Here is a 54047-nt window from a genome sequence, read left to right as displayed (position 1 = left end):
TGTCGTATTCTACGGACCTCCCCGAGTAGCCCCTCCCGTTTTGGCCGCTATCGGGCTTTGTTTGGCCGAGATATAGCCATTTAAAGTTTTCCCAAAAAAAATCGTGTGGTTATGGAGTTATGTCGTTTTGAAGCGACATAGCTCCGCCGCTCTAAAAAAATCTTGGAGATATGACGTTTCAAAGCGACATAACTTCGCCGTCGATCTTGGCGGATTCTACGGACCTCCCCGAGTAGCCCCTCCATTTTTGGCCGCTATCGGGCTTTGCTTGGCCGAGATATAGCCATTTAAAGTTTTCCCAAAAAAATCGAGTGGTTGTGAACACGATATTCACAACATAATCTCGCCATGATCAACGGCGAAGTTATGTCGCTCTGAAACGTCATATCTCCGCCGCTCTAAAAAAATCTTGGAGATATGACGTTTCAAAGCGACATAACTTCGCCGTCGATCTTGTCGTATTCTACGGACCTCGCCGAGTAGCCCCTCCCTTTTTGGCCGCTATCGGGCTTTGTTTGGCCGAGATATGATCATTTAAAGTTTTCCCAAAAAAATCGAGTGGTTGTGAACACGATATTCACAACATAATCTCGCCATGATCAACGGCGAAGTTATGTCGCTCTGAAACGTCATATCTCCGCCGCTCTAAAGAAATCTTGGAGATATGACGTTTCAAAGCGACATAACTTCGCCGTCGATCTTGTCGTATTCTACGGTCCTCCCCGAGTAGCCCCTCCATTTTTGGCCGCTATCGGGCTTTGCTTGGCCGAGATATAGCCATTTAAAGTTTTCCCAAAAAAATCGAGTGGTTGTGAACACGATATTCACAACATAATCTCGCCATGATCAACGGCGAAGTTATGTCGCTCTGAAACGTCATATCTCCGCCGCTCTAAAAAAATCTTGGAGATATGACGTTTCAAAGCGACATAACTTCGCCGTCGATCTTGTCGTATTCTACGGACCTCCCCGAGTAGCCCCTCCCTTTTTGGCCGCTATCGGGCTTTGTTTGGCCGAGATATGATCATTTAAAGTTTTCCCAAAAAAAATCGTGTGGTTATGGAGTTATGTCGTTTTGAAGCGACATAGCTCCGCCGCTCTAAAAAAATCTTGGAGATATGACGTTTCAAAGCGACATAACTTCGCCGTCGATCTTGGCGGATTCTACGGACCTCCCCGAGTAGCCCCTCCATTTTTGGCCGCTATCGGGCTTTATTTGGCCGAGATATAGCCATTTAAAGTTTTCCCAAAAAAATCGAGTGGTTGTGAACACGATATTCACAACATAATCTCGCCATGATCAACGGCGAAGTTATGTCGCTCTGAAACTTCATATCTCCGCCGCTCTAAAAAAATCTTGGAGATATGACGTTTCAAAGCGACATAACTTCGCCGTCGATCTTGTCGGATTCTACGGACCTCCCCGAGTAGCCCCTCCATTTTTGGCCGCTATCGGGCTTTATTTGGCCGAGATATAGCCGTTTAAAGTTTTCCCAAAAAAATCGAGTGGTTATGGAGTTATGTCATTTTGAAGCGACATAGCTCCGCCGCTCTAAAGAAATCTTGGAGATATGACGTTTCAAAGCGACATAGCTTCGCCGTCGATCTTGTCGTATTCTACGGACCTCCCCGAGTAGCCCCTCCCTTTTTGGCCGCTATCGGGCTTTATTTGGCCGAGATATGATCATTTAAAGTTTTCCAAAAAAAATCGTGTGGTTATGGAGTTATGTCGTTTTGAAGCGACATAGCTCCGCCGCTCTAAAAAAATCTTGGAGATATGACGTTTCAAAGCGACATAACTTCGCCGTCGATCTTCGCGGATTCTACGGACCTCCCCGAGTAGCCCCTCCCTTTTTGGCCGCTATCGGGCTTTATTTGGCCGAGATATAGCCATTTAAAGTTTTCCCAAAAAAATCGAGTGGTTATGGAGCTATGTCATTTTGAAGCGACATAGCTCCGCCGCTCTAAAAAAATCTTGGAGATATGACGTTTCAAAGCGACATAACTTCGCCGTCGATCTTGTCGTATTCTACGGACCTCCCTGAGTAGCCCCTCCCTTTTTGGCCGCTATCGGGCTTTGTTTGGCCGAGATATAGCCATTTAAAGTTTTCCCAAAAAAATCGAGTGGTAGTGAACACGATATTCACAACATAATCTCGCCATGATCAACGGCGAAGTTATGTCGCTCTGAAACGTCATATCTCCGCCGCTCTAAAAAAATCTTGGAGATATGACGTTTCAAAGCGACATAACTTCGCCGTCGATCTTGTCGGATTCTACGGACCTCCCCGAGTAGCCCCTCCATTTTTGGCCGCTATCGGGCTTTATTTGGCCGAGATATAGCCGTTTAAAGTTTTCCCAAAAAAATCGAGTGGTTATGGAGTTATGTCATTTTGAAGCGACATAGCTCCGCCGCTCTAAAGAAATCTTGGAGATATGACGTTTCAAAGCGACATAGCTTCGCCGTCGATCTTGTCGTATTCTACGGACCTCCCCGAGTAGCCCCTCCCTTTTTGGCCGCTATCGGGCTTTATTTGGCCGAGATATAGCCATTTAAAGTTTTCCCAAAAAAATCGAGTGGTTATGGAGCTATGTCATTTTGAAGCGACATAGCTCCGCCGCTCTAAAAAAATCTTGGAGATATGACGTTTCAAAGCGACATAACTTCGCCGTCGATCTTCGCGGATTCTACGGACCTCCCCGAGTAGCCCCTCCCTTTTTGGCCGCTATCGGGCTTTATTTGGCCGAGATATAGCCATTTAAAGTTTTCCCAAAAAAATCGAGTGGTTATGGAGCTATGTCATTTTGAAGCGACATAGCTCCGCCGCTCTAAAAAAATCTTGGAGATATGACGTTTCAAAGCGACATAACTTCGCCGTCGATCTTGTCGTATTCTACGGACCTCCCCGAGTAGCCCCTCCCTTTTTGGCCGCTATCGGGCTTTGTTTGGCCGAGATATGATCATTTAAAGTTTTCCCAAAAAAAATCGTGTGGTTATGGAGTTATGTCGTTTTGAAGCGACATAGCTCCGCCGCTCTAAAAAAATCTTGGAGATATGACGTTTCAAAGCGACATAACTTCGCCGTCGATCTTGGCGGATTCTACGGACCTCCCCGAGTAGCCCCTCCATTTTTGGCCGCTATCGGGCTTTATTTGGCCGAGATATAGCCATTTAAAGTTTTCCCAAAAAAATCGAGTGGTTGTGAACACGATATTCACAACATAATCTCGCCATGATCAACGGCGAAGTTATGTCGCTCTGAAACTTCATATCTCCGCCGCTCTAAAAAAATCTTGGAGATATGACGTTTCAAAGCGACATAACTTCGCCGTCGATCTTGTCGGATTCTACGGACCTCCCCGAGTAGCCCCTCCATTTTTGGCCGCTATCGGGCTTTATTTGGCCGAGATATAGCCGTTTAAAGTTTTCCCAAAAAAATCGAGTGGTTATGGAGTTATGTCATTTTGAAGCGACATAGCTCCGCCGCTCTAAAGAAATCTTGGAGATATGACGTTTCAAAGCGACATAGCTTCGCCGTCGATCTTGTCGTATTCTACGGACCTCCCCGAGTAGCCCCTCCCTTTTTGGCCGCTATCGGGCTTTATTTGGCCGAGATATGATCATTTAAAGTTTTCCAAAAAAAATCGTGTGGTTATGGAGTTATGTCGTTTTGAAGCGACATAGCTCCGCCGCTCTAAAAAAATCTTGGAGATATGACGTTTCAAAGCGACATAACTTCGCCGTCGATCTTCGCGGATTCTACGGACCTCCCCGAGTAGCCCCTCCCTTTTTGGCCGCTATCGGGCTTTGTTTGGCCGAGATATAGCCATTTAAAGTTTTCCCAAAAAAATCGAGTGGTTATGGAGCTATGTCATTTTGAAGCGACATAGCTCCGCCGCTCTAAAAAAATCTTGGAGATATGACGTTTCAAAGCGACATAACTTCGCCGTCGATCTTGTCGTATTCTACGGACCTCCCTGAGTAGCCCCTCCCTTTTTGGCCGCTATCGGGCTTTGTTTGGCCGAGATATAGCCATTTAAAGTTTTCCCAAAAAAATCGAGTGGTAGTGAACACGATATTCACAACATAATCTCGCCATGATCAACGGCGAAGTTATGTCGCTCTGAAACGTCATATCTCCGCCGCTCTAAAAAAATCTTGGAGATATGACGTTTCAAAGCGATATAACTTTGCCGCTCTAAAAAAATCTTGGAGATATGACGTTTCAAAGCGACATAACTTCGCCCTCGATCTTGTCGTATTCTACGGACCTCCCCGAGTAGCCCCTCCCTTTTTGGCCGCTATCGGGCTTTGTTTGGCCGAGATATAGCCATTTAAAGTTTTCCCAAAAAAATCGAGTGGTAGTGAACACGATATTCACAACATAATCTCGCCATGATCAACGGCGAAGTTATGTCGCTCTGAAACGTCATATCTCCGCCGCTCTAAAAAAATCTTGGAGATATGACGTTTCCAAAAAGGGAGGGGCTACTCGAGGAGGTCCGTAGAAGGCGAAGTTATGTCGCTTTGAAACGTCATATCTCCAAGATTTTTTTAGAGCGGCGGAGCTATGTCGCTTCAAAACGACATAACTCCATAACCACACGATTTTTTTGGAAAACTTTAAATGATCATATCTCGGCCAAATAAACCTCGATAGGGGCCAAAAAGGGAGGGGCTACTCGGGGAGGTCCGTAGAATTCGCCAAGATCGACGGCGAAGTTATGTCGCTTTGAAACGTCATATCTCCAAGATTTTTTTAGAGCGGCGGAGATATGACGTTTCAGAGCGACATAACCTCGCCGTTGATCATGGCGAGATTATGTTGTGAATATCGTGTCTACAACCACTCGATTTTTTTCGGGAAAACTTTAAATGGCTATATCTCGGCCAAACAAAGCCCGATAGCGGCCAAAAAGGGAGGGGCTACTCGGGGAGGTCCGTACAAGGCGAAATTATGTCGCTTTGAAACGTCATATCTCCAAGATTTTTTTAGAGCGGCGGAGCTATGTCGCTTCAAAACGACATAACTCCATAACCACACGATTATTTTGGGAAAACTTTAAATGATCATATCCCGTCCAAATAAACCTCGATAGGGCCAAAAAGGGAGGGGCTAATCGGGGAGGTCCGTAGAATTCGCCAAGATCGACGGCGAAGTTATGTCCCTTTGAAACGTCATATCTCCAAGATTTTTTTAGAGCGGCGGAGATATGACGTTTCAGAGCGACATAACTTCGCCGTTGATCATGGCGAATAGTTGTGAATATCGTGTTCACAACCACTCTATTTTTTTGGGAACACTTTAAATGGCTATATCTCGGCCAAACAAAGCCCGATAGCGGCCAAAAAGGGAGGGCTACTCGGGGAGGTCCGTAAAATACGACAAGATCGACGGCGAAGTTATGTCGCTTTGAAACGTCATATCTCCAAGATTTTTTTAGAGCGGCGGAGCTATGTCGCTTCAAAACGACATAACTCCATAACCACACGATTTTTTTTGGAAAACTTTAAATGATCATATCTCGGCCAAATGAACCTCGATAGGGGCCAAAAAGGGAGGGGCTACTCGGGGAGGTCCGTAGAATTCGCCAAGATCGACGGCGAAGTTATGTCGCTTTGAAATGTCATATCTCCAAGATTTTTTTAGAGCGGCGGAGATATGACGTTTCAGAGCGACATAACCTCGCCGTTGATCATGGCGAGATTATGTTGTGAATATCGTGTCCACAACCACTCGATTTTTTTCGGGAAAACTTTAAATGGCTATATCTCGGCCAAACAAAGCCCGATAGCGGCCAAAAAGGGAGGGGCTACTCGGGGAGGTCCGTAGAATACGACAAGATCGACGTCGAAGTTATGTCGCTTTGAAACGTCATATCTCCAAGATTTTTTTAGAGCGGCGGAGATATGACGTTTCAAAGCGACATAACCTCGCCGTTGATCATGGCGAGATTATGTTGTGAATATCGTGTCCACAACCACTCGATTTTTTTTGGGAAAACTTTAAGTGGCTATATCTCGGCCAAACAAAGCCCGATAGCGGCCAAAAAGGGAGGGGCTACTCGGGGAGGTCCGTAGAAGGCGAAATTATGTCGCTTTGAAACGTCATATCTCCAAGATTTTTTTAGAGCGGCGGAGCTATGTCGCTTCAAAACGACATAACTCCATAACCACACGATTTTTTTGGAAAACTTTAAATGATCATATCTCGGCCAAATAAACCTCGATAGGGGCCAAAAAGGGAGGGGCTACTCGGGGAGGTCCGTAGAATTCGCCAAGATCGACGGCGAAGTTATGTCGCTTTGAAACGTCATATCTCCAAGATTTTTTTAGAGCGGCGGAGATATGACGTTTCAGAGCGACATAACCTCGCCGTTGATCATGGCGAGATTATGTTGTGAATATCGTGTCCACAACCACTCGATTTTTTTCGGGAAAACTTTAAATGGCTATATCTCGGCCAAACAAAGCCCGATAGCGGCCAAAAAGGGAGGGGCTACTCGGGGAGGTCCGTAGAATACGACAAGATCGACGTCGAAGTTATGTCGCTTTGAAACGTCATATCTCCAAGATTTTTTTAGAGCGGCGGAGATATGACGTTTCAAAGCGACATAACTTCGCCGTCGATCTTGGCGGATTCTGCGGACCTCCCCGAGTAGCCCCTCCCTCTTTGGCCGCTATCGGGCTTTATTTGGCCGAGATATATCCATTAATTTGCATAAATAATAAAATGGCCCAAAGACGAGACTGTTGTCAAAAAGTTTACAGCACGCAGCGGGAAGAAGAATGCGCAAATATGTCAAACTAGAAAAGTTAAATGGCAAAGAAAAGTGAGAGATTGGGGGCGTGCCAGCTGTCGAAGTGTTTTAAAATTAATTCAGACTCATAAAATATTGACAATAAAGAGACTCAGCTGTGCATTTATTTTTGTTAGCAATAGCTAGGGATAATGCCATGCCGGTTCCTTATCTAGCTACATCCCTGATGAATATACACGTGTTGTTTGGTTGTCAATTTTTAATGTGGCTGCTTGGCTGATAAATCAATTTGCTGTCGAGCGACAAATTTCAAGCCGAAACGACACAAAAGACAAACTTCATCAGCATATATAATATATATTTTGATTGGATTTAGATGGTCGTCTTATGCACTATTTTGTCATCAGCAAATTGATAGAATATTCAATTTGTTTTACCAGCCTTTCATTGGCTATTAAAATAATTTAAAGCTGCAGCTGCCGCTATGGACATACATTTTCACGGGCGACTGACCCATGATTCCACTTAAATATTTGACCAGGTATTTAACAGCAGCGCACAATCACACACATACGACACCTGCTCTACAAATAAACAAGCTGTCAGTTTCTTGGGGCAGCTGCACACAAATGTCCAAACAGTTTTCTGGTCAAAGGCAAAATACATGCACAAATAAATACACACACGCACCTTTGCCTGGCGTATTAAGTGTAATTAACTTGGTCAGTAGATATAAATCTTGGGGCCTAGAGGCGTGCTTTGCTGCTTGCTTTAGTTATATAATTCCAACGGATTTTGTGGTTATTTTAAAGATAACTATTGCAGACTTATCTTATCTTCACAATAATAAGTCTAAGCTGCTGGCTTTCTTGTGTTTCCGGTAAACGTATTACACTAGATACAATTTCCACTTGACCTAGTTACAGCCAGGCAGGCTCTCAGCCTGGCAGGCTAAAAGGATTTACAGGCAAAACAATTTGCCAAATTTTTGCTGGCAACACTGGGCATAAGCTTCAAAGGACTTGAACTGCATTTTATAAGTAGCAAATAAAATCCAATCAAAAAACTCGAAGCATTCCTAAAAATAATTATTTATCTCAATAAATGCATTTTTTACATTTTATTTGTTAATTTTGCAGCTGTTTGCTCGTTTGTATTGAGTACCATGCATATTTAAGGGGTCTGTAATTGACCTAAAGCCGAAATAGTTTTTAAGATGCACAAAACATGGAAATGCAATTTGAGGCCCACCAACTGATAGCCACTGCGCCCCCCTACACGACGCCAGCTAACCGCATTGACAATCCACAACAGCTCAACACTTTGCTGTGCAAAATCAATTTATATGTTAATTTGTGAGTAAAGTACACACGCCGGGGGCAGAGGGCGTGTCAAAACTGGCCGATGGAACGCTCCAAACACGTTCAACCCCGTCACCCCTTCCTCGTTCTGGTTTTGGGTTAGCAAACAAAAATATGCGCAGGCCAAAAAACAAAAGCGTTGTAGGTGCCAAAACTGACATTGGTTAAGGTTAAGGCAATGTATTTGTGTGTGTGTGTGTGTGTGTGTGTGTGTGTGTGTGTGTGTGTGTGTGTCGGCTCGCGTATCATTGTGTACATCGCTGCGTGGGTGGTACAACTTTTTAGCTGGCATCTGGCAGCCTTCAGCTGGCGAAACAACATGACAGCTATGAAAGGCATCTGAATCAAGCAAACACCTATGTGTAGATTTATATATGTGTATATCATGTAAGCGTGTGTGTGCGTTTGTATATATTTACAGAGTGTGTGCATTCTTGCAGCAAGTTTAAGTCCCAAGCTACCATAACAACTAAAACAATCGGAAACTACTGAGAAAAAAAACAACAGAAAACACTCAACAAAATAATACCAGAATGTCTGTAGGTTTGCTGAGTTGTCACACATTAACATACCCTGTAAGAAGTCTACAAAGAGAAGTTCAGCTTATTTATTTGGTTTCAATTTTAAATACTGCTAAGTCATAAGTCTGCAATTAAAGTCGAACATACAATAAGTAACAAGCCTAACGAAGGGCAACAAAAAGGACAATTTAATTCTTTCAGTATACGCTCTGCGTGTGACAAAACCTGATTGACTTAATAAAGAGCACCAATCTTTTCACTAGGCATTCCATTTAGCAGCTAGCATTTTGATTATAGATTGAAAAACAATAAAAAAAAACAAAAATCCAACTTGAGAGAATTTAACAAAGCGTTATCGCTCAAAGAAGCGCATAAAAGGCCGCTCATAAATCTCGCCCAGCAACAAAATAAGTACAAAAAACCAAGAAGTGTAACCAGTACAATTTTTGTATTGTTTTGTAACTTTTAACTTTTGGAATTGAAGGGAGGCGGCCACGCGGCATTCATGTCCACAATTTAAGCCTTGTCGAGTTAGCGTTAGCCGGGTAAACAACTCAAACCGTCTGCAAAGGCACAGCCAGTCAGCCAGCACATTCACACAAAAGTTAAAGATTTAGATGCGTTAAGCGTTATTTATGGCCGGCAAATAAATAAGGCTTATACCACATGCAATGGCTCATTGTGGCGTTGAAAGTTTCCGACATTTATTGTATTTTCGGTGTGCGAAAGACCGCCGCCTCAAAGGCCAAGCAAGCGTTTACTGACTGCCAGGCTTTCATTCTGTTGACTAATTAAAGAATATTTTAGAACAAATGATTACAATATTTTAATTAAAATTAAGATCGGACACACCAGCTGCAAGGCTGATTCAGAGTTTACATTTGACTTAAGTAAATCGGTTTGTTTTAAATTAGGCTTTCGGTTAAAGCTCTTGGGCAACTGATTTGGCTGGTAGGAGAGATGATTCGAATGCCCAATTCTCCAATGCCCAAATTTACAATTTCAGAGTGACCTCTGTTAAAAGTTCTATAAAAATTGCAAACACAAAATAATATTCTATACTTACAGCCACATGTAATACCAAACATAATTAAATAACTTGTTTATATATACTTATAAAGCTTTTTTTATTAGTTAACATATGTGCTTATGCAAGAGTTTTACTGAATTCATAAATATTTAATGGACATAGTCAATGCTGACAAATGGATACGCTTTGACATAACGAAGTACCGAATAAATTATTCAACTGTTTTTTATTCAATCAATAAAAGCCATTAAAAAAATACCAGTCTAAAAACAAGTTGCGTGACAAGCGCATTATGTCGGTCATAATTAGCAGCAGATAACAGAATGTAAATAAATATTTACTTATGTACTAACTACCTCAGCACATTCACCCACTCCTATTAACTATATATGTATGTACATTGACTGTGCGCTTTGAATGCGTAAACAAGCCGCGGACTTCTTTGCCCCAATTAAATTTCAAATTTAAATGCGTGCCAAGCTAATTATAAAAAAAATATTATAGTAAAGTGCTAGAAAAAATACAATAAGGAATGCTCACGTGTTCATTCAAATTTGATAATTAGCTGCGTACGATGTAGTTAATAAAGGCGAAATAAAATTCTTAATTAAATTTTTGGATTATAGTAGTCGCCGGAAATGGTTGTTGAATCAGATTTTGGCTTATGCGGCAAATCCCTGCACGCAAATGCCAAAATCGTGGACGATATGTTAAATTTACCATGTGCAAATTTTGATAAAATGCCATCAAAATCTGACGAATGCGATTGGCCGTGTGCATTGGATGTGCGCTAGTCTGTTCTGCATTCTGTTGACAAAATTACCATAAATAAATTTTTGGCCCGCCGGTCAGAATCCAGGCTCTGTTGTTGTTTGGTTTCTGGCCAAATTTGTCAATGCGCGCGCGTGTGTGTGTGGGCAGGGCAAATTTTATTGAGTTAGGGATAAAAACTACACGAGCTGCACGCGCCAGTCCTGCAATAAATTTTGCAACATTTTGCGACTGTGCGGAAATTGCAATTAGATTCGCGCGACGCATAAATAACTTGAAAATTGTATGTTGGCCAGTTCTAGCCAGTGCTGGCCAGTTGGTGACTAGGTGTATATGTACGCAAATTTAGATACATAAATTATACAAGCAGAACCGAACGCAAAAGGCAAACAAAATTGTTACGGGGGGCCTTGGCAGTGTTGGGCAACATAAAATGAAAATCCAAACAGCCCTTGTCAGCATGATTAATGATGACGTTTATAAAGGGAACGAAACTTTCGTCCTTTTCCTCAAGTGTCTGTGCTAATCCACATCATGACTGCAAATAATAGAACTTAATCTATTTTCAATATGGCAGCGGCAGCAGCAGCGGCAGCGCAACACAAATTAAGAACTCATCAATTTTTAATGCTTACTCAGTGAAGGCTGGGCTCTGAGTTAGTCTTGGGTTCTATTCCGGCTATTGGTCCGCTTCTATGCTAGCTGCTCTTCAAAATACACCCCAGGGAATCGCTAAGTCCCTGCTGCTGCTGCTGCTGCTACTTCTGCGGCCTTGTGGGCGTGGGCAACGCCCCTGCAAAATGGGCTTTAGGTAATGTTTTCGCAAAACATAAAAGTTTCACACTATGAGCCGCTGCTCTTGTTGTTGTATTTGTTTCATGTTGTATTTGATGTGGGCAGCTTTTAGGTTTAAGAGTTGAGAAGCCTTTGATAAAAGCTTTAAAAATTCAATTTTAAATTGTTTTAACATGCTGAGCACTTTAACTATAATTTTATATCAAACAATATAAATGCAATTTTATTTTAATCTGCCATGGATAAAAGGAAATAGTATAATAAAAAGTTAAAAGATCTGTTTTTTATTAATATCTGCCTTTAATATTTTTTGGCTTTGGCTGTGATAGAATTAATAAGAAGAAAAGAAAGTTCTTAAAGTACAAGATGCTTTATGTATGTAATACATGTTTGTATGTACATACATATATAAGTGTGCATGCATATGTGCATCATTGTGTGTGTGTATGTATATATGTATATATATATAAATGTGATTATGTGCTATATATATCAAGAGTTTACTTCCCGAGGAAAATAATAAACACATTTTAATTAAATTAAGATGAGTAGCAGGAACTGGCCGCCGCCTTACTACTCGATTCTTATGAATTCAAGTAGGACGTTATTCTTATTCCTTATTGTAACCCGCTTTTAAACAATTTTCGTTTTTTTGTGAATATTAGCATGATATTGTGCGTATTTATGCGAATTGGCCGGTTCGTAAATATTAAAATATACATATTATTTTGTCTGTGTGCTTATCTCCCTGCTTTGGCTGTCTCTTTTATTGAGCTTCCCCTTGGGCTGCTGGTTACAAATTGGTCTGTCCTAATTAGCCTTGCCGCCTGACAGTCGAAGCAAATCTATTCGCAACGCTTGTGCAACACGCGCCTACTAAGCGGATTTAAAGTTGCCGTCCAATGTGTAAGGTCGTTAGCAAATAATGGGCCAGTAGGCGCAGTTGTTGCTGCTGCTGAGGGCATTTGCTCAGCTGTAATTGAAGCTCCCATTTGGCAAGCTGGGTCCAAAAATGCGAGGCGGCTGCTGATGCGTTGCTGACAGCAAACACACGCAACGCGACAGGACCAAAGCCTGCCGCCAAAAGTGGGATGCCAAATGACAGGCACGACCAGTGTCAAAGGCGGGACATCGCCACACTCGCAAACATGTATACATATACGCACACTCACACACTCAACGCGCTGCTAAACTAATTAACTAAGCGCAGCTCTGGTGATGTCGGCTACGCGTCCTGTCCACTGCCATTGCTGAGGGTCAGGATTTTTTCCGCGCTGCTGCAGAAATGCGAATTGCAGCATTATACGGTTGTGTGTGTGTGTATGTTTGTGTGAGGGTATTAGGCCTCTGCTGGGTGTGATGGCTGGGACAGCAATTTCCAGTTGCCAACTCTGCACTCACTTGTTTGGCAATTAATTTGCCGGCGTCTGTTATTTCTTTCCCTGGCATGAGTGTTTGCAATCTAAACACGGTTATTCGCTAATTAGCAAAAAACAAGCAAACACACACAAAACGCACAAACACAACCAGTCAGAGTGAGAGAGCGCATTACATTTCCCTGTGGTTCCCCGTGTTTGTTTGCTTTGGAGGTGCTTGGCCCCGTTGCCATTTATTGGCGCCCCGCTCAAACTTGCCACATTTTTGTTTCCGTGTTTTTTTTTCTCACTTTGCCATAAAATTAGGTCGCTGTGTAATTAGCTGTTGTTGCTACAGTTTAAGCTCTTCAGTTTGGGCCTCCATTTTATTTATTTTAAATTGCCTTGCAAATGTCCTGTCTATTGCTCACCCGAGCTAAGCTGTACAGCTACATGGATTTTGGGATTTAATTTTAACTACCTGAAATTTTTGTTACTAAATGTTCAAATAAAAGATGTTAAAGGATTTGAATTTTATTTATTGTTCAATTTTATAATTCTCCACATTTTTAATTATGACAGGATTGTGCAAAACGTTTAACATATTATATAAAGCTTTGTTAATCTTACAAGCTCATGTAAGTGAGTTATTATTCTTTTAAACATTTTAATAAAATTGTACATACCCTTTCTATGGTAGACCATACACAAATTGTCCTTCTCTAGAGCTTTGACATTTCTTTGTTGAAGACGTCAACTCAAAAAATATGTGAAGCACTCGGAAATTTATTCAAAACAAAACCTATCAGATATTTCGCAGCATATTTTTCCAGCTCATGTTGTTTATTAAAATGCCCGACATAATTTCTATTAGAATTTCTTTGTCGTATTAGTTGTTGTAGTTTGCTGCTGCGGTGCTTTGTTTTACTTTTGTTTTGAGGTGTGTCCGGACTTAAGTTCCGCTTTAGCTGAGTTTCGTTTTGCACACATGGATTATATGTAAATATTTGCTTTGGTATTTTGGTATGAAGTTTTATGCTGTCAGCGGACTTTGCAGCTACCAAAGTCAGCACACATTCGCACACACCCACACACATTTTCTAACACACACACACACAAAGAATATATACTCACTGAGTGCGCATAGTTCTTAAGTTTGTGCTCAGCTATGCAGGGTTTATTTCCTTTTATATGTGAGAGTGAGTGTGAATGTGAATACGTAAAATGCCTTAACTTTTGGAGCAATAACTTCTTTGCACAGGCCTTCAGCATTTACGTACTGCTTTCAATTTTTCTATATAATTTATGGATGGACAATTTATGCTGCCATTTGCTTTGCAACATCTCAAATTGCTTGATAGCCTAGCCCGCGCGCCCTTTTCAATTTGCAAAAATTGCTTCTGCTTATATGCTCATAAATCTCAAGTATAAACCCGTAGAAATCAATTTAATTATGTGCCAGCTAACAGTATAGACAAGGAAAGCTTATGCGGTACGGATGGCCGCCTTATGAGTGCTTTGGCAACTTAATGTTTATTTTATGGTACTGGAAATCTATTGAACTGCATTTTGAATATGCCCAAGTAGCGGGTGCGATGAAAAACTTACCACTTACTGAAATTCATACAACTAGAGCCCAATGTCATGAATAACGATGTAATAAAATACGTGATATGAAAACCAAATGCTCGGCATGATGAACTATGCGCGTCGTCTGCTCCCACAGATACATAAGTTGGTCTCTCATGCTGATACCCACATAATTTCAAGGCATTTCTAGTGAATTAGCAGCCAGACAGACTACTACCCAATTTGAGCTCTAACCCACTACAATTTGGGGGCTCAGGCCTTTTCAGCTGGCGTTTGTTTGCATATTTGTACGCTCTGGGAGCTCACAGTCAGGCAAACCAACGTTTCGTACGCATTTTGCAATTGCAGTTTCAAATATAATGAGATAATGCACCAAAATAATAGCACTGACTGCGCTTTTGACCACTGACAACCAGCCATAGCGAGCGACACAAATACAAGCTCCAACTGTGACCAGAACTGAGCTTCATTGCAGCGGATTCAGTTTCCTGGCTCCAATTTTGTGATGCACAGCGATTTAGTGGCAACCGACCAGTGAAGGCATGGTTCAAGCGAGTGAAATATTCTGGTTCCGTATGAGACTCCACGTATGCAAACTATTTAAACACTTAATGTTTGTTCTGAATGGATACACTGCCAAAATGAGAGTACTAAGAGCATGAGCAATAGTTGATATATGTAATATTTTTATTTTTCTTTGAGCACGTGCAAATAATAAAAGTACACCCAAATAAATGTTATAATTATTTGATTAAACGTGGAAAATTATTGTCATTCATTCTACACAGTCTATTATTTCTAAAACTATAAAATAATTTTGCCATCATTTTATTATTAACATGAAACAAAGTACATTATATGAAACTTTATTAAAATAACTATTCACTGATTCAAAAACTCGAAAGCTATTATTACCAATTTTTAATATATATAAATTATAGCTTAAAATCAGAAAAGGCTTTCCTTTTTAGTGTAACTATTTTAATAGCTGAGTTTTAAATAGGTGTTTTCAGATTATTTATCTATCTAAGCAGTGTCGCGGTAAAGTCGAAGAGCTTTTGTTATTTCATTGTTACAAATTTTCAATGCAATTCTATATTAAACTAGATATATAGGATACAATTTATAATTTATTTAATATTATAGTTACGTTCAAATATTAATAATGCCAGGCTATTAGCAGGCTAGACGGCCCCATTGAAAATAATACAATTTGCGCCGGTTTGAATATATGATTAGCAACAAACAAAGCTGGTAAATAACTTTTGTTTCAATTCAATTAAAATATCATAATTACAAAAACTAAAGATAAGCCAAATGGCAGGAAAATGACTAACCTTTAACAATGTATATACATATATTTCGATAAACGGATAACATGCGCTGAGCGAATTTTTAAAGAGCATTTCTAGTCGTATATTCATAGTCACTTTGCTTTTTTGTTTTTGTGATAAATACGCTCTAGCTATTTTTTTTTGTTCCTGGAAGTTGCAAAAGAGCAGCACTTACCATAAATTGAACCCTTGGGCATTTTGAAAATGTGGACGCCAACAGTTTTGTGCTGTCAACTCAGTTGGCTTTCTGGTTTTCTTGTAATTCATCTCACTATAAGTGGCTAGGCAGCTTAAAGCCTGCATCTGACAGCTTGACATAATGCCCTGTTTACAATGCAAATCAATAAAGTGTAAATTGTAACATTAAATAGTCATTAATGTCTCTGGCCATTTGACCGGAAATTAATCAAGCAATAACCGCTGCTACCTTTTATATTTGACCAGTCAGTCGACCGATGTCTTCCTCAAACTGGCCCACAAACAAATACATGGACTGGCGAGCTCGGGGGGCCGATGGGCTGGTTGGTCAATATCGGCGAAAGGGTTCGTGTTTGCAGTAGGTTTATACATATCATTAATAACACACACACAAATTGATTTGGGCTTGTAGATATGTCAAACAACTGACGGAAACTGTTTATTATTGCTTCAAACGGAAAAGGATACGGATGTGTGAATCTGGGAGACGCAGCCGGAAGCATGGAAGGTGTCTACCTTAAATTTAAATTTGACATCAGAATTGAATGTTTGGTAGATTTAGTACTAATAACATTTTTCTACTGTAACATGGATTGAAATCTACTTACTCAAATATCGAGAAATTTAAGATATTTTGTTCAAAATATTTGAATTTATTTATACAAATTCGTATTCGAATTTATATACATTTCAGAGATTCTTTTTAGCTGACATAAAAGTGGTCGCCGTTTTGCTTGCCTTATTCGATTCCAAGCAATTCCAGTAGACACTTGTCATAAGAATTGCTCAATTAACACATAATTACGTTGACCGTGTAGCCTGAACTTTTCATAAAGTCCATTAGCAATACAACACACCTGCAAATAAAGCTTAGCTGACAGTTGAAAATTCTTTTGAAATACGAACAAAGTCCATGTATATAGACACACATTCATATACAAATATCTTCACTTATATCCGGTGACTAACATCCGTGTGTCAAGAAGCGCTGAAGCATTCATTTATGCATTTTTATTATATTATTTATTTTGCTGCTATCGTTTTGTTCCACTTTATTCGACTCTGGCCCTGTCTGGTCTACGTTAGCGTTGTAAAATTCTGTCAACTATTGCTTGAAGTGGAATTGTGGTTGGAGATCAAAGACATATTGGTGTGGCATAGTAGGTTGTCTGCCTCTCGTCAACGTCAAAGTGTAAACAAATATAATTCCACATGCAATTAAATTCACGGAAATCGTCGATGCCAAATCCGATTTTAATTAAAATCGTTTTCGTCGTGTCTATGTGGCATGTCATTGGCAGGAAGGAAGCAAGCTGGGCAGCCAGGTAAGCAAACACAGACCGGCAATCAGAAGGGAAAACAGGTGGAGAGCTACCTGCCTTGATACAGGCGGTAAGGGCCTGGCCCAAAACTTATTGAACCTTTTAGACATGTGAAATGATTGCTCTTTAAGTGTTGCAACATTTAAGAAAAAAAGTTTTTTCTGAATTTAATTGCAGCAATACTACTTAAGGCATTATTGTTTTCGGATTTAAGCTTAACTTATATTAGATATTTTGTTTGTGGCCAATTAAATTACTTAAAGCATTTTGCAGCATTTTATACATGGTCCCTAATTGATTAACAACGAATGTGGACCCAGCGTAAATATCACCAAAAGAAAGTCAACAAGTTTTAGACAATCGGACAATTAACCATAATTATGGGCGATCTAAGAATTTTTCTGAACATATATTTGAATGTTCCATATCAGGCAATTTTTTGTTGATTACTGGGTATGTTTTTGTCTGTCTTGCTATATAACAGCGAAATTTGCATCAGTGGCTGCATCAAAAGCTACGTGTAAGCCATTGATATTCATATATGAGCATGAACAGTTGGCAGCTGAATAGCGTTAAGTAAACATATACAACTGTCACACACACACACAACGTTGATTGCTCAAAACCAAAGGCAGCCAAGCGTGAGACCAACAACTAGCAACAAGCCAGGACATAAAGGCGCAAGGATGAGCCAACTGGAGGAGGCCACGAGAGTGGCAACATTTTGTGGCAGGCGACGCATGCCCATCGTGTCAGTGTGAGTACGAGTAGAAGCCGACAGGACACTCATCTACACCCATAAATATGAATTGTGGAGGGGGTTGAGGGGTTGTTTTAGTCAACTGTTTGCCGCCCCTGCCGCCCCTGCCGCCCCTGCCGCTCTGGTCCGTACTGGTCCAGTCCAGTGCGGTACGGCTTGTTATTTACAGCCAGTTTTGAGATCTTGTGGCATAATTTAAGCACCTTGTTTAGCCACTGTTTATGGTTTTGTCATGTCACTGGGCCAGCTTGTCTACTATAAATGTTGAATGTGTGCGAAAGCACTTTTGAGGTCACGAGGTCAATGATACACATTCATACATCAGAAAACACACACACGTACTCGCTCGAAAACAACTGTGAGTAGCTACCCATGAACATCGTGTGCAGAAACGGCGACACTTTAAATAATTTATAAATGCGCCAAATGAAAAACTTGGCCATAAAGTTTCCGACCTGGCATTCAAAAGGATTTGCTGCTTATTTTTGTTGAACAAGACACCCCGAACCCGCTTTTGGGCCAGCAAGCTGTTGCTGTATTGCAGCAGCCTTTACGCAAATCAACGAACAAATCAACGCAAAAAGCGTCACAACAACAGTGAAAATCCTTTATGCTTACCAAACGATTTTGCTGCTGTCAGCATAAAATTCTTCGGCTGAGCAAAAGTACAACGTATGGAATTGCAAAATAAAAACCGCAGCATTTTTATATCACAATTGTGTGTGCGCGCGGAGGGGGGATTTTTTTGTGTGGTGGCTGTTGACTGCTTCACATTATGCAAACAAGTCTGACTCAAACCTCAATTGTTCCCAGCTTCACCCTTTGCTTGCGCTCAGTCGCACTTTGACGTTGAGCATTTGCATACTCTGGCAGCAGACGGGCCAAAACAGGTGGGACCTTAACCGTCGCTTAGAACTTTCGGCGCTTCTAAATACAAAATGGCATAAATATGAGCATTATACCATAATATGTAGAGGGAAGAGAACCTTTTTGTTAAAATAATTCTGTCTAAATTGAGAAACTATAATATAAGTTGGTTGATAGTTGATAGTTGTATCAATATGTGCATCTAAATATTGTCTATTTGTATGTATTCATAACCATATTCATCTTTGAGTATTTATTGTATGTTCATAGTCTTATCTTATTGGCATGGACATTTTTGTTGCTATTCAAAAACAGAATCAAAGAAGAAATCAACTTATTAGAGTGTCTCAATTTAATTGCATCGAGTTATAGCGCTTTGCAAGGCATTAAATTCGCCAACAAGCATATCGCAACGCATATCGCAGTTCGCATTGCTCATACGCCGCGTAAGCCATTAAATATGCATTGGTTGATATCAGCAAAGCCGTAACGAAAACAGCTTACGTGGCATTTGTGGCCCCCAGCATCTGACTGTGTGCGTGTGTGTGTGTACGTTGTCAGCGAGACGCCAACAACAATAAGAAAAAAAGAAGCGAACCAACAAAAAATATCCAATGCATATGTGAAAGAAAGAAAAAAACAATAGAATTTAAATGATTTTAATGCGTACATTGGATTTTATTGAAGCCAACGAGGCAGTTCGGAGTTTTGTTATGAGCTACACGGCCATCATATGAATACCAAGCCAGTGCCAGGACACACACACACACACACCCTCTCTCTCTCTCTCGTTCTCAGTGTGTCAGTTGGCAGCTGGCTGGGTGCGGCATTTCATTCGCACTGAGCAATAATAATAATTGTCAATTGCAGCAGCTGTCGCCAAGCGTCGCGAGCGGCTTTTTTCATATTCAATTTCAAATGAAAATTTCATACCGCTAGCACCCGAAAACCTGAATCCCACTCAGTCCAAGCACCAAAGCCGGCCCAGATCCGTGCGTAGAAGCGGTGTAAATTTCACGTTAGCTTTGTTAAATTCATTCCTGGTATGCCAGCAAAATCTTTTGCATACTTTCCAGCAAGGCCAATGTAGCACAGCGGCGGGGACAGCTGCTAGTTTTTCTGGTATTATTTAACAAATTTTTTGCACATTTCTTTTCTTGCTTTTTTTTGTGTAGTTTTTATTTTGAAACGCCCGCTGGTGTGCGTTTAGGTGTTCGTGTGTGTGTTTGTGATTAGCATGGAGCGTAGAGTTATGTGCGGTTTTTGTGGGTTTCTGTTTTCGCTGCGCTCAGCTATTTTGGAATTAACTTGATCTGCTTTGAGCAGATTCCCAAGCATTTTCGTATAAGCTTCTCCGCTCACGTTTAGTAACAGATTTTGATTAGAAATTGCTTGAGGTTGGCAGCTGTTTGCTGTTGTTTTTGTTTCAGCCACCAAGTTGATTGCATCGGTGTGGCTGCAGATTGTTAGTGTTTATGGACAGTTTATGGTATAGTTCTGGAATTGGGTCAACGCCTGGCCGGAAAATTATTTAATTCCAATTTGTTTCTACAGCCGTGCAAAGTGTGGCTAATGAGATACATTAGCTTATAAACTGACATGCATATTAGGTTTTAACTAGATGATTTCTAAATATCTTCTCGAATCTGAATATGTGAACTTAATTTTATGCTTTATTGCACAAACTGTCTCTAATACATGCCTTTACTAAAGCCAAGTTTCTTCCTTTGCAGTCTATAAGGTATAATACACATGTACGCAGATGCATTTTCCAAGTGAATTCATATTTTATTTGTAATTTTAAAACTGAGTTCAATGCCAATTATATAAATTATTTAAATGTAAGAAATGTAAATTAAATTATTTCTTAAAGTATGATTATGGAAAAAACAGGCTTTACCCGTTTTGCACTGATTCAACACCAAAAGGAAAGGTTCCCCATGGAGTTCGTTTGGAAGCTCGGTTGTCATATGTGTACTCAAACAGAAGCCATTCATTGAAATGCAAATGAATTGTATGTGCCGTACAAGCCAGAACAACTGCAATCGCAACTCAGGCCCCAGCTGCAATGGAAACAGAAGCAACAGAACCAACAACGATAATAGGCACATAACAACATTATCATTAGTAGGCAACGGCAGCACATTAAATTGCAATTGTTGTTGGCTTGTTCATATTGCAATTGTTGCTGTTGTTCTCCTTTTAGTTATTGTGCTGCTAAAATCCTCGTGTGCAAGTGTCTAATTGATTTTGTTACGTCAGGTGCAAAAGCCTCGTCGCCTGGGCGCACATGGCGTATGCGTGCTTTGCATGGTGGGGTGGCAATGGAAGCTGGGCACAGCATTGATTTGCATATGAGCCTCACTGCAACTAAAAGCGCATTTTAAAGCTTTTGAGCATAACGAACAAGCGTTTCAGTTACCTGCCAAGTAGTTTTACGTCATGTGTTTGCCAGCAAATTTCATTTTGATGAAGCCAATGTGTCTGTGTGTGTGTGTGTGTGCTCAGCAGCCCAGTTGGCCTTAAACTGACTGAAAGCCTCCAGCTGAGTGGCCTGCTCCGGTACCGCACCAACGCCCGTTCCTGTTACGACCCCGCCTGCCGAGTCATTAGCATATGTTGCTGGAGTTCCAACAAAATAGTAAACAACCAGCAAAACAGCCGACACACACATACACACCGCACCACAGGCGGCCGTTTTGGTTGGGCTCAGCTGACAGGCGAGCTGTCAAAGCGGATTTTAGAGCACTCGCCGCCTGGCAAACAAAACATACAAAAACAAACAGCCACAGGACATAGAAACGTTGAACGTCAGGCCGTTACTTGTGTACCCTTACGATCGACTTTTAAGTATTCAGATTCGTATAATTTACATTCTCTATATAACAAGATAAATAACAGGAAAATATTTACATGCAATGAATAATTTTGTTTGATTAATTTATTAATTAAAGTTCGCTTTATGATCGTATTGAATGAATCAATGAATATTCTCTATTCTCTCTATTCAAATCGCTAACGAGTTTACAAAACATATAAGGTCGAATTTTAAAAAAATAAATCAACTATTTTTTTTGTTAAAATATATTGAAGTACTTCGGCTTGTTTTAAATTTATACTTAGTCAAACTTGTGAAGATCAGGTAATTACTTTGCTCTATTTTTACCGCATTGGGATTATGAATTAAAATTTTATTAAATGTCACAGATCATGCATTGCCTTTCAATTTGCATGCTGTCCCCAAATGTAGCTTATAGTAATGATACCTGGTAGATTGCTGTGATTATAACTACAGCTACAAACACCCGTCGTGAGTTGAGTGTTGGGCAAAAAGGTCCAAGTACGTGTCTTGCTTGCTGTTGTTGGTGTTGTGGCCGCTGTTGTTGGTGTTGCTGTTGCTGCTGTTGGTGGTGCTGCTGCTGTTGTTGATGCTGCTGTTGGCTTGGCCTTGGCCAAAATGCACTGACGCAGTTGTTATCGTTGTATGTTGTTGTTGTTTTTGCTATACGTGCTTTTGATGTTGCTGTTTTTGTGGTAACAATTATTGACAAGTGCGTGCTCGGCAAGAGTACGAACCGACCTTACGTAATACCATACCATCATGCCCTATAAACATAAATATATATATATATTTATTTATGCGTATATGCAAGTGCTAGTATGTATAGGCATACATACATATTTAATTTTCATTATGCAGATCGTGAAATAACAGCCACTTGGCGAAACTTGCCCATGTTTCCAGGTGCTGTACAAGTAAGCCATGTAACCAAATACGAATATTATTGTTAACCTAATCAGCTGATAGTACACATTAGTTTTAAGAAAGTTTTATTACACAGGACACAGGGAGAATGACGTCACACTTATATCAGCAGTCCATTAGTACGTATATTATTCAGCAAGTATTTTAAATATACTAATTTTGATGAATCCCTTTTAACGGATATGGTAGGCAATGGACAACTACTTACAGTGCCTCGCATCCCGCTTAAATCAAAACGCAAGACGAGACGCTCGACAATCTCTGCCGGCAAACGAACACCTTTACCTAATATTATGGATAATAAACCCATATCACAAAGGGTTTTCCTCTATATGCAGCTGAAGAATGTTTCAAACCTGCCAGTGGTTGCATATCCGCTGGAGCTGCATTTATACCATGCGAGCAACACACTGCAGAATATGTCGGAGCATTACACAACAGAGACGATTATTCATCAGGATGAGTTCAACATGGATAGGCCAGCGTTTGCGTTGGGGATTATTCAGGACGATATTGATGATATGAACTCATTCAGTGATAATCCGCTGGTCGTCACCATGTATCAGCGCATTCCACGCCATCTCAAGCGCGATCTTATTACCGTGGAAAAGGTGCGAACACAGGTGTCAAGTTGGCAGATTACGGTAGAAAAACAGCCTGAGAAGCACTTGGCCAAAGTGCCAAAGGAAACAGATAAAGCTGCTGGGGATGCAACCAAAGAAACTGATACCGCTACCGAAGGGCTTGCCTCCATAGAGCCAGATGAATTCACGGGCGAGGGCGCTGAGGAAGACGATGAATATATTGAAGAAAGTCTGGAATTAGTATCGCGAGGCCATTGCGATCTGCTGCAACTTTTTCAGAGTAAGCGCTTCATCAGCAACATTCCGATCATGCTGTACCCGGAGTACGATCGCAAATTGCAGACACGCACTGCCCAAAAGATAACCACCACCAGCGAGTGGCACATGTACTCCATACTGCCGATACTCAAAAATATACATTTTACAAATCTGGTCTTTATAACGCTGGAATCCATTTATAATGCGCCCGAGGATCTGCATGATAGAGCGGCACACTTGGGCATGATTATCTCCATTCGCTCCACAAGGCCAGACCTGAATGATCAGTATGAGGTGCTGCCCCTGTGCACCTTCTATAGCTTTGGTTCGCAGATCATCAACGAACAGAACATTATCATCGTCTGGGAGAGCATTAAGCGCGACCTCTTGGGTAAGGCGCCCCTCGGGGTTGCCAACGTTCAAATGGAAACAAATTTGCGCATCAAGGTGCACCGCCTGTTCCGGCAGTTGCTCATGACGCAGGGAGTCGATTTCAAGCTAGAAGAGATTAATCCTGCAGTGGACAGTGCACTGGTCAATAACTCGCTGCATCGGTATGTCCTGACCACGCAGCTGCGAGAAATACTTGAAGCCGCCGTTGTGCATAATCAATACGAGTTGCTCCTGCAGCTCTACGATGAAATCCCTCTCAATGTGATGTACGAGGGCGTCATAAATCCAAGTGTCTTTGGCTACCCAGAGGGTAAGTATTAAATGCATTCTATTAGAGCTTTAAAATATAAATTATTAAGATATTATTGAGTAAAAGCTGGTGTAGGAGGGTATATAAGTTTTGTGTGAATTTTTGGGACATGCAGAAGAGAGCATCCTTGAACCTTATTAACTACATGCATGAATTTTTAACCGCCATCGACTGGATTGTCGGTCTGTAAGGCACGCCTGCTCAACGATATTTTTCTATTTTATCTCTATCACTAAAGGATACAGAAACATCTAATTTTGAACGTAAAGTCTTATTGGTTAAAATTACGATGGGTCAAATTTTGTGCACTTGGGGAAATATATCATTTTATCTTTAAATTAAGCTTTGTTTTAATTTCTTAGTAAACGCGTGCCGCTTTGCCACTCAGCTGACGGCTGTCAGCAAAAAAACCACAAGAAAGACATTCAGAACGACAGAAGTATCTCTGCCAGAACTGCCCATGTTTGCCATTCTGAATCTATGCTTTTTTCAAACGTTAACAAGCCGCAATGAGCCTCTGGATGCCTACAACGAGAGCGACTTAAAGTCTGCCAAGCTGCGTCGTTGCCAAGCGGTTAATTTTTCAAACGAGGACGATAACGCTCGTGACATTTTGAAGGAGCTGTATCGCAACTTCGACGAGCACATCAAGGAGTTGATCAGTTTCATCATCAAGAACGATGTGACCAGCATTGAGGAGAGGCACAACTATTTCTGCTGCAATTTGAGCAACCTAAGGGATCTACTAGTTGACATTTGCGGCTGCGATTTCAATGTTCGCATGCCCACCAAGACCAACATTGAATTTCGGGTAATTACCTTCTTGAATTTTAGTATGTAACAAGCTTCTCATTTCTCCAACTATCCAGGAGATGCTGACGCACATGCACAAGGAGCTGATGGAGCGGATCGTTTGCCTTCTGAATGACTGTAGCTGGGAGGGTCTCAGCAAGTGCGTGCTCAATCAATGCAACGATCAGCCGCGGATAAGGCGCCTAATGGAGGAGTATCGCAACTTGTGCATCATTGGCGACTGCGTGTTGGCCAAGCAGCTGTTCACCGAGCTCAAAGCTGGCTGCACCAATAAATTGCTGCTCAGCTTCTACGTCTTTCTCAATTCTGTCGAGAGCCTCAACTTTGCGCAGGCCACCAACTACTTGCAAGCTCAAAAGGAGCTCAAATGGCAGGGCGAATACTTTGTGTGTGTATTAGTTATTCTTATGACAAATCAAGAGAATTACAAAACGCATCCTTATCCACATAGAAATCTTGTGAAGCTTTACATTGACTACAAGATGCAGTTGAAGTCGGAGGAGCTGCCAGGCGAGGCTTACAGCGATATGATTGAAAAGCTGCGCGTCTTCGCCAGCAACAACAACTTGGATCGCGAGGCATGGGTGCTGTTGTATTGCTTCTACAAGCAGAAAAACTATCTACCCGGCATGGAGTTCACGCGGTGGAAGTATGAGAATCTTTACGATGTACCGGGCAAAACAATGCCGCTGATACCACGCTCACTCTTCGAGACCTTTATGCCCGACGATTTCAATATAACCGAAAAGAGCGTTCATATTGTTAAGTTCTATGACGTATTCCAGACATTTGCACGTCTGGGCGCCTACGGTTTTGCAGAGGCAGTATTTAATGAAATCGCGCATGAGTTCTCGACTATCGAAGTGTATTTGGTACATACCACATTAAAGTTGCTGCAGGGTCAAATTGACAAGAAGTTCACAGTTCGCAGATTACCCACAGACAACAGCGCGCGCGGCAAGCTAATGGTAATTAGTAATTGTTGTCCCTGGCATGTGAATTCATTCTTTGCTCTCAGCGATTCTATCAAGCTCATATCAATGGCAACGTGGAGTATTCACGTCGAAATTACGATGAGGCCATCAAATACTTCAAGGACTTATTGAACATCAATTTGACCGATACGGATATACTGTCAGTTTTTTATCTGAGCTTATTGCGTTTGGCGCGTTTAAGTTTTGAGCGTGGGGACTATGAATTGTCCATGAGGGCCTATGAATTGTGTGTACCATCTAGCAAAAAGGAAAAGAACTTCTTGGCCAACTATGGCATGGGTTTGTCCCTGTACTACGTAAGCCTTAACACATGTAAAGACCGCATGCATTTCTTAATATTATGCTCTTAGTTGAATCGACTTGAGGATGCTATCGAATATCTGGCACGCAGCACTGAAGTTGATATTTTTCTGCCTGATCCCTGGGGCTACTTGGCCACCATAAACTTGCGCTTGGATCGCAACAAGACGGCGCTGAACTGCTGGAAAATAGCCAAAAAGGTTAGTACTTTAATTAAGTATCTTACAATTAAATATTTACAAGTATCTGAAATATATGCAGTATCCAGAAATGCCATTGAACAGTCGCATCTATGCCGAACTCGAAAAAATCAACTATTCCGATGTCTGTTTGCTAGTGGAAGATGACTGCAAGCCCACGTAAATATGTCATTCTTCTGTTTAATGGATAGTTTCAATTTTATTAATCCATATGCAATACATCATCTCAATTTTTAGTACTTGAAAAATGCATATTTTTTGTGATCATGGTTCACACACAGCGCAGAGGCTCAGAGGTTAAAAAAGGTGTTGCCAAAACTTTGAGTCTATAAAAAACTAAATAGTTTTGGTCAAGAGGAAAGTTCCACTTGTCTTTTCTTTATTGTCTCAATGCTGAGATGCCCACACCTGCTTCTGCTTCAGACGTGCCTACGCACTGCTCTATAAGCTATTATTTAACCCCTTTTACAAGTTATAAAATAATATGTATAACGAGACGGCGGCAGGCTCTGTACCTGGCTTACGCTAGGTGGCTAGATAAAGCTTGATGAGTTTACTCAGTTCAGAGCATCTATTTGCTTTTTGCCTATTTGGATAATGTCTTGTGTACTTAGATGGCAGCGCGGTGGAATTTCAAACAGTAAACACTTCAACAAGTTGACTTTTCAGTTTAAGCAAAGTCGATTGCAAGACCGCATTTATCTTCGTAGTGTGTTCTCCGAGTGTAGCTCGGTTGTGTGACTGTTGATTATTATATGTGATTGTGTGCGTGTATTTAATGTTGTATATGTTGGTTGTGTAGCTCCCATATATATATATATATATACTTGCATATAAGCTTTATTAGACACGGCAGAGCCATAAAGTTTGCTTTGGCAAAGTGTTAAAACCACTTCACATTTTAAATAGGGGTACATCTTAAATATTATATTAAGTCTTAAAAATGGTGTCGACTAAATTTTTACGATAGCAGCAGCTGTAGAGCAAACTTTAAGTGCTGCGGCTAATTTCAGCTGCCAAATGGCGGCAGGGAAAGTGCTCAAAATGCAAATTGGCAGCGGAATGAAATGTGAGTTACGAAAAACAAAACAATTAAAAGCAATGTTCAACGGCTCGCGGGTAATTAAATGCAGTCGAACAATTCTGGACCAAGTGCCTATAAATTGAGTGGCATGCGCAAAACTAACAGCAAAAGAAACCGAATTTATTTGATTTAATTTTTTTGACCAGCTCGTTTCATGTTAGAGAAACTGGACAAAGTCAGAGCGATGCATTTTTTAAAATTAAACTTTCAGCAAAGTTTGCCCATAAATATGCGCACACGTTAAAATACAACGTCAGTGTGCGAAAATGAAGCGAGACAAAGTAAAAAATAAAAAAGAATACTTGACCTGTAACTTTACGCAGAATGCACAATGTGGGGTCATCGGCTGTTGCATAAGCGAATATATAAAACAGGTAAGAATTAAGTCGGTGGCTCCCGAATACCAGATACTCTTGACCTGGCATAGGAGTGGGTCAAATTATGGACTAATCAAATCTTAAGATGCATGCTGTTGTTTCAACTTGTTCACAACTTCTAAGAAAATTATTTAACCAATCTTGCTTCTACTAAATACAAAATTTATACTATTTGTTGTTTTTAAGATATAAATTTCACCGCGCTTGATAATTTGTTAAAATAAATGGCTTTTATTCATATTTTAAACTAAATAGTAGTTGGCATCTGACTGCTCCATTATACTCTTTTACGCTTTAAAAACTTGGTATAAATATTGTAAATTTATATACCGCAAAGTAAAAGCAGTGCAAATGAAAGTGCGGCAACGTCTGCGCGTCCGGCTCGAAGGCTCCTGCTCGAATTCCCTGCCAGTGTATAAATTTTTGCAAATTTTTTGCATTTATGCATAACGCTTTTGACTGTTTGGCAAATATTATTATTATTATAGCAACTATTATGATGTGGGTCAGCTGCATTAAAATTTGCATAGCATACTCTTTCAGTGCTACCAAGTTAGATGCAACGCATTTATTGACGCTATTTTACATTTACCATAAGCCGAAAGTGTCAAAGGCACAAAACCAGCCACTGCCATAGCCAATGCCCCCGCAGCGCACAAAACTTAGTTAAAATGCAACGTTCACAACTTTAATATAACTTAATCCTTTTGCGGCGCGTGTGTGTGAGACTTTGTGTGTGTGTTTGTATGTATGTTGTAACTTACGAATTATGGCGTTAATACCATTGTGTGCTTATGAGCGCAGTGCCCGTGTGTATAAGCGCGTCTGTGTGTGTGTGCTGGTGAGCTCTTGCCAAGTTGACTTTAGGGATCATCATTAGGGAAAGTTGCTTGTGTACGAGGCGTCCTTTGAGCCGTCATTTCAACTTGCGCTTTGAGTCCTTTTAAGTAGAACACTTGACAACGCCAGGAATTATAGTGACATCAGAACAAAATGCACAAGATATCAGACAGACTCTGAATAATTAATTAATCTGTGCTTATGAAAAATTCGCAGCTTTGGGAGTGTAATTTAAAATAGTGAGCGCCCTACATAATTTTATGTCGATATTAATATTTTTTAATTCCTAACATGAATTTTGATCAAGACTTATGTTGCCAGATTTATATGCCAAATTGACCAAATTGAGGTGGTGGCCAAAAGGTAAAGAAAATATGTTCAATAAGTTTAACAGTATCCTTCAAGAAATTAAGTCCTGCGGCCTGCGGCTTGGCGTTCTTGAAATTGTGATTCATCACACGGCTCAAATACCTTTGATTTCATAAAAATAAAAGTCTGCAGAGTAATTAAACGTCTGCGAAACCGCAACTGTTTTAATAGTCTTGTCAAAACGCTAGACGAGTCCTTACATATTAAAAGTAACGCAACCCGGCGCAGACAGGAAATAATTAGAAAAAAAAAGCAATGGAAAGGGCACCGTCAGACCCAGGAAAGGCAGCCGTGGCCAGAAGGAAAAACCACTGGAAGACAGGTACACGACAGCAAGCAGCATTAAGATAACATCCCGTTCTATCCTACTCAGTTTCTGGGAACACACACGTATATGGCCCGATTACGGCATGCTAAAAACGGAATTCGAAAAATGTCACGTATGACATTCGTTGCCAACTAAGGCGGATATTTACCACTAAACGACACTCTGGCTGCCGTCCCACGCCCCAAGCCCAAGCATAGCCCAACTCGATGATGTGTAAAGCGCAAGACGGACAGGTTACTTCAAATTATGGCGAAGTTTGTTCGAAGCAGAGCCAAAAGGTGTATGCAGAAGACGTCTTTAGTGCATAAAAAATGTATCAACAAAACCCCAACCAAGTCCAGGTGATTGTGCCCGAGGTATTCATAAACAATGAAGTGTCGTTCTTTATTGCATTTGAATTTAAATATACCAATTGACAGCTATTTAAGATAGTTAAAAATGTAAATATCTTCTTACAAAACCTGAAAAAGTGTTAGAGCTTGAAGGGGTTCTTAGACGTTGCAAAGCCTCTGCTGCAGCCGCCCAGCTCTATGTGAGTAGAATGAAATGCATTCTGCCTGTCCGAATTAGATGCATACAGATGTGTATAATATTGAGCCAACTGTGAAAAGCCCAAGACCTGAACTGTTTTGTTGAGAGTAACTTATATTTGAGCAATAAATAATCACTAAATCGACTTTGGATTTAACTACAATAAATTTTAACTAGTCTGTGGGGCTCAGGCCGAATGAGTATGGTCTGCTGGGATCTCCGGGTGTGACCATAGTGTATCCGGGCCAGAAATCGGAGCAGTTTGAAGGCAACGTTGGACCCAAATTAAAGGATGGCGCCAATGGATTGAAAATGTTCATGTTATTGCCCAAGGCATTTGCATTGGCCTGAGCAATGCCACCCAGCGGCCAGCCTCCGTAGAGCTGCCGCATCTGCTCATGCTGTAGCTGGAGCTGTTGTTGCTGCAGCTGTAGCTGTAGCTGTTTCACTTGCTCTTGCAGCGTTGACAGATGTGGCTGTGGCTCTGGCTGTGACTGGGAGTGGGAGTGGGACTGGGACTGTCTCTGGGACTGTGGATGAGACTGAAGCAGTTGAGCTGTCGGTTGCCTTTGTGATTCTCGCTGCATCTGCTGTTGTCGCCTTAAAGTTGCTCTGGTGCTGCACCTTTGAGGTATGCCCGGAACGGGCTTCTGTCGCGTCTTGCTAGCTGCAGGCGGCCGCATTGGCACTTCACCAACCATAACCGGATATGTGTTGCCGTCAAAAACGGGGCCGGTGCCGTAAGTGCCAATGCCAATGCTTCCGCCCGATGCTTGCCGAACGCACTCTGTTGGACAGCGTCTTTGGTATCTAGCCATGTTTGGTTAATTAAAGCCGAATCTTATGTACACCAAGTGATTTAGCATTCGAATAAAATCAAACCCTGCATATGGCAGCTGCTTTCTGAATATTTAACGACTGGCTTATAATTTCGAAATTATAGGGGAAATGTCATAAAACAATCTGCCTGTCTATTACTTTTACAAAGTTGACTAACACTTGGAAAAGATGAAACACCAAATAACACACCCATACACCCAGTGCAAGTACACAATAATTTGTCCCTATGCAGTATGTAAATTGGCAAAAGCTTCTATCAACCAGACGGAGGCAGCCTTTTGTTTGGCAACTGCCTTATCAGCACGTACACTCGAAGGTTCTGCAACATTGATAACAATATGTGGGGTACATTGCGTGGCGTTTAGGCCTTTTAATTAAAATATTCCTCAGCTTGTGCTTGAAGTATGAGGCAGTCTCTCGGAATGTACGTAGCTAGGCTCATATACAAAATGTTCACAAACAAAAGGAGGTTATATGAGAGAGGGCAGATTTGACAGAAAATAAACAAATGATGCATTGATTAATTTAATTTATTCGAAACAAATGTGTTTATTATCCTATGCTATCCTTTCTTGTCGAAGAGATGTTAATAATAATAATTCTTAAATGAACCAGCAATGTTTATTCAATATGTTGGGTACGAATATGTAAGTGTATAGTATTCCATGTATAAAATGTTATATTGTTAATTTTAAACTTATTTTATATTGAATTTTTCAGTTTGGTTTCAGTTTTGACGCAGTGAAGAGTCTTTTGTCAAAATTCCAGGGAAATGAAATTTCGTTAAAGTTAAAGAAACTCGAAAATATTTTGGCAATATATTTACGCAGAAAAGGTTAGCTGCCGAGTCAGTCTTGTGTAGCTCAGTCCCCGGACAAGATTGTAAGTAAACAAAGAAAATTACCGTAAGAGTCAAAATTCTAGCCAGTCAATCTGAATTCTAAAGCAGCCAATATGACTGATAATAGAGACTCCTTTAATCCGCTACACGGTGGTCGTCTCTCAAATGTCCAACAAAAGAAAATTAATCCGTCCATACAGAAGTCTGTCAAAGAGGGCCAAGTATCAATTTCGAGAGCCATCAACCAGGAGATGACAGTTTCCAAGCGCTGTACTGCGGGTGGCAGGTCCAAGACACTACCGAAGGCACGAACCATGCCTTTGAAGCATCTAAAAACTGTAATGGCTCCCACCGGCATATTCAAGCCAACGTTAAGCGAACTCTCCCAAATATCTAAAGCTCCAGTTGCAAATTTCATGGGCAACGTGTGCTCCCAGACAAGTTCAGTCAGTAAGCCGCTTAATCAGGCAATCAGATTCAGTTCAACCAGCAAGCGCACAAAATCAAGTACAACGCTAAGAGTAAATGGAGGTGGTAATTTCGCAAGTAGATCATCACGTGCGTTAAAGACCCAGGCAGAAGGACATCCGTTTAACAGGGTCTCCCGTAATTCACAAATTTCCCGAGCCCGTATAGTTAAGACCAAATTGATCAAGCGACCTCATAATAATTCCATTGCCTCAATGGAAGTATTTCCGAATTCTGTCTCCCGAACAAGTACCAGAAGGAGTCTTGCCAGTGCCTCAAGCCACGTTAGCAGGGTCACACCGTCGCTGAAGGAAGTCGCTGATTCCATTAGAAAGCAGTTGGCCCAGTCGGTAAAGACATCAAAGTCGCTGGCCGCCAAAGCCACCGAGTTAAGCAAACGCATTAGTGCTTTGAAATAGTCGAAACGTTTACATTATCTGGAAAAAGTCTCACGGCGATCGTATTTCTCTTCACTTAACGATGTAGTCCTTGGACATTTGGTCGTTAACTGGTGCCTAACTGATGTCAACTGATTTTGAAACGCTCCAAAAACTTGTGCAGTTTTGAATTGCAGCCAAAAAATAAAACAATTTCCAAAAACAAACATACATACTCCTTTTCATTCCACGCCAGAATTTAATTGGCACTAAAAAAAATGTCCATACATTTCCCGGCAAAGGGACGACAAATGTGTACACATTTAGAATGGACTGTTTTTTTTCGTTCAGATTACCAGTCTTAAATATTTATGAGCATGTAATATATAAAAGTCACACAGTCGTTATATTCAATTTTAATAAATATGGAAATATACCGAGTCATTCGTTCCATAGTATGCCATGGAAAACATGTTGCTTAAAAATTGGAAGTCGAACTTGACAGAGCCTGTTTTCATTCAGTTTATTTAAAATCTTCAGTTGCGTACCTTATTGAGTTTTTATCGAAATCCAGGACGATAAAAATTCACATAATTAATAGACATATATTTCTGGCACTAAACATACGCAGAATAAAAGGCTTGTTCTCCTGCATATTTGCCTGGACATTGTGCACATCGAATATAAAATCACTTTAATCATCCTTAGTTGCTTGAGGAGAAAAATTTCAAGAATATCCAAAATGTTTTTTGATGATGAGGGTATGCCCTTCGATCCGTTCAACATTGGTCCAAACGACTGTAAGCGCCTGGATTACGACGTACCCAACACGCCATCATATCCACCCCCAGTGTTTGCCTCATGGCCGCCACCAAAGAAATGTACGCACAAATCAGTGTCGCAAAGCACGGTTGTCAAGCGGGAATTGACTGACGGGTCTTATAGTTTCAAAACTGATCCATCGCTGATGGGAGAAGTGGAGATATCTAAGGCCATAAACGAGGAGATGACCGCTTCCAAGCGGCCAGTACCTGCTGAAAAGCGCTATCGTTTCGGTGTCAGGCACAAAAGATCTCGCGCTTCGTTTTGGTCAGCAGCGCAGAAGTCTATGATGACAGTAACGCCCGTGAGGCACCATCGATTAGCGGAGAAATCAAGTGAGTTCCTCCAGGCGAGCTCTGTCAGGTCTCAAACAAGCAAAGATAGAATATCCTGCTCCAATGCGAAGAAACGAGCTCACGCAGGTGGCAATGCAGATAAAAAATCGATTGCTTCTAGAATATCCAGTGCGAAAGATGTCAGCCAATCAAATATTCAAGAAACTAAAATCAATGCGTCAAACACATCAAGCAACATTAACAAAATCACACCTTCACTGAGGGATGTGGCCGATTCAATAAGAAAGGAGCTAGCCCAGACGGTGAAGATATCCAAGGCCCTGGCCGCTAAGGCGTCCGAGTTGAGCAAACGGCTGAGAACCGGCAGCGAGTCCCCGGAAAAGGTAGTCCAAAGATCGAGAATCACATATATTTCAGGATGATGTGCTTGCCTAAATATTTTCTGCATTTACTGATGCCACGAAATCTTGTGCCTAGTAAGGGTTTCATAATAAAAAGTAATGAAAAAAAAAAACTTACAGCCGGACATGGTTGACACGACTTAGGTCAACCTGATCAAGAATATATAAGCTTTGTGGGGTCGAAGTTGCCTGTCTCTGTATCATTCCTAATGTGTAAAGGGCATTTATGCTTTCTAGATTATACACACTATACTTTGTTTTTCTTTTATCATATGATAGAAGTCCATTAGTTGATCGACTTGCGTCGTATGTGTTTGAATGCCCATGGCAAGAGCCCATTAAATATAGCAAAAGCAGTCAGTTCCGACCTCAGAAAGTAGATATATTCTTAAACAGGAGCATCACGCCATATCCGCCTGTCTGTTCGTCTTCGGTCTATCAAAACATTACATTTTCATTCTTGATGCTGCATTGTTCTTGATATTTTTCGAATAATATTTGAAATATAAATTTATGTGTATTTCAATACCATTTTCATGGCTGAAATTTGAAATTTTCAAGTTGATTTACATTGGACTATGAGGTCATTTCAAGACATTGGTTATGGGCACAAACCACTGATCGAACCTACAATATACACACTATATTATATATTTGAAATCATATTTTGCAGTCAAGCAATCCATGTAGAGTATGCCATTCAAAGAGTATTTCTTATATAAATGTTGCCCTGCGATCGCTTTGATAATATACTGAGCTGTGCCTGCTTTCACTTAGTTTCTTCAAAAATTTAAATTCGGTCAGTTTAGAGTATTTGTTTAGATTATTGAAAAAAAAATGTACTGAATATTAAGTGAATTATTTAATAATATAATATTGGCGTTGAAACACCTAGAAGCACAACTCACACTCACGCACTCTTCTGTGCATTGTTGCTGGACTTGCTTGTGCCAAGCAGAGGAAAAAAATTAACCAATCGCAGTTCATTAATTGAATAAGCAGCCAACATGTTTGTTGATGATGAAGGTGAACTTTTTAACCCGTTCAGCATTGGACCAGCCGGAAGTGGGGAACGTTATGAGTACAAGATGCCAAGCAGTCCAACGTATCCGCCACCTGTGTTTGCTACTTGGCCGCCACCAAAAGTGCCCACCAATAGATCGGTCTCGCAGTGTACGTTTGTCAAGCAGGCGGCAGCTGCTATGCATAACGAGCAATCGCAAAGGGGTGAAGTGGCTATTTCGAAAGCCATTAATGAAGAGATGGCCGCTTCAAAACAGCTTGCCGCTGATGAGAGGCGCATCGATGCGGGCGGCCAGTCCAAAACGAGTCTGTCAAATACCGACCCTAAGGGAAAGTCCGTGACAACGTTGATGCCCGTCAGGGAACGCCGCGCCTCGTCGCCATCAAGTAGCATGTCCCGTTTAAGCATCGCTTTAAGGGCGACCTCCAAAAAGAGTCTTAACTCTCAGCAGAGCACAGCCAAGTCGCATGTTAGCCAGACTCCCGCTAAAACTGCTAGCAAGATGAGTGCGAACTCGTATGATAGCAATAAAACACTTGTGCCTAATACTGAATTAAAACAGTTAAAAGGATCTTTAAATATAACTGCGAGCAAGGGATCGAATGCAAAAGACTCGGACAATGTGTCGCGCAGTAGCCGAAGAGCAGATGCAGGAGGTCATGCAAAGGATGCAATTTCTCGTGTCTCTATTAAGTCTCAGGCAGAAAAATTGCAAGCTGACAAGATCTCATTAAGGTCTAAAGCAAGTAAAGCTCATGCAGATAATGTTTCCCGTGTTACTGACCAGTTTAAGGGGAGTGACTACCGCGCTGATACAGTTTCCCGTGCTTCCGTACTGTCCAAGACCAATGATCAGCGGGCAGATAATATTTCCCGAGTTTCTGTTAAGTCCAAGACTAGTGAACACCCATCCAAAGCTGGCGACCACCGAGCAGATAATATTTCCCGAATTTCAGTCAAGTCTAAAGCGAGTGGCCATCAGGCAGATACAGTATCTCACCACTCGACGGCTGCCCACGCGGGGGATTATGTCTCTCAAAGCGACGGAAATAAGGTTGAAGATAAATCACAGCCGAAAACCGCGACCGAGCCCTCGCTGACAGAAGTTGCTGAGACAGTGAAAAAAGAACTGGAACAGTCTATGGCGACTTCAAAGACTCTGGCCAAAAAGGCAGCCGAACTTAGTGAACGCCTTAAAGCTGGAAATCAGTTTAAGCACAATCGTTTCCACTCTCTGATTCGCATGTATACAAACACAGAACCCTTGAAGAGATGCCGCGAAGATCGCATGTCCTTTTGGTTCAAGGACGCAGTACTTTCCTAATCAATTCTCCAATGATATGACAATTCATGTTCAAACAATTCCTGAGCCTTAAGTAAAATTATAAATTTTAGCAAAATCAAAAAACAAATACCCATGCAATTTAATATAATAGAAATTACCAACACTTTCAAATGCAATATTTAAAAAAAAGTGAAATGTGTCGCATGATTTGCGGTTCAGCATTTTGCTGACATTTCGTATCATTAATTTAAATGCGCTAAATTCTGCGGTCAGCTACGAATTGTGCAGCTGGGTCATAAAATATGCAAAAACATTTGTTTAATTTGCGCAGAAGCTAACCGAAACGCAGAAAAAAATGAAGTTATTATGGTACTCACAAATTTGAATTGTGCTTATCCGATAATTGATATCAACTATACAAGGATATATACTTTTCAGCAGCTATTTATTTTTGTTTGAGTTAGCAGGACATAAAATATGTCGTAAATAAAAATCTTATCGATAAGAATTTAAATTGTGGCTCTTAGATACTATTAAAAGAAAACAAAAATATAATCAAATATCAGTTAGTAGTTAGTTTTTAAAAGAATTAATCTATTTTCGTTTTTGTTCAGTCCAATTATTTTCGATTAAATTTTTCCTGTCAAAAGCGATTTAAATTTACCAAGGATTTCGCACAACTTATTGCCAGTGAGTGTATAGAATAATTGTGGCACTCTTGACGGTGGAAGCTGTAGTTATCCGGGGCAACATTGTTGACCATGTTATTTGTAGCATTGTGGTTAATTTTATTTATGGCAGCGCAACATGCTAATTGCAGCAACAACGTCTGCTGGCTGCCTAATCAGGGTCAGGTTTTTGGCCGAGTCGCTTCAGTGGATAATGGGCGAGTTGTTAGGACGCTGTTTCGCACTCGGGACTGGCAATTATAACAAATTGCATGTCAATTTGAAAGGTACTGCAGAACCAAGCCGCCCCGCCCAGTCATTCTTAAGTAGGCCACATTAAAAGGGGCGAGTGCTTGAAGTGTGTACATATGTATATATATATTTACATTTATATGCAAATGCAAACATTTTTATGCTTGCTAGTGCAATAAAGGAAACAACTGCAATAATGGCAACGGGCGAATAAAGTACCAGAAATAATAGCAACAAACAACTTTGCAAAAGTGCAAAAACCACCAACAACAAACGCCAACAACAATCGAAATGAAACAATCGCAGCACGCGGCATGCGAAACAGAACAGAGAGAAAAATATATTTAATACGAAAAGTTTTGCAATAACGGAAATGAAATGGAAATGGACGCGCGCCAATAGACATAAATGTGTGAGAGGTGCCGCAGCCGACAGGATACAAATAGGACACGGTAGCAGCCGAGCACCATCAACAATAACAACAGCAGCACGAATAACAACAACGAAAGCAATCTGAATGCAGGCCGTGTAAAACAAAAGACCCACAAAATGCATACAAAAAGCAAACTCAAAAGTAAAAACTAACAACAATATCCGGGAAAAGCAATTTCACAAAGCACAACGGCAGCAACCCAACCGGCCTATAAAAGCGCTTGTAAAATATTAAAAACCCAAAAGTAGATGCGCGCATTTTCAGAGGTGTGCAATGAGCTCAATAGAGAAAAGAATCCAATAAACTAAAGCAAGACTAAAAACAAATTTCAAATATAAAGTGCAATTGTAATCAACATCTTTTGAATAGTTCCCAATAGTCCATTATGGTGATAAATCTCTTTAAGGTTAAGAAATTTATATAAAAATATAATTTAAAAAAATTGATGCTGAAAAAAATCTGATGCTGAAACTGAAGCTGCTTTTTGTTCTGAAGCTCATCCAGGCCAAGACTTTGAAAAAGTTGAAATTGAAATTGAGCATATAAAAAAAAATTATAGGGGTATTTTCGAAATAATTGTTCCTTAGTCTAGTTCTCTCCCCTGTATATGAAACTTCCACTAAATAATATTTTTATTCAATTTAAGAATCAGAAAAAAATATTTATACAATATAAGTGGTATCTATTTTAGATACAAGTGTTTTATTTCAAAAAGGTTAATCAACAAAAATCATGTTAGTAGAATTTTATGTACGTAAATGCATATAATTACGTGCACATTAATTAATTTACAGTTAAGGCCTCTTACTGTTGACCAAAACAGATTCAAACTTAAATACACAGTTAGTTAAAATAATTTATAAAGCTTAGATAAAGTGCGCGTTATTGTGTAAGATGCACCTGAAGTGCACAATCAATATGTAAGCAATCAAGAGTACACTAATTAATTACTGCAGTATGACGTGTGTATGTGTGCGTGTGTTTGTTTGGGGGGCGTGTTCAGAATCTACGTGTTTGTGTCTACACACTTGCCAGACATGCACAATTAAAGCTGCCGCAATGCAGATTTACACACCGGCAAAAAGCCGGACTTAAGAGTACACTTGAATTCAACTTACTTCATGTCATTCTGGGTCGCACACGCTGCGTATGCGTAATAAAATTGAATTAACGCTAGGCCGAGGAGCAATTTTGTGGCACATTTTCGCCTTCGGCTTGTGTGCCAGTAAATAATACTCAAACTTGTAGCCGTGAGCGTATGCGTGTGTGTATTGGTGAGTGCCCTATAAACGCCTATAAACGAAATCATAAATTTGAGAGAAAGCTCTCCACGGACACACGCTCACACGCTCAGATGAGGCCCTGCAGCTTTGTCAACTTGTCTGCTGATGTACTTTAGCAATTATTATTAGTTTAATTTTGAGTTTGAGGCCAATTTATTATTGGCCTAATATGATTTCCATGCCGAAGGAGCAGCAGGACATGTAATGCACAAATATTGACAGGCGTTTGTTTAGCGGCAAGTGGCGTAATATTATCTTAATTTATGACTACTCTGTCCTTTGCTGTGTATACCTCCAAACCAAGTTTATTTGCACTGTTCTTAAGACTTTAACCACTTATTTGCCATTTAGCCTTAAGACCAAGTGGTGACTAATGTGCAGCCATAAAGTAGCCGTCCGTACTAATCAAATTAAGCTACAAAGATTTGCCTGAATCCTTAATATATGTATATAGTATGGGCGGGAAACAAGAGAGGTCAAATTTCTATAAATAAAAGAATAAACAAATATTTGGACACCTATTTGATATTGTTTAGGAATTAAATACACATGCGCACAAAAAGGTGTTGTTTAACATTTATTATTCAAAGTTATTCAAAGGAAAAATAAATTAAATAAAAAAAGAGGTTTGTTTTTATAACTTTTTTTGCAAACTCTAAATTGGTTTAAACGTGTTTTAACGATTTGTTATTCATTTTGAAAATATTTTTACTCGTTTTTTTAAAACCATATTTGATATTATGATATGGCCCAGACTTACAACAGAATTTGCATAATTAAGCGAAATAAATTTAATATAAAAGTAAAAATGTAGTCCAACAATTCTTATTTTCAATTTATTCTAAATACAGTTGATTAACAAATTTCAATTTACATAAGCATTTTAAGCGAATGCTGCCCATCGTAATGATTTGCAATGCACAAAGGCATTTACATTATGCGTGATTAATTTTTTATTTGCTATAATTTATATATACATATTTAAAATTAATTAACAATTTGCATAATGACAAATGAGCGAACGCTTTAAAATTGTTGCAAAATCAGCGCGGCAATAGGAAAAGTGAAAAGTGAAAATGAAAATCAACAGAACGAGAAATGATTCATAGTCCCATTGTGGCAGACAACCAGAGACCGGCTCTGATTCCAGAGTGAAAGTCAACTGAGTCATTTGTCGTCATAACTTTTGTCATTAAATGGTAGCCTGGCGGGTCTGATGCCTCCTGATACTGCTTTAGCCCCTTCTCCCGCTGCTGCTGTCGCTACTGGGACGTGCTAGGCAGACAAAGGCAACGCACTCGAGACTCTAGACATATTAGAGGCGGCCTGTGTATACATTTTTCATAACATGCTAAATATGAACATGCGCTCAAACACGCACATACATATCTAGTTGCATATGTATTAAAAGGCGGCTGGAAAGTCACGTTTCTTAATATCGCTACATGCGTGCGTGTGTGTGTGTTTGTCATTGTGTGCTAAGCTTCACACATTTTTAATTTATTTTCATGCCACTTCTCTGTGTATGTGCATATGTATTTGTTTAGCTTAGCTGCAATTTTAACCACAGCCTCAAGCAGCGGGTTAAGAGCCTTTTTGAACTTTTGAGATATGGTCAAGCAGTGCCTCAGCCTTGTTGCCAGCACTCACTGTGGCTGCCATTTTTGTTGTCCCAAGCATTTGAGTTTCTGAGACATTGGGACTTGCTCATGCTCTAAATATCCAAGTGAACTTTATGTCAATACATTTCACAATTGAAATCACAGCAGACGCTGCAAGCATTTAAACTAAGAAAACGTCGAGAAAGTATACAATTTTATTTTTATCGTTTAGGAACTAAACGTGATCTTTTTGGCATACAAATAGATAAAGCAACACAAGCAAAAATGTTAAATACAACTAGCATTTTATCAAAGATGCCACTGCTGCAAAGCCTGGAGATATCAGACAATGCACATCTCTTCATCGCCGTCGGCATTGCTTTGTGTATATTGCTTTGGTACGCGGCCAAATTTGAAAGTGATCAGATTCTGATGGATGTGCTGCGCAAACGGCAGCAGCAACTCCAAGAGCTGCAGCGAAAGCATCAATTGAAGCTGCTTCTGAAAAAGACAACCAAATCGGAGCCTTCAGCTCCAAGCACGGAGGAATCATTGACGCCTCAGGCGAATCATACATTTAGGCGACTCAATCCCATCCAAAGTGTTGAGCGACAGCAACGCAAGCGTTCAGAGTCCGTAGCTGCGATTGTAGCAGCGGGTGATGCATCAGCAACACCTCGTTTACGTACAAATTTTAAATGCCTCAAGCCTGACCAAAGCGTTGAGCGACATCGACGCATGCGTGCCAATCTTAAAATGAATGTACCAGACTTTGCAGAAACCAAACAGAAAACCGACTAGTAAACCACGAACCGCACGCGGAAATGCTGATTCTTAATATTCATTTTAAGATAAATGTAAATGGAATGTAGCTATTTAATACTAGTATTTAATGCATTTAATAAGCTTGTTAAACTGAGTACTATCGACGTTCAAAACATGATCATGGTAATCGATTTTATAAAAACAGAAGAGTGTTTGACAACTGTTACTCACGATATTTTTATTATTTGCTTATTTATTTAATCCATATTCACATGTTCTGCAATTTTGAGCCGCGCAAAGCCGAGTAATTCCCTGTAATACATAAGAAAACTTAACAATACGGAGAGCCTAGAGCATTGACCCTATTTGTCTATTGGGGAGTTGCATTTGCTGACGTTAACCACGCCCAATGCTTCTTGCCTTTCGCATCTGTTTGCATTTGCGTTAACACTTACTTCATTTAGCAGCCGGCAGCAGCAACAGCTGCATAAAATAGCAGGCAGATTCCTGCATCTGAGTGCAAGTGTAGATGCCGCTGGCTGCAGGTTAAGGACCTTCTTTTCAACTTTAAAATGTTTACTTGCTGGCCATGTGGGTGACAACGACAGCGGCCAGTCATTTTTTTTACTGCCGCAGCATGTATCATATGGCCTATATGTCAACAAAATTCAATGGCCATATTAGAGCGGCAGCATATTAAGCATGTGATTAACTCTTTGCGGTATATTTTTATGAATATTAGTAACAAATACAAATACTTAAATTAAAGTAAACTCCTTGAAATAAGCTGAGGGGAAATGAAAAAAATACAATTTGTTAAAATGTGTTTTGAATTTAATTATTTCTTCGTTAATATTCTTTTTACCATGTTCGGACTTTATTATTCAAAACAGCGAGACTTCATATTTATATTTTTAATATGGCTAATCTGTTGTTACAGGGTGTCGAGTGGTCGACTATTCTTGCGTATAGCAACTGCCCATTTGTTCTGTTCCCTCGTTCTCTGCGTCCGTCTCAACAAGCTTGTGTTTATGTTTGCTTTGTGGGCTTAACATAGTCTCTCAGTCCATGCGCTGCTTTTAATCTTAAGCGCATTTCATTTACCACAATGGCCATTAAAATTGTCTAGGCTGGCAGGGCACAAGCACACACTCACTCGCACTCCCATTCGTTCTCTTATACACACACAGAAGCACGTTGCACATTGCCAACACTGGCTGGCCGTGTGTTGCCAGTTGCCCACTGTCAACTTAATATATTTTTTACGCCTTGTACACTCTTACCTGGCGACTTATGGACGGCTTATGTGCTCGCAAACCAATTAAAATGGCCAATAGAATGGCTAGTCCCCGGACTATGGCATTGCCTACAAATTAATTTCAAATGATTTGGATCCATTTGATATTCGGCTGTGTATTTAGAATAAATTATTACCTTCCTTGTAAAGGATTTAATATGTTTAAAGTGCAATTATCAATTTTTAAGCTTTGGCTATGGTATTCAAATTTTTTGTCGCCATGTGTAACGCATTATAAGAGACGCTTCCGATCCCAATTTAAAATTTGTATATATGCAGCTTTAACAGTCTCTGTGCCACGCTCACTCAAGTGGCACAAACTATAATCAAATTGTATGGCAAACGACATGGCATGTGCGCAGTAAACTCAATAAAATACCAAAAGCGGCGAAAATAAATTACAATTATGCAAGAATGCGCCCGCACCACAAAAACACACACACTCACACAAAAGGCGAAGAGAACCGCACAATGTGGAGTAAGAGAACCGAGTGGAGTTCTGGGCAAATGAAACCGCCAGCTTTACCCAATGCCACATATTTACTTTTATCTCAGTGCAAGCAGCCAAAGCCAAATACGCGCAAACAAATGGGTCTGTCGGTCTTCGGGGTGTTGCTGGGCACGGACCAAAGGGGTGCACGACCGGGTCCAAGACAGCCCGACAGACAATAAATGTGCATGGTGTGTTGGCACTGACAATGCTCGGCGATGATGCTCTCAAATTGTCGGTCGTTTAAATACATTTAAATATAAATGCAGGCAGCGCAGCGAAACGCAGAGATAAGAAACACCAGGCGGGAGGACATGGGGATCATTGAGCAACTGCAGCTACAACTGCTGCCTACTGGGCCCGGAGTAAGTGAATATTTCATTCATTCATTTTTATTCATTTGGCATAGCTGTTATTCTATCAGCGTTGCAGATCATGTGCGAGCGTCTGAGTGTGTGTAGCTGTGTCTGTGTGTATGTGTGTGTGTGTGTGTGTGTGTGTGTCTGAGCAAAGGCTTGCCACAGACATTTTAAACGGGCGCGTATGAGCGATAAACAAATATATCCAACACTTGTGGTGCGCATTTTAAAATAATGAAAAGTCTTCAATGAGCTCAACATCAACATCCTTGTTGCTGGTGCTGTCCTGGCGAGACCTGACAAACGAAGAATGAATTTAATTATATATTTCTTGGCAAAACGTATACACCCCGTAGTGCGTCTTGCGGTCAGGTCAACGCGTATGAGATTCATTTTGCTGCTGTTCCTGTTGCTGTTGCCGTTGCCGCTTGTCGTTGCCTTGATTACATTTTCATTTTAATGCACGATTGAAGATGCATTCGGCGAAATTAATTGAAAACGCTGCCAGCTGCAGAGCTAATATTTGGCTTTCTGCATTGCCCAACTCCATATCTCCACACGAATCCGTACTCCGCACACCACACGTCCATGTCGACGCTTTAACGCTTACGCGCTGCGCATGGCTGTTGCATGCGAAATGAGCTGCTGACGTATCTTTTATTGATTGCTGAATTACACGCAGTTGAACTTTTATTTTGCTTTTAAATCGAACCTCTTGCGCCGTGTACATGCATGCTGGATACTGGAGTTATCTGTAGAGTTGTGGCCTCCACTGTGGTCACTTAATTGATGCATTCGCCTAGATCCGGGTAATATTTGTGTGTGTGTGCATGGACTTATGTATGCATGTACGAGTGTATATATGTTGTATGTGGGTATAAATATAATAAGTTTAAGTATAATAATGAGAAGAAAAGTATTTATGTAGTTTTAAAAATCTAGTCAACGTACTATTGTCTTGCATATTTGTGTATGCCTCGTGAGTATCTACATATATTTTTTTTTCATGTCAGTGTGAATTTTAATTTGTGTATCTGATTAAAGCCGATCAAATCGAAATAAAGGCTCTAATAATTTAAAATATGAATTGAAAATTGTCAATCTATTAACACTGACTGCTCAGTGGAGCATTGTGCCTGAAATATTAAGTTTTACTGCTCACAGCCATTGCATTTATGTACAGCAAAAGACTATGATGTGATTATACAATTGTGATAATGGCAGGCATACAGACATAAGACAGACGCAGCCAACACTTTCTCAGGCTGTGCACATATGTGTACACATGCGTACACCACGAGCATGACAAGGAAAATTTCATATGCAAGGCACATCATTACATTGTCCAGGAGGCATGATGGCTGACAAAGTGCTTTGCCAGAGTGCGAGTGACTAACTGACTGACTGACCGACTGACAGCCAATAAAAGTCACATTATCAACCTTGAAGTGTGAGGCTCAAGTAGGACTCAAGCCTCTGTTTTAATCTTACCACCTCTGCAACTCCCAGACGGCGGAGCCTGCGAGATAAAGTGCCAGTTTATAAGCTCGAACTGGCATGTCACAAATAATTGACAACAGTGGGCTGATGAAATTGAAACAGACAGTAAGACAGATACAAAGATGCGCATACACATAAACGAGTTAACAACAACAGCAACTGGTGTTAGCTCGCCTTCATGAGGACAACACTTTACAGAGAACCGAGTGCTGCTACAATTCGAATTGAAGACGGACCGAAAAGCTGGTATATTTGATTTACTGCCGAATGGAAAAAGAACAAGTACCTACAGGTATGGATGGGTGGGATACTTTTCTTATTTATAAGTGCCTAATCCTCTTGATGTAAAATAGACATCGTAATCAAGTTATTTTTGGAAAAGTAAGTCTCTGTTACTAAGTTTGGAACTATCTACACATTTCAATACCCCAAGTAGCCTTAGTCCAGTAAATGTACTGTTGCCTGATGGATTATTATTCCCAATCTTAAACATATCTAGCTGCGAAATGTAAGCCATTAAATGATATGTGAGCGGGAACACAATGCTAAGCCACACATGAATCCGATCAATCATTTTGGTAACATCTCATTAGTTGCACTCCGAAGAGAGAAGCACCACGTGTCAGTATTTTGTACACGTGCCAATCTGAACAGTCAGCGCAAACATATCATAATTAGGATAATGCAAAGACAAAGCAAGCAGCAGCAGCTGAGACATCGTTGACAAGTCGTTCAACTGCGGCTGACTCACATGCTACTCAACCCACTCAACGTTCGCCTTGGCGTATGATTAATGCATTGTGCAGACGCAATGAAGTACTGAGATTTTTGTGTCTCCCAGACAATGGCCAATTACTCAGCTTTGCGGGTTGTGCGACCGCTTATTTCCCCTTGCCAACGTTTGCTTGCGGCCGCGAGCTGCAATTAATTATCACAGTCTAAACTATTTTAAGCCTGTTGAATTATTAATAATTTCTTTTTAAAACTACAGGCTTCCAGTACTTTTACCTACCATACTTTCCGACTCTCAAACGTGTGCAACCCTTTGGGAGTATTAAAAAGTTGTCACAATGGCCGCAATGCTGACAGCTACTTATAGTTGACGGAGTTTCTTAATTAACTGGGGGAAAAGGATAAAAAATAATAAACTTTTTGAATAGATTTTATGTTGCAATTATATGAAATGCATAATTTGTTAAATGAGCAAACAAAAGGTAGTCATTAAAGTCAAGTAGTTGAGACAAAAAAGGCGACCTAATGCATGGGAGAACTTTAAGACTTGTATGAATTCAGTGTATACATCGTATGGGTAATTTTTCATAAAGGGTTGCCAGAGCTTGAGTGCTGCATAGCAATTACCCACTAAGTGCCACTAAATCCAGCTATGTAAATGCATCTGTCGGTTGCCAAAGCTAAACATGTCTTGCAAAAAAAAATAAGCATGAAGCAGGCAATGCGCAAGAGCGTCGGAGCGCACTTTTCCGAGTGAGAACTGTTTGCACAGCTGCAGCTGACTGTTGGCAGGCAGGCAGGCACAAGGAGGCGAACATCAGTTGGCTTCGAATTGAACGGCAACGAATGCAAACAAACAAGCAATAAGGTACGTGGAAATTGTCGCCTTAACTTAGTTTATTATAATGCCACTTGAATGAGTTTGCAACGACTGCTGCTGTGTAGTTGCATGCCATATGCATATAACACATGTGCAGATGTATGTGTGCATATCAGATATCCATTCATTTATGCTCTCACACGTTCGCTCGTTTCAGGCAAGGCAACGAAATAATACGAGTACCCAGTGAATGGCACAAGTTCTATGTGCAATACAATAATGGCAATGCAAGTCGAACTTAGGGAGTGGATACAGCTCTTCAGGAGGGGATCTGGCTTACATAGACATCAGTCTATAGGAGCCTGTAGCTCCGGAGGCAGCTGTGGGAGACAGCATTTGCAAATAGCGCCAGGCACGTGACCTGCTTTTATACCATGTTCTATTTACCTTTGCGTGCAATTTGCCGTTTACTCAATTTAAATTTCCTCCCTATTGTGCAAAGGGTAGCTCGCGACAATAGCAATCGTAAAGTCAGGCTCAACTGAATCGACAATATTTGCACATAATAAGCCCCTATCAACAATGAATACCATTGTCCACAAGCTTTCATGTTCCAAATGTGACTATTGAAATGAATACAAATTAAATGTAATTTCAATTATTTTCACAACAATATATATTCCTTTTATTAGCTGAATTGTGAGTGGTGCAATTATTTAAAATAAGAACGTGCTGTGAATATTAAAAAATGTATGCAAAAAGCGTTGATAACTTATATATACTATACACATTTACAGCGGATTCTTTTGTTGTAGAACTCTTATTTTATATATATACCTTTTATATATTTCAAAAATCTTTGAATAATACAAATATTCCTTATCGAATTATAAAATTTGAAACTTTAATTGTTTATTCAGTTTAGTCAACGTCAGCATCAGTCTGACGGCACATCACTTATTAAATTATTTCGCAGCTTCAAAGAATATATTATTTATTTTCGGTTTTTTTTTTTTTTTTGCATTTAATAATTATTTATGTTATATCTCGAACAATAAACCTGATGTTTTAATCCAGTAAAGCGTTGAAGCGCAAGCCCTGTTATGCCCTTGATTAAATTAATCTTTTATATACAAATAAATATGTGCATATGTGTATGTAAGGTGTTGTTTGACTTTGGAACAGTGTGCGCACCAGAAGCACTAAAAAACAATAACAAATGCATGCAGTAGTATAATAAGTAGTGCGCGAAGCGAGAACAAAAAAATAAATTGAAACGCTTTGCTGGCTAAATCCAATATTAATTCAATGAAAATGGTTTATACGATTAATTTATATAATAATACTTAATGCCGCGCGTCCGGTTTTAATCGCGTCGCAGCAGCGCACAAATGCGCTTAATGAGCTTTAAAAACAAAACTCTTGCTTCCAAAACGCATTTGGCTGCTGGCCATGGTTTCCTCATAAGCATAAACTGCATAAAATCAACAAAATTGGAATGGGCACGAGTGCAGAGTTTGTACAAGTTTCGGCCATGGCCATGTTGCATAGATTGGTGAGTTTATAAATGTATCTGCATATATATATATATATATATATACTTGTATGTATTGGCGTTTCTCTTGGCCCGAATACTTATCGAAAACATTGGCCAACAGAGCAGCTGGCTACTTTTTGCTTACTTTGTTAATGAAAAATTTCATTTCAGCTTATTATGTGCAGCAAACAATGAAACGTGAGAAATGTAATGAAGTGGAAAATATAACGACCAAAAAATGTGCAACTCTACGTATACGTAATATGCACATTTTTTATAATTGGCAAGTAAAATGAAAAAATGGATCATTTCGACACTTTGTTTATTTATATGAGCAATTCCCTGGGCTAGTATCCATGTTTAAATGTTAATTGCGAATTTGAATAGTGATTGCAAAGAGCATACCAATTTATCGTTGGTAAACAAGCAATATTTTGCATAAAATAATATTTTACTTATGAGCAGCAAAAACCTAAGCTGATAAAAGAGGTCTGGAAAATAAAAGTGCGTTTTGATAGGAGGAGTATTAATAAAGAAGAGTAATAAATAAATTGAACAAATCCCTGGAATCGCATATATCCATATTTTCAAACGCCATATTCGCGTGAGGAATAAGTCGCTTAGCATCATTTAGCCAAATGCAATGCAATTAATTATAGATTTGAAAAAATTTGCATTTCAATGTGTATTTCATTTGCAAACGAAAGTAATTTTTACATTTCACAGCTCTGTCATTTGTTCTCATCAACTTTTTGTAGGTTTTCCGCCCTGACAGGCGCACAACTTGCACAGCTCATTTCATTAAAAGTTTTCTACACTTGAAACTAATTTGCACTGCCAATACAAAACAAGTTTGGCAACTTGCACAGCTCGCAACATATTTCCATCTATTTTCCTTCGGTGTTTTTTCTGAGTCGGAGGGTGAAATAGGTAGGACGTTTTGAACAAACGAATTTAATAACTTTCGCTACAAACGCCGTGGCAAACTAATTGTAAAATAAACAGAATAAGCCAATTGCAATGAGAGGGAAAAAAATGCATACACAATCATAGTGCTCGTCTGGAAGATACTCAGTTTATACTTCTCTGAAGATTTAATGTGCGCATGTCTTCATGGTGGTATGTCCTGCATCAATAACACAAATAAGCAACAATAAAAATTTAGTTTTAATTACTGTTAACATATATCTAACATTTATTTTGTCTTACAGGGTATAGAAAAACGAAAAGAGAAAATGAGGAATGGAAAGTAGCTGCATCCTCGAATATAATTAACTTTCACAAAAGTAAATAGAATCTTAGTGAGTGAAAACTAAAGACAACAGCTGTTAATGAGTGGAATTTTTGTGCAAGTTGAACGAGAGCTTCAGCAGCAGAGGCAAAACAGTTGGCGAATACAATTGCTGCTGCTGCTGCTGCTGGTGCAAGGATCCATTGAGTGGAAGTGGCAAGTGCGCGTTATTTACGCGGCTGCTGTCGCTGACTTTTGCTTAGTTAATATTTGCGGGCTTTATGTGAAGTGGGCAATTGGGAGGCAGCGCTGAGGTTGAACTTTGGCTTCAGTTTGAGCTTGAGCTTGAGGTTAGCCTGCATATGATATGGGTAAGAAATATTGATTAAATGTTAGCAAAGCACTGACTAGACCTCCTGACGCTAACGCTGCAGCTGACATCAGACGACGCGTCGCCGCTACAATGTCTGCCTGCTGCAGTAAAGCGGAAACGGAAGTGCAAAGCAGTAGCAGCAACAACGACAACGACAACGACAAAGCTAGCTAAAACCACAACAACGGCAATCCCTGTAAATAGCTCGCAGTTTTTTGTAGCAGGCAGACGTATTTTGTTGCCGCTGATGTTGCTGTTGCTGTTGCTACTCACAGGCAAATGTTGGACATTTTTACGGTTTCGGTCACTGGCAAATGTCAACGCTATTTTATAATAATGTCGTTGCTCTTATTGCTACTGTTGTTGTTGTTGTGGTATCCACAAGTTAACACAGGAAACTCTGCCGGTCCAGGCAATTGTCTGACATTTTATTTATTGTTTCCTACAGCAGCGAGGCGCTAAAAATGCCTGCTCCGTATATATACAGACATTAAAATCACAACTAATTTGCGGTACATCGAGCCAGCAATTATATCACTCAGTTTCGCAACATTAAGTGATTAAGTCACTTGCTATCTTCCCTGCTGCAAAAATAAAATGAACAATAAAAATACACTAAAGCTACTTTTCCAGGCACTGTCTCGTCTACTTTGGCTCACAACGGGCATTCAATTTCAAATTTGTTTGATGCTTATTAAGTGGGACATTTAAGTGTAGTCTGAAGTGCTCGTTGACTACTTGCATTTCATTAAATAAGAATTTCAGCAATTCTCGCATTGTATTTTGTCTTCATTATATTCATGCACTCTGCGAATTGTGTGGCAATGGCGTGCTTAGAAGAACTGCTTTCTCTTTTGCTGTGAACTATATTAAAATTAAACTTCTACAGAGTTTATAAAGAACTTTATTGTAGTTTTATGTATTACACTGTTTCAAATATATAAAAAAGCCAACGGGTACAAAATCCAAAAACAACTATGTTATTTATAATAACATTTAAGGAGGCTATATGTGTGTCTCTATGTGTTAAATTGTGTTAAATTAATCAATTTTATTTTATAATTTCTCTTCTTTGATTTTGATTTTGCTTTCGCTCAACTATTAGAGGGTAAGGGTACACTATACGCATAACCTTAATAAATTGTGTTGACTCTCTAAACATCCACTCAGATATTACGAATGCATACCTAGCCCTGCAATCTCAATTATGCAATTTAATAATTTGGCTCCTGCCTACAGCTTAAGCCCATTTTATAAATTGTTACAATTGATTTCGATGGTACTCCGATCCCTGGACAATTTTAAAATGCATTTATAATGCGCTTTGGATGTGGTATATGTGCTGGTGTGAACAATATGCTGCTTTAACGTTGCAAAAAGCATTAAAATTTCAAATCGAAATACATGACACGAAAGTTTTAAGCCAGCATTCAGCATTCGCCGCTCAGGCAGAGAAACAATAGAATGCAACTTGAGCCTCAAGTGCAGCAAAACTCTTATCAAGAAATAAAGTGAAGTAAAAGTTTTAAGCGTCTTTGCACGCATACAATTTCTCATGAGCAGCAAATACAATTGCACAATAAAATATATACGTACACACAGTCACAGATATTATGGAGCCGAAAGCCGAAAGGGATTCGAGGACGAATGCAAAAAGAAGCTTAAGCGAAAGGATTTTAAAAGCAGCGCGCCTGGCAAAGGTTTTTGTCGTCAACGCTGCCATTTTGCTAAAAGCGGAAGACAGTTCCAAAAAAGCGAACAAAAAACACAAAAAGTGAACCACAAAAAAGCGAAACAAATTCAAAAAACAACATGCAACATAGCGGGTGCCTTGCCATAATGGCTGCCTTAAGACTATGTTTTAAACCCGGCTCACGCGCAGTTGCAGCAGCTGTTGCCCGGGCCATTGACGTTTTTATTGCACGCCAAACTGTTGCCCCGAAAAACTCGAATGAAATTAAGAGCGCGCAGCCGAAACTTTGGCCATTAAAAAAAAAGAAAAGGTAAGTTCTGCTCAGCGGAAACAATGAAATCGGCATTCATTTTATTAACTCTTTGAGCCGTCGCTCAAGCGAATTGCCAATTAAAATGGCACTTGCTGCAGCAGCACTCCTGCCCTCGCCAATTCCAGCACAATCAGTAACATCAGCTTGGGCACCGGAAACGGATGCCGTCAGTTGTCATTTGCTAAACAACGGAAATCACGTAGAGCTCGCGCCCAGGCAGCGCACGAGAACAAGAAATACAATGTGTTCGAATGCGTACATTGTGGCATGCAAAAGGCATATGCTTTTATTTTTTATTGGAAAAACTATAAAACACAAAACTGAAATGGCAATGGCAGATAAATTTTAATTTTAGCTGCCGCATATACGTATGCACATACATAATTTAAAAGACCGGGCGACACAATGTCAGGCGTTTGGCCATAAAAATGTGTGTTGGGCAAATAAATTTCAAAGTGAAATACTTGTAAATGAAAACAAATGGAGCAAACATGAAACAAAAACAATAACTGCTAAAGGACACCAGCTTCTGGCTATTGGCTACTTGGCTACAAGCTAAAATTCGATATTACGTATACGCCATGTACGGCGTAGTGCAATAAATATTACGTGTCAAGGACTTTGACCAAATCGTTTTTGGCCTTTAGCTAAAAATTTACTTTAAATGTCCTATAAATTGTGCATTACAGTTCATACATAGCAGGGCGTATGCCAACTAAACTTTAAATACTAAAAATCAATCCGAAATTCGCCCAGAACGAATATTAAATTTATTAAATTTAGTAGGTTCAATTGTATGCAGCTGGTCTAATTAATTTTTGTTTTAACTAAACATAATTTAGCACTCACACACTTCATGCGTTAATAAACACAAATTATGTTTTTATTATTATTATTTTAATTTTCAAATTCAATTTACGCACCAAGGACCAATTTTGCGAAATAGTGCAGCCCAACTGAATAAATGTTAACATAATTATTGGAAAATTTCATACGCATGTGTAACCGTATGACTTAAATTATATTTTTAATAATCAAAAACCACAATTTATAATCTGCATTTTTCATTCGATTATTGTTTGTTTGATTTGTCTATCTGTCTGATTGTTGAGCGAAAAATAAAAATTAAATGCACAATTAATATTTAAATGGGTGCACACAAATATGAATGTATATTATATATTGTAGTTTTCATACAGTGCAATTTGTACCTTTCAGTTGTTGTTTTTTTTTTTTTTTTTTGTGAGCATTTTCAATGAATTTTGAAAATCAATTATATGATCTATTTATTTTGCATACCATTATGGACAAATTTCACATTTGCATTTCTAATTACAAATACAAACAAAAAGCATGCAATAAGGCCAAATCAAAAGAATTTTTGTACCAATGACAACAAATTTAAATAAACATAAAAACACTTATTTATTTGCATATCTATAAACTGATTTATTATACGCTACTGTACACACGCACAGAAAACGACAAAATATTTCAGTCGACAGTTGCTGAATGTGAAATACTCTGGTAAAAGTCTTATTTTTACCTACATACCAATATGTATTCAAATTTTATACAAATGGGCTGAATACCGTGAATGGAAACTAGTCCAATATACTCGTTTTCCTATTGTGCAGAGGGTATTTAGGAGCAACCTCCTTTAATATGCTTCAGTATACATTTGTGTAAATAACAATTCAACTCAATATAGTTTTGCTGCAACCTTGCAGCTGATAATAAACATTGTTTTTTTTGTTGGATGCTGCCTTGCTTGTTGGAGGCAGAAACCACGGTTGCACATAAATTCCATTTGTCTGACAGCTTCGCCAGACAGCACACCGCAAGCCGAAAGCTAAAAAAAGGCAGAATTGTGTTTTATTATTTTTATTTTCAATATTATTAGTCGTATTATTATTATTACTCTTAACATTATCATGATGATTTTGTAAATGATTTAGCAAATAATTTCGCCAAATTTACAACGAAAAGCACAAAAACTTTCAGAGTTGTCAACAAAAATGCAACTGCCCGAAAAATATGCCATTGTCATTTCATGTAAATTATTTTCTATTTTAGCTTGTCATAACTTTTATGCAAATGTTGACTTACAAATACCAGACTAAATACATATACATCTACAAAGAAATTTAAATACATATATATATTTTTAGTTTTTGTATTCCAAAAACTTTGTCTGCACATTTTGTGCATATTAGGAAAAGGCATGGAATTTGTACTTTTGTGCCAACTCTTTTTAATGAGTTCTGGAGCAGTAGCCATGGCTAGCTATAAATATATTACCAAATTAATTGACTGCATTGAAGGGATTCGTGTTGTAAGTGGAGGGAAATGCCATCTGAAAGCCAAATAAATGGAATAAAATATTGATACGCCATTGTCGGGCCACTCACTCAGCTGCCAAATTATAATGTGACGCACATTAAGTGCTACGTTCTCATCCGTTTTATCATTTGCATGCTGGCAGAGGCAGATGCAGAGGGCTGTGGGCAACGTAATCACCAACGACATAGA

At 39.8% G+C, this 54047-nt stretch overlaps 5 protein-coding genes and 1 long non-coding RNA gene across 7 annotated transcripts; 5 read left to right on the top strand and 1 right to left on the bottom strand.

The window, feature by feature from the left end:
- Positions 1-16858: 16858 nt before the first annotated feature.
- On the top strand, positions 16859-20483 carry LOC116651682 (uncharacterized). The gene is made up of 3 exons (XR_004304710.2): positions 16859-17042; positions 17313-17796; positions 20400-20483. It is a non-coding gene; the product is annotated as an uncharacterized lncRNA (long non-coding RNA).
- A 1927-nt stretch (positions 20484-22410) lies between these two features.
- On the top strand, positions 22411-26524 carry LOC6627521 (uncharacterized). Its single transcript, XM_002051594.4, has 8 exons — positions 22411-22551; positions 22622-23977; positions 24340-24788; positions 24847-25178; positions 25242-25758; positions 25809-26081; positions 26136-26285; positions 26347-26524. Exons 1-8 carry the CDS (start codon positions 22521-22523, stop codon positions 26446-26448), a joined length of 3210 nt encoding a protein of 1069 aa, XP_002051630.2. The 5' UTR covers positions 22411-22520; the 3' UTR covers positions 26449-26524.
- Positions 26525-29908: 3384 nt separating this feature from the next.
- LOC6627709 (centrosomal and chromosomal factor) lies at positions 29909-30764 on the bottom strand. Its single transcript, XM_002051595.4, has one exon. It carries the CDS (start codon positions 30630-30632, stop codon positions 29988-29990), a length of 645 nt encoding a protein of 214 aa, XP_002051631.1. The 5' UTR covers positions 30633-30764; the 3' UTR covers positions 29909-29987.
- A 609-nt stretch (positions 30765-31373) lies between these two features.
- LOC6627710 (uncharacterized) lies at positions 31374-32567 on the top strand. Of its 2 annotated transcripts, none has more exons than XM_032438301.2 (2): positions 31374-31536; positions 31604-32567. In XM_032438301.2, the coding sequence occupies exon 2, from the start codon at positions 31609-31611 to the stop codon at positions 32380-32382; it is 774 nt and encodes a 257-aa protein (XP_032294192.1). In that variant the 5' UTR covers positions 31374-31536; positions 31604-31608; the 3' UTR covers positions 32383-32567. The 2 variants fall into 2 exon arrangements, with proteins under 2 accessions (XP_032294192.1, XP_002051632.1); XM_002051596.4 differs by having other exon boundaries at positions 31601-32567.
- Positions 32568-32863: 296 nt separating this feature from the next.
- Positions 32864-34303, top strand: LOC6627711 (uncharacterized). Its single transcript, XM_002051597.4, has one exon. The coding sequence runs from the start codon at positions 33083-33085 to the stop codon at positions 33878-33880; it is 798 nt and encodes a 265-aa protein (XP_002051633.1). The 5' UTR covers positions 32864-33082; the 3' UTR covers positions 33881-34303.
- Positions 34304-34866: 563 nt separating this feature from the next.
- On the top strand, positions 34867-36207 carry LOC138911203 (uncharacterized). The gene has a single exon (XM_070208940.1). It carries the CDS (start codon positions 34867-34869, stop codon positions 36205-36207), a length of 1341 nt encoding a protein of 446 aa, XP_070065041.1.
- The last annotated feature ends 17840 nt before the right edge of the window (positions 36208-54047 follow it).

Source organism: Drosophila virilis, chromosome 4, assembly GCF_030788295.1.
Source record: "Drosophila virilis strain 15010-1051.87 chromosome 4, Dvir_AGI_RSII-ME, whole genome shotgun sequence".
In the NCBI taxonomy this organism is placed as follows: Eukaryota; Metazoa; Arthropoda; class Insecta; order Diptera; family Drosophilidae; genus Drosophila; species Drosophila virilis.
Note: the sequence above shows the minus strand (reverse complement) of the source record. Positions and strands in the feature narration are given on the sequence as shown.

What these genes read in the sequence shown, in the direction of transcription:
- LOC138911203 (XM_070208940.1), top strand. Translation starts at nt 34,867, where the DNA reads ATGTTTGTTGATGATGAAGGTGAACTTTTTAACCCGTTCAGCATTGGA.
- LOC6627710 (XM_032438301.2), top strand. Translation starts at nt 31,609, where the DNA reads ATGACTGATAATAGAGACTCCTTTAATCCGCTACACGGTGGTCGTCTC.
- LOC6627711 (XM_002051597.4), top strand. Translation starts at nt 33,083, where the DNA reads ATGTTTTTTGATGATGAGGGTATGCCCTTCGATCCGTTCAACATTGGT.
- LOC6627521 (XM_002051594.4), top strand. Translation starts at nt 22,521, where the DNA reads ATGACGTCACACTTATATCAGCAGTCCATTA. An exon ending in GCGCGCGCGGCAAGCTAATG is followed by an intron (nt 25,759 to 25,808) that starts GTAATTAGTAAT and finishes CTTTGCTCTCAG; the next exon opens with CGATTCTATCAAGCTCATAT. An exon ending in GCTGGAAAATAGCCAAAAAG is followed by an intron (nt 26,286 to 26,346) that starts GTTAGTACTTTA and finishes AAATATATGCAG; the next exon opens with TATCCAGAAATGCCATTGAA.
- LOC6627709 (XM_002051595.4), bottom strand. Translation starts at nt 30,632, where the DNA reads ATGGCTAGATACCAAAGACGCTGTCCAACAGAGTGCGTTCGGCAAGCA.